The 72,089-nt window shown below is 46.3% G+C and overlaps 1 protein-coding gene across 1 annotated transcript; it reads right to left on the reverse strand.

Moving 5' to 3' along the window:
- Positions 1–26,154: 26,154 nt before the first annotated feature.
- On the reverse strand, positions 26,155–30,130 carry LOC147123117 (interleukin-8-like). Its single transcript, XM_085966819.1, has 4 exons — positions 29,729–30,130; positions 28,943–29,072; positions 28,644–28,723; positions 26,155–27,559 (listed from the first exon to the last, which is right to left on the reverse strand). The coding sequence occupies exons 1-4, from the start codon at positions 29,787–29,789 to the stop codon at positions 27,540–27,542; spliced, it is 291 nt and encodes a 96-aa protein (XP_085822945.1). The 5' UTR covers positions 29,790–30,130; the 3' UTR covers positions 26,155–27,539.
- Positions 30,131–72,089: the final 41,959 nt, after the last annotated feature.

The raw sequence follows: 72,089 nt of genomic DNA on the forward strand, positions 1-72,089 counted from the left end.
AAATTATGATTATCCAAATGCCCTGTTACTGTCTCCTTAATAATGGACTCCAAAATTTTACCTACCACAGATGTTAGGCTAACCGGTCTATAGTTTCCAGGCTTCTATCTACTGCCCTTTTTAAATAAGGCTGTTACATTAGCAGTTTTCCAGTCTGCCGGGACCATTGCCGAGTCCAGGGAGTTTTGGAAAATTATTACCAATGCATCCACAATCCCTACCGCCACTTCCCTCAAGACCCTAGGATGTAAGCCATCAGGTCCAGGTGATTTATCCGCCTTGAGTCCCATTATTTTACCGAGTACCACTTCCTTAGTGATTTTGATCGTGTTTAGCTCCTCCCCCCCTTTAGCCCCCTGTTTGTCCAGTGTTGGGATATTCTTAGTGTTTTCTACTGTAAAGACTGATGTAAAATATTCATTCAGTGTTTTTGCCATCTCCATATTTCCCACCATTAATTTCCCGGTCTCATCCTCTAAGGGACCAACATTTACTTTAGCCACCCTTTTTCTTTTTATATAACTATAAAAACTCTTACTGTCTGTTCTTATATTTTTTGCTAATTTACTTTCATAATCTATCTTCCCTTTCTTAATCAATCTTTTTGTTATTTTTTGCTGTCTTTTAAAGTTTTCCCAATCCTCTATCCTCCCACTAGATTTGGCTACCTTATATGCCCTTGTTTTTAGTCGAATACTATCCTTAATTTCTTTACTTAGCCACGGATGGCTGTCTTTTCTTTTACACCCTTTTCTTCTCAGTGGAATATATATTTTTTGGAAGTTGTAAAATAACTCCTTAAATGTACACCACTGATCATGTGTCGTCTTACCCTTTAATCTATTTTCCCAATCCACTCTACTCAATTCCGCTCTCATACCTTCATAGTCTCCTTTATTCAAGCTTAGCACGCTTGTTTGAGATCCAACCTTCTCACCCTGGTAGGAAGAATAGAAAAATAGAATATTTTTAAATGGTGAGAAACTATTAAATGTTGGTGTTCAGAGAGATTTAGCTGTTCTCGTATAGGAAACACAGAAAGTTCGCATGTAGGGACAGCACGCAATTAGGAAGGCAAATGGAATGTTGGCCTTTATTGCAAGGGGGTTGGAGTACAGGAGTAAGGAAGTCTTACTGCAATTGTGCAGGGCTTTGGTGAGACCACACCTGGAGTACTGTGCACAGTTTTGGTCTACTTCTCTCAGAAAGGACATACATGCTTTAGAGGCAGTGCAACGAAAGTTCACTGGATTGATCCCTGGGATGGGCGGGTTTACATATGAGGAGAGATTGAATAGATTGGGCCTATACTCTCTCGAGTTTAGAAGAATGAGAGGCAATTTCATTGAAGCATCTAAGGTTCTTAGGGGGATTGACAGGGTAGATGCTGAGGTTGTTTCCCCTGGGTGGAGAGTATAGAACTAGGGGACATAGGCTCAGGATAAGGAGTCAGCCATTTAAGATCGAGATGAAGAGAAATGTCTTCAATTAGAGGATTGTGAATCTTTAGAATTCTCTACCCTGAAGGGCTGTGGATGCTGAGTCATTGAGTATATTCAAGGCTGAGATAGATAGATTTTTGGACTCTAGGGGAATAAAGGGATATGGGGATCGAGCGGGAAAGTGGAGTTGAGCTTGAAGATCAGCCATGATCTTATTGAATGGCGGAGCAAGCTTGAAGGGCTGTATGGCCTACTCCTGCTCCTAATTCTTATGTTTTTATGTTCTTATGTTCAATCACCATCAAAATAGTTGTGTTTTCCTCCAGTAGGTAAGTTTTAGAGCTGTTGTGTTACAGTTCAGGATATTACCCAATATTTCTCTCAAACCCAACTTTCATCTTTCATCGGTAGTGGTTGTTAACTATGAATGAAAATATGCCCTCTGCACAAAGTAATCTGCAATTGCAATGAGCAAAGAATCCTTTTGGCTATGAGGTATGCACTATAGGAATAGTAAAGAATAACAATATATTTTATATGAGGGGATTTAGAGATTTTTATGACTTGAAACAAGTTCAACCCTAAGACATGTGACAAATTGCTGGATTCAGGCTCACTCCAAATGCTTTTTCCCATGCCCAATGTAAAAAGCCCACTTTTCATAGGCAAATTCTCATTCGCTATGAAACTGAATCCTGGCCTTATGGGCAAAATAATTGAGAAAGATTACTCTGCATGATCAATGAACAATGAATTGTTTTATTGTTCCTGGGTGCCATGTAGAAATTCCACAAAATTTCACATCACTTCAGAAAATGAACAAAATCAGCCATGTCAGATACTTTTGTGGCACGCTAACCTAGAAAACTGGTTTATTCATGAATAGCATTATTTAACAAGAGTAAGCACTAAATGCAAGATACTGAAATCGGTCCAAAAACAGTCCAGTACCAGTTCACAAATTGTTCAGCAGACAAATCAGCCAGATGAAATCCTCTGAAAACATTCTGGGAAAACTTGAAATACTTTATAATAAATAATTAGCAGACGCATCCCGAAGTGAGCAAACAGAGCACATCTCTTCTGTGGACAGAGGAGAAGAATTCACTCGGTATATTTACGATCTCTTGGTCATTTAATATCATATCAGCTTGGAATCTTCAACAGTAACTATGGTGGAGGATTGGCGTATATGGTCATTTCTGCTGTTTCTCTGGGGTTTCGGCTGAAGCTACAGTGGGAGATTGGGAGAACCGTGGAAATTACTGGCGAAAATTTCTAAACATGATCCACTTTCCTTCCATGTGTTTCGTCTCTAACTGTGCTGTCCAGTCCACCTTCCTGAAGCACCCCTCATTCTCTCAAAATCTGCCTCTTTAAAGTTGAATATTTTTTATTGTGCTAATTCTCTTCTCCATCATAAGCCAATCTTAAACTTTACTATATTACCGTGACTGTTGCCAAGTGTTCTATGACTCAAACCTGCTATACCGTTTCATGGTTGTTACTTAATATCAGGTCCATTAGTGCCGTGTTCATGTGGGTACCTTGACCAATTGTCCCTTGTAATAATCCAACATTGTGTCCAGGATCATGCTTTCACTCCTATTATAGATTTCCCAATCAATCCTTGATAAACTGAAGTCACCCATAACAACTGTATCTATTCCTGTACATACTTCCCTTATTTATCTACAATGTTCTTTGTCTAATGTGAGAAGTCACACAACACCAGGTTATAGTCCAACAGCTTTATTTGAAATCACAAGCTTTCGGAGCGCTGCTCCTTCGTCAGGTGAAGTGAAGAGATGCATATAGGCACAGCATATATAGTCAGAGAACACTGCCAGATGATTAGAGGTAATCTTTCTAACTGCCCTTTATCCCACCTCGGCAGAGAGATAATCACAGCAATCAAAGGTGTGGATGGTGTCCAAACAGGTCAGTCAGGAAAACATTACATCAAAGAACAATGAGGTGGGGTCACCAGGGGTCAAATGTTGCAGATGCTGGGGTCAGTATGAAAAACAAAAAACAAACAAAGAATAAAATAAAATAAATGTTTTGCTGGAAATCACAGCAGGTCCGGCCGCATCTGCGTAGAGAGAACAAGCCAACGACGACTCGAGTCTGGATGACTCTATGTCAGGTGGGGTTACATGTAGCATGACATGAACCCAAGATCCCGGTTGAGGCCGTCCTCGTGAGTGCGGAACTTGGCTATCAGTTTCTGCTCAACGATTTTGCGTTGTCGTGTGTCTCGAAGGCCGCCTTGGAGAATGCTTACCCGAAGATCGGAGGCTGAATGTCCTTGACTGCTGAAGTGTTCCCCGACTGGGAGGGAACACTCCTGCCTGGCGATTGTTGTGCGGTGTCCGTTCATCCGTTGTCGCAGTGTCTGCATGGTCTCGCCGATGTACCATGCTCCGGGGCATCCTTTCCTGCAACATATGAGGTAGACAACGTTGGCCGAGTCACATGAGTATGTACCATGTACCTGGTGGGTGGTGTCCTCACGTGTGATGATGGTATCTGTGTTGATGATCTGGCATGTCTTGCAGAGGTTGCCGTGGCAGGGTTGTGTGATGTCGTGGTCGCTGTTCTCCTGAAAGCTGGGTAATTTGCTGCGAACGGTGGTCTGTTTGAGGTTAGGCGGCTGTTTGAAGGCGCGTAGTGGTGGCGTGGGCATATCGTTAACGAGGTGTTCATCATCATCAATGACATGTTGAAGGCTGCAAAGAACATGACGTCGTTTCTCCGCTCTGGGGAAGTACTGGACGACGAAGGGTGCTCTGTTGGTTGTGTCCCGTGTTTGTCTTCTGAGGAGGTTTATGCGATTTATCGCTGTGGCCCGTCGGAACTGTCGATCGATGAGTCGAGCGTCATATCCATTCATAGGAGGGCATCTTTCAGTGTCTGTAGGTGTCCATCGCGTTCCTCCTCATCTGAGCAGATCCTGTGTATTCATAGGGGATGGCTTCTTTAACGTGGTTAGGGTGGAAGCTGGAGAAGTGGAGCATCGTGAGGTTGTCCGTGGGCTTGCGGTAGAGTGAAGTGCTGAGGTGTCCATCTTTGATGGAGATTCGTGTGTCCAAGAATGAAACCGATTCTGAGGAGTAGTCCATGGTGAGTTTGATGGTGGGATGGAACTTGTTGATGTTATTATGTAGTCTTTTCAGTGATTCTTCGCCGTGGGTCCTTAGGAAGAAAATGTCGTCGATGTATCTGGTGTATAGCATTGGTTGGAGGTCCTGTGCAGTGAAGAAGTCTTGCTCAAACTTGCGCATGAAGATATTGGCGTATTGGGGTGCGAATTTGGTCCCCATGGCTGTTCCGTGTGTTTAGGTAAAGAACTGATTGTCGAAGGTGAAGACATTGTGGTCAAGGATGAAGCAGATGAGTTGCAGGATGGCGTCTGGAGATTGGCTGTTGTTGGTGTTGAGTACTGAGGCTGGCGCAGCGATGCCGTCATCGTGGGGGATACTGGTGTAGAGTGCCGAGACGTCCATCGTGGCGAGGAATGTTCCTGGTTCAACTGGTCCGTCGGTGCTGAGTTTCTGTAAGAAGTCTGTAGTGTCGTGACAGAATCTGGGGGTTCCCTGTAGGATGGGTTTCAGGATGCCCTCGACGTATCCAGAGAGGTTCTCACACAGGGTTCCGTTGCCTGATACGATAGGACGTCCGGGTGTGTTGGCTTTGTGTATCTTTGGGAGGCAGTAGAAGACTCCCATGCGGGGAGTACGTGGGATGAGAGCACGTAGGATGCTTTGAAGGTCTGGATCGAAGGTCTTGATCAGTCTGTTGAGTTGGCGGGTGTGTTCTTTGGTCGGATCTACGGGTAACTGTCTGTAGTGTTCCTGGTTGTCCAGTTGTCGGTATGCTCCTTTGCAATAGTCCATTCTGTTCTGTATGACGATGGCTCCTCCTTTGTCTGCTGGCTTGATGATGATGTTGCAGTTGGTCTTGAGAGCGTGGGTGGCGTTGCGTTGTGCTCGGGTGACATTCTGGACTGTCTTGTGAGTGCGGCTGATGAATCTGGCATTGTTGCACCTCCTGACAGCTTGAGCATACATGCCAAGCTTAGGGCAGCGACCCTCCGGAGGGGTCTAATTTGACTCTTTCTTCTTCGGTTGCTGCACTGCGGATCCCTCTGTCTGCTGTTCCGGATCATTGATTGTCTCCTTGGGTTCGCTGCTGACATCTTGGGATTTGTGGAAGAATTCCCGGAGCTGTTTGACTATAACCTGGTGTTGTGTGACTTCTCACATTTGTCCACACCAGTCCAACACCGGCATCTCCACTTCTTTGTCTAAACACTCCTCTTGACGCATAGTTAGCTTCGAACCTTACATGTTGCTCTTTGGGGACGATGGATAAAGAATTGACACCAGTAGGTATGGACCTAGAGATCACCTAACTTCAATACAAGAGATGGAGAAACATTTCCCTTAGAAACCATTCACAACAGGGATACGCAACAAGGGTGTCTGTTTGTGTCTGTACTTGTGCATTTCTGTCCAGAAGGAGGAGCCACTTCTGAGAAACCATTGCCTGTTGTAATCAAAGAATAAGCATAATTATCTATGACTGGGCTATTAATCAACCAAATAATTAATTTGTGCGGGATTGATTCTGATGGGAATACTGTGCTTTGCAGCATGGAGCAGAGATCAATAGTGTTACCAACACTCGGATCAAAGTAAATTCTAAGGAGTTCTAACAAACAATGAAGAGCCCTCAACTAGGGAATGGTAGCGTAGTGGTAATGTCACTGGGCTAGTAATACACTGAGTTCAAATCCCACCACGGCAGCTGGGGAATTTAAATTCAGTCAATTAAATAAGTCTGGAATAAAAAGCTAGTATCAGTAATGTAACTATCGGATTGTCATTAAAAACCCATCTGGTTCACTAATGTCCTTTAGAGAAAGAAATCTGCCGTCCTTACCTGGTCTGGCCTATATGTGACTCCAGACCCACAGCAATGTGGTTGGCTCTTAACTGCCCTCTGAAATGGCCTAGCAAGTCACTCAGTTGTAACTAACCACTATGAAACATAATAAGAATGAAACTAGATGGACCACCCGGCATCCACATCGGCACTGGACAGGGCAACAGCACACCCAGACCAGTTGACCCTGCAAAGTCCTCCTCACCAACATCTGGGGACTTGTGCCAAAATTGGGAGAGCTGTCCCACAGACTAGTCAAGCAACAACCTGACATAGTCATACTCTCGGAATCATACCTCTCAGCCAATGTCCCAAACTCCTCCATCACCATCCCTGGGTATGTCCTGTCCCACCAGGGGTGGTGGCACAGTGGTATACAATTGGGAAGGATTGGCCCTGGGAGTCCTCAACATTGACTCTGGACCGCATGAAGTCTCATGGGTTCAGGACAAGCATGGGCAAGGAAACCTCCTGCAGATTACCACCTACGGCCCTCCCTCAGCTAATGAATCAGTACTCCTCCATGCTGAACTCCACTTGGAAGAAGCACTGATGTTAGCAAGGGCACAGAATGTACTCTGTCCATCACCAAGAGTGGCTTGGTAGCACCACTACTGATCGAGCTGGCCGAGTCCTGAAGGACATAACTGCCAGTCTGGGCCTGTGACAGGTGGTGACAGAACCAGCACAAGAGAAAAACCTACTTGACCTCATCCTCATTAATCTACCTGTCGCAGATGCATCTGTCCATGAGAGTATTGGTAGCAGTGACCACCGCACAGTCATTGTGTAAACGAAGTCCTGCCTTCACACTGAGGACACCCTCCATCGTGTTGTGTGGCACTACAACCATGCTAAATGGGATAGATTCAGAGCAGATCTAGCAGCTCAAAACTGGGCATCCACGAGGTGCTTCGGGCCATCAGCAGCAGCAGAATTGTATTCCACCACAATCTGTAACATCATGGCCTGGCATATCCCTCACTCTACCATTACCACCAAGCCATGGGAACATCCCTGGTTCAATAAGGAGTGTAGAAGAGCATGCCAGGTGCAGCACCAGGCATACCTAATGGGGAAGCTGCAACACAGGACTACATGCATGCTAAAAAGCGGAAGCAGCATGCTATAGAAAGGGCTAAGCGATCCCACAATCAACGGATCAGATCAAAGCTCTGCAGTCCTGCTACATCCAGCCATGAATGGTGGTGGGCCATTAAACAACTAACGGGAGGAGGAGGCTCGATGAATATCCCCATCCTCAATGATGGTGGAGCCCAGCGTGTGAGTGCAAAAGACAAGGCTGAAGCGTATGTAACCATCTTCAGCCAGAAGTGCCGAGTGGATGATCCATATCGGCCTGCTCCTGAGGTCCCCACCATCACAGAAGCCAGTCTTCAGCCAATTCGATTCACTCCACATGATATCAAGAAACGGCTGAGTGCACTGGATAAAGCAAACACTATGGGCCCCGACAACACCCCGGCTATCGTGCTGAAGACTTGTGCTCCAGAACTAGCCGCACCTTTAGCCAAGCTGTTCCAGTACAGCTACAACACTGGCATCTATCTGACATGTGGAAAACTGCTCAGGTATGTCCTGTCCACAAAAAGCAGGACAAATCCAATCCAGCCATTTACCGCCCCATCAGTCTACTCTCAATCATCAGCAAAGTGATGGAAGGGGTCATCGACAGTGCTATCAAGTGACACTTACTCACCAAAAACCTGCTCACTGATGCCCAGGTTGGGTTCCGCCAAGACCGCTCGGCTCCCAACCTCATTACAGCCTTGGTCCAAACATGGACAAAGGAGCTGAATTCCAGAGGTGAGATGAGAGTGACTGCCCTTGACATCAAGGCAGCATTTGACCGAGTGTGGCATCAAGGAGCCCTAGTAAAACTGAAGTCAATGGGAATCAGGGGGTGAAATGCTCCACTGGCTGGAGTCACACCTAGCACAAGCGAAGATGATTGTGGTGGTTGAAGGTCAATCATCACAGCCCCAGGACATCGCTGCAGGAGTTCCTCAATGCAGTGTCCTAGGCCCAACCATCTTCAGCTGCATCGTCAATGACCTTCTCTCCAACATAAGATCAGAAATGGAGATGTTCGCTGATGACTGCACAGTGTTCAGTGCCATTCACAACTCCTCAGATAATGAAGTAGTCCATGCCCGCATGTAACAAGACCTGGACGACGTTCAGGCTTGGGCTGATAAGTGGCAGGTAACATTCGCGCCACAGAAGTGCCAGACAATGACTATCTCCAACAAGAGTGAGTCTAACCACTGCCCCATGACATTCAACGGCATTACCATCACCGAGTCCCCCACCATCAACATACTGGGGGTCAGCATTTACCAGAAACTTAACTGGACCAGCCACATAAATACTGTGGCAACAAGAGCAGGTATTCTGTGGCGAGTGTCTCACCTCCTGACTCCCCAAAGACTTTCCATCATCTACAAGGCACAAGTAAGGAGTGTGATGGAATACTCTCCACTTGCCGGGATGAGTGTAGCTCCAACAACATTCAAGAAGCTAAACAGCATCCAAGACAAAGCAGCCCGCTTGATTGGCACCCCATTCACCACCTTAAACATTCACTCCATCCACCACTGGCGTACCACGGCTGCAGTGTGTACCATCTACAAAATGCACTGCAGCAACTCACCAAGGCTTCTTTGGCAGCACTTCCCAAACCCGCGACCTCTTCCATAGAAACATAGAAGATAGGAGCAGGAGTAGGCCATTCGGCCCTTCGAGCCTGCTCCGCCATTCAATGAGATCATGGCTGATCATCCAAATTCAGTACCCTGTCCCTGCCTTCTCCCCATATCCCTTGATCCCTTTAGCCTCAAGAAATATATCCAACTCTTTCTTGAATATATTTAATGAACTGGCCTCCACCGCCCTCTGTGGCAGAGAATTCCACAGGTTCACCACTTTCTGGGTGAAGAAATTCCTCCTCATTTCAGTCCTAAATTGCTTACCCCTTATCCTTAGACTATGGCCCCTGGTTCTGGACTCCCTGGTCATCAGAAACATCCTTTCTGCATCTAGTCTGTCCAGACCTGACAGAATTTTATAGGTTTCGATGAGATCCCCTCTCAATCTTCTAAACTCCAGTGAGTATAAGCCCAATTGACACAATCTCTCCTCATACATCATTCCTGCCATCCCAGGTATCAGCCTGGTGAATCTTCGCTGCACTCCCTCCATGGCAAGAACGTCCTTCCTCAGGTAAGGTGACCAAAACTGCACACAATACTCAAGGTGCGGTCTCACCAAGGCCCTGTACAACTGCAGCAAGACATCCTTGTTCTTGTACTCGAACCCTCTTGCTACGAAGGCCAACATACCATTTGCCTTCTTAACCGCCTGCTGCACCTGCATGCTTACCTTCAGCGACTGGTGCACAAGAACACCCAGGTCTCTTTTCACTTCCCCTTCTCCCAATCTATTGCCATTCAAATAATAATCTGCCTTCCTGTTTTTGCCACCAAAGTGGATAACCTCACATTTATCCACATTATAGTGCATTTGCCATGTTTCTGCCCAATTACCCAACCTGTCCAAATCGTACTGGAGTTTCATGACATCCTCCTCACAGCATTGTGTCATCTGCAAATTTGGAGATATTACATCCAATTCCCTCGTCCAGATCATTAATATATATTGTGAACAGCTGGGGTCCTAGGACCGATCCCTGCAGTACTCCTCCAGTCACTGCCTGCCACTTGGAAAACGACCCGTTTATTCCAACTCTTTGCTTTCTGTCCGCCAACCAGTTCTCTATCCAAGTCAATACCTTGCCCCCAATCACATGTGCCTTAATTTTGCACGCTAGCCTCTTATGCGGGACCTTATCAAAAGCCTTCTGAAAGTCCAAATACACCACATCCATTGGTTCTCCCTTAGCTATTTTACTAGTTACATCCTCAAAAAATTCCAGTAGATTAGTCAAGCATGATTTACCTTTTGTAAATCCATGTTGACTTTGTCCGATCCTGCCACTGCTTTCCAAGTGCTCTGCTATTACATCTTTTATAATGGACTCTAACATTTTCCCCACTACCGATGTCAGGCTTTTCTCTGCCACCTTTTTTGAATAGTGGGGTAACATTAGCTACCCTCCAATCCATGGGTACTGTTCCAGAGTCTATTGAGTTCTGGAAGATGACCAGCAATGCATCTACTATTTCTAGGGCCACTTCCTTAAGTACCCTGGGATGTAGATTATCAGGCCCTGGGGATTTATCGGCCTTCAGTCCCATCAATTTTCCTAACACCATTTCCCTACAAATACTGATATCTTTCAGTTCCACCCTTTCAACAGACCCTATGTTCCGCGGTATTTCTGGGAGGTTATTTATGTCCTCCTTTGTGAAGACAGAACCAAAATATGTATTTAGTTGGTCTGCCATTTCTTTGCTCCCCATTATAAATTCCCCCGATTCTGACTGCAAGGGACCTACGCTTGATTTCACCAATCTTTTCCTCTTTACATATCTATAAAAGCTTTTACAGTCAGTTTTTATGTTCCCTGCAAACTTACTCTCATATTCTATTTTCCCTTTCTTAATTAATCCCTTTGTCCTCCTTTGTTGAATCCTATACTGCTCCCAATCCTCAGGATTATTGCTTTTTCTGGCCAATTTGCATGTCCTCTCCTTGGATCTTATGCTATCCCTAATTTCCCTTGTTAGCCACGGTTGAGTCACCTTTTTTGTTTTATTTTTATGCCAAACTGGGATGAACAACTTCTGTAGTTCATCCATTTGGTCTTTGAATGTTTGCCATTGCCTATCCACCATCAACCCTTTGAGTGCCATTCCCCAATCAATCCTACCCAACTCGCTCCTCAGACCATCGTAGTTTCCTTTATTTAAATTGAGGACCCTAGTTTCTGAGTCAACTACTTCATTCTCCATCTTAATGAAGAATTCTATCATATTATGATCACTCCGACCCAAGGGCCTCGCACAACAAGATTCCTAATTAATTGTTTCTCATTACATAATACCCAGTCTAAGATGGCCTGATCTCTAGTTGGTTCCTCGACATATTGGTCCAGGAAACCATCCCGTAAACACTCCAGGAATTCCTCCTCCACAGTATTGTTACTAATTTGAACCTAGAAAGACAAGGGCAGCAGGCGCATGGGAACACCACCACCTCCAAGTTCCCCTCCAAGTTACACACCATCCTGACTAAGAAGTATATCGCCGATCCTTCATCATCGCTGGGTCAGAATCCTGGAACTCCCTACCTAACAGCACTGTGGGAGTAGCTTCACCACACGGACTGCAGCGGTTCAAGAAAGCGGCTCACCACCACCTTCTCAAGGGCAACTAGGGATTGGCAATAAATGCTGGCCTTGCCAGCGACGCCCACATCCCATAAACAAATTAAAAAGAAACTCAATCGACAGCCCAAGGATTGAGTTATTTTTATTAGCATCAATGGATCTTGAACTAATAATCCCACTGTTATATGCTCACTCCCTTATTAAGTGGGATCCAGCAAGTATCTTCCAAGTACTCATCGGAGCTATAATTTGAAGTTAATTCCCTGTCCTGATACATAAATATGATACAGCTCTTGGTTATTTGTAGATACCCAGTGTTTCACTTTGATTAAAAAACACACATTTGAATCAATTGTCATGAACTGTGCTACTTTGCTTTAGGATTGAGCCCAAATTGTAAGAATTGATGACAGCAGTAGGATTAATATCATTCGCAGGCCAATAGCCTGAAATCAAATTAAAGGAGTAGAATAAAAACAGCAGTTAGATCGAGCACAGTTTCACTGCTGTCTGAGCATGAGGTGTGAGGATGGGACTCAGCACATAAGAGCATAAGAATTATTAGGAGCAGGAGTAGGCCATACAGCCCTTTGAGCCTGCTCCGCCATTCAATAAGGTCATGGCTAATCTTCGACCTCAACTCCACTTTCCCACCCGATCCCTTGATTCCCCTATCTCAGCTTTGAATATACTCAACGACTCAGCATTCCACAGCCCTCTGGGGCAGAGAATTCCAAATATTCACAACCCTCTGAGTGAAGAAATTCCCCCTCATCTCAGTTTTAAGTGGCCGACCCCTTATTCTGAGACCATGCCCCTATGGATATTCACCTATGCAATTTCTGCAAAACTTTGCTCTGTTTGCTGGCTTCGGGATACATCTGCTAATTCTTTCTAAAAAGTAATTCAGGATCTTCCAGAAAGTTTTCAGAGGATTTCATCTGGCTGATTTGTCTGTGGAACAATTTGTGATCAGCTTTTGAACTGTTTTTGGACTGATTGCTGTATCTTGCATTTAAATGCAGGTTGAGCGTCCAAAATCAGGAGTGCCAGAATCCGGAATGTTCCGGACTCCGGGACGATTGGTGACAGCGTCGTCAGGAAACCGTAAAACGTTCCGGAATCCGGACACCCTGTCAAACCATTTCCACTGCCAGCCGGGCCCAGTGAAAAAATGAAATCCAACTACTGTACAGTGACAAAAATTGCAAGAATAAAAACACCAATCCTACCCGTTCCAGGCCAGGTCTTTACAATCACCGCACCGCTGTTCCTGGGTCCGCAGCAACTCTGCACAGCACACAAGTCGCTTCGGCCAGAATCAACTCTGCACAGCACACAAGTCGCTTCGGCCAGAATCAACTCTGCACAGCACACAAGTCGCTTCTGCCAGAATCAACTCTGCAAAGCACAGAAGTTGCTTCAGCCAGAATCAACTCTGCACAGCACACAAGTCCCTTTGGCCAGAATCAACACTGCACAGCACACAAGTCGCTTCGGCCAGAATCAACTCTGCACAGCACACAAGTCCCTTTGGCCAGAATCAACTCTGCACAGCGCACAAGTTGCTTCAGCCAGAATCAACTCTGCACAGCACACAAGTCCCTTCGGCCAGAATCAACTCTGCACAGCGCACAAGTTGCTTCAGCCAGAATCAACTCTGCACAGCACACAAGTCCCTTTGGCCAGAATCAACACTGCACAGCACACAAGTCGCTTCGGCCAGAATCAACTCTGCACAGCACACAAGTCCCTTTGGCCAGAATCAACTCTGTACAGCACAAAAGTCCCTTTGGCCAGACTCAACCCCAGGTGACCCACCTACACCCCATGCTGAGACCCCAGCTGACCCACCTACACCCCATGCTGAGACCCCAGCTGACCCAGCTGCATCCCATGATCAGACCCCAACCAACCTGACTCCATTGCAGTGGTGTTTTTTCCGATTTAAAGATCTGCACAAGTAAAGATAGTGAATTTGTGTTGTCATTGCAAACATGTCAAAAAAGCCAACAGATACCCCAATGGGTTCAGATAAAGGAAAGAGGAAGCATAGTTCACTTTCAATTGCCAAGAAGGTTGAGTTAATTCAGAGATTAGATAGAGGTGCTTCAGTGAGAAGATTGAGTGAGGAGTATGGTGTTGGACTCTCCACCATCTATGATATTAGAAAACAGAAAGAACAGCTCATGAAGTTTTATGCGGAAAGTGATGTTCATAAGGAAATGAGTAAGAGAAAAAGTATGCAAAAGCCGAAATGTGATTATTTGGATCGAGCAGTGATGGAATGGTGGTGACAGAGGCAAAGTGAAAAGGTTCCTTTGTCTGGCCCAATGGTGGTGCAACAAGCTAAAATATTCCATGCACAACTGGGGATTGAAACTCCATGCGAGTACTCTTCTGGTTGGCTAGCCAAGTTTAAAAGGCGTCATGGCATCAGGCAACTGAAAGTATGTGGTGAGAAAGCCTCAGCAGATCATGAGGCAGCTGAAAATTATAATGATGAGTTCATCAAACTAATTGCTGATGAAAACCTTTCACCTGAGCAAATGTACAATGCTGACGAGACAGCACTGTTTTGGCGCTATGTACTGTAAGTGGTTTTGATCCTAGCCCAATTGCTAGACGGACGGTTCGAATCACCCCCGCCTTACGAAAGTTCTATACCCGGGAATTATTATTCAAAGTGTAAATGGAATAAGTCACGGACAGGAATGCTTCGGTGAAAAATCAAACTTTTATATTTATTTGGTCTAATATACACTGGCTAAAACATGCACTACTAAACAAAATCATTGTCTCTGTGGAGAATAAGATCCAGGTTACAAACAACATACATACAGTACACAACTGGGGACTATAACATGCAGTCATTCCCTTGTTGCTATGGTGGATTCGAACGCCACTCCTACCAACGAATTACCCAGTCACATAAGCCCCTTCGCCTGGCTGAACTGAATGAAGCTTCCACCCCGGAATAGCCCAAAAACTTCACTTCTGAGAAAAACTCTGAGCTCTTACAGCTCACCCAGCTCGCCTGGGACATCGGGTTACTGGCTTGGGACACTCGAGACCATGCTTACCACCACACACAGTCGGTCTCGATCGCTCCGCTCAATGGCTTCTTCCTCTGGTACTTCTTGTTAGATCAATCTTGGTGGAGCGGGAGCAAGAGAGAGAATGGTGGAATAGGATCTATCTTTATAGGAGTTTGGCTACCCCTATCTTTCCCGCCAACCTTTAAAATCCCTTTGTTTCTAAGCACTCCTGCTTAATCAGTGATGGGTCATCATCAGACCCATGAGTATTCTGTGATTGGTCTAATGGCCCTAAGTCTGGGACATATCTTCGGTCTTTGTGTTGGGAAAAACTGGCTCCTCTTCGGCTGGCTAGACTAGTGGGTTCAATGTTCTGCTTCTCTTCTGAGATGGAGTGAGAAGTGCTTTTGCATATTAGAGTGGCTTTCTAATAGGTTCAAGTTTAATGGGTACCTCAGGGTTCTCAGCCCCTTCGTCAATGGCCCCCTTCATTTTCCCAGGACTGTCGGGCGACCCCATACATTCCGGATGACTGACAGTTCTTTTGTCACAGCCAACTGCCATGCGTTCTCTGGAGTTTTAATAAACCAGTCCCCCACGCATCTGCACAGGACGATCCCACCACAGGGAACACACCCTCAGAAAAATCCCATAAGGTCCACAAAATATTCTCGACTGAATCCATTCTTCAAACAGAGACTTTGCGATCTCTTCAGTACCGCGAAAGACATCAGCAGCAGCAGAAGGAACACAGCCAGCGGGTATTAAAGATGCCAAGGATAGGTTGATTGTGCTTGCTGCTGCAAATGTGGCTGGGACACATAAGTGTAAACTTATGGCCATTGGAAGAAGCCAGCGTCCAATATGTTTCAAGTGTTTGAGAGTATTGCCAGTGCATTATTATGCCAATAGGAAAGCATGGGTAACCAAGGTAATCTTTCTGAACTGGTTTGAGAAGAATTTTGTCCCTCAGGCGTGTGCTCATCGCACGGAAGCTGGCCTTGAGGAAAACTGCAAAATATACTTGCTGCTAGACAATTGCTCAGCACATCCCAATGCTGAGCTTTTGTTAAAGGATAATGTCCATGGAATCTACTCACCTCCAAATGTCACATCACTGATACAGCCAATGGACCAAGGAATTTTGAGATCGATGAAGTATCTGTACAAAAACAAGTTTATGAGGTCTTTACTTAATGCTGTGAATACAGGCTTGGGAATAAAAGCATTATCAAAAGCTTTCTCTATCAAGGACGCCATATGGACAGCTGCGGATGCATGGAACTTGGTAACTACAGACACCTTGGTCAATGCTTGGCACAACATCTGGCCATCAACTATGTTTGCTGATGATGATGCTGATGATGCTCCTCAGGACATTCAAGGCTTTCGTGTGTCCAGGGAGAAAGCAATGATTGTTCAACTTTTAGATTATGCAAAAGGGCTGACTTGCAAAGCTGTGCAGGAATTGAATGAGGACGATGTCGCAGAAGTCATGGACATAGACAACGATGCTCCCATTGTGCATGCAGTGACAGATGAAGAAATCATGCAGAGGGTTTTGCATCCAGAAGAAAAGGATGAAAGCAGTGAGGATGATGGTGATGCCTGTGATCAAGTCGAAAAAGTGCCGATTGACAAAACAATCAATCTTTGTCAAGAATTAATTCACGCCTTAGAGCAACAAAGATTCATAAGTGAAGAATAAATACTGCAGGTCTACAGAATTCGGGAAAGATTAGTGAAAGAAAAGCCCAAATTATTTAAACAAACAACAATATTAAACATCTTTCAAAAGATGTCGCAACAGAAGACCCAAGACCTACAGCGTGCAACTACACCAGTAATTTCCACATTTGATAATCCTATTGCTGGCCCATCATCAGCCCCAGACATCATAGCTGAGCCCTCTACCTCAAGCAGAACCTCCAGCCAATTGTAACTGTACCTGTTTATTTTTACACTGTTTAACAAATTAAAGCCTTAATTTACTGTTTTATATTTCATAACTTAACTGTTTTACAAATAAAAACCTTTATTATATTTCATGCTTTGTGTACTGTAAATTCCTTTTCAAATTTGAAGATGGTAGCAAAAGATACAGGCCGGGAAGCTCACATTAAGTACAGTTACAGAGTACTGCGTTGCAAAAACAAGAGAGGGAGGCTTACCATGCGTTGCGAAGAAGCGAAGACTACAAGGCCTGCGAGGAGAAGAACTACAAGGTGACGTCCAAAAACCGGAAATATCGCAACTTGGCCCAGGCATTTCCAGACTCAGAACGTGTGCCTGATGTCCGAAGTCGGGAAACGCCCGAGCCAGGTTGTGATATTTCCGGACTTCAGACATCAGAAACACGTTCCGAAGTCCAGAAAAACACGAAAACCAGCTCAGCCTCGGTCCCGAGGTTGCCAAATTCAGGATGCCAAACCTGTAATGCTGTTCGTGAATAAACCAGTTTTCTAGGTTCGCGTGCCACAACAGTATCTGACATGGCTAATTTTGTTCATTTTCTGAAGTGATGTGAGGTCAGATTTCAGTTTCATAGTGTATGAGAACTTACTTATGGGAGTGGACTTTTTGCCGGATGAAGTGTAGGCCACACTCAGTGCGGCTGCCTTCACCCCGAGCCCTTCCCTGGTGTGAAGGACAGGGACGGCCACTGCAGTGAATGAGTGAGAGAGAGGGGCTGGAGAGGACTGTAAGATTTGCAAAATTTCTGCATTTCCCCGAAGGCTGTTATTAATAAACGGGACCCTGCGTGAACTTTTTAAATCAAAAAGGGTACCCAAGATGCCGTCCGTGCCTCGTAGCAGAAAGCCTGTAAGATTTTAAAAGCCTGAACTCTGCAGTTCAGACAGGCAGGCAGTTTAAAATGCATTTCTGCGAAAAGGACCTTTTGTGTTGGGACAAACCAGACAGTTAATGTAATCACTGAATACGCATTACGTCAGCCAGAAACATTAGGCCAAAACAAGAGGCCATCAGGTTGTGTGCATAGATAATCAGAAATAGCTCAAGGGAGCCATCAAGGCTGGGCAGGCCGATTAAAAGGCGTTAATAACAGTGCTACAGGACATCACGGCTAACGGGTGCGATAAACGGCTATCCACAGCCAGTTAACTTAGATGGATGTAATTATATTCAACGAGCCCGCCCAAAACAGACAAAGGACGGAACTGATTTGGCGTGCAGATAAGGGCTCCTGATGGGGGTATAACTATGGGCCCATTGGGGAGCCACGCTCTCTCTCTCTTGCCTCTTGCCCTTGCCTCCTGCCTCTGAACTCGCTGCCAGATTACAACCAGGGCGGGTTATAAGAAGAAGACTGAGTGGGGCTTCGAATAAACGGGCCCTCAGTCCAGCTTACTCAACCCAACAGGATCAACCAAGGAAGAGCATCACCTGAGGAGGAGCCCGTCCCTGCGAGGTAAAATACCCAGGCAGAGACTTTAATATTGGGGTATTTTACCTGGACGGCACCCTTGCAGCGTCCTGGAACCATGTGACGTCGGCAGGCCACAGAGAGCACAAGGAGTGAACCCAAAACCTTCAACCGTTTTTAACCGCAACAGATCTTAATATTGGTGAGCATGAAATTCTGGCCCCTCATAGATTAATCTAGTCAGGGATTACAGGTGGGAATAAGGGTTAAAGGGATTTTATTAGTGTGTGTTGTTTCCCTCGATGTGCCGTGTATTCCCCATTCCCATTTAAGTGTACTCTTTAAGTGATAAACCTGTATCTACAGTAACTTGCTAGTATTGTAATTTTTATCTTGTTCTCAATAAAGTTTACGGTTTTTCTTGTATCAATTCACTTGTCCACTCGTATTCTGTATCGCTACCTGTACCTAAGTCCGGTGTCGAGAATCTGTGGTTGGTAAAATGTTGGAATCCATTATTAAGGAAGCAGTAACAGGACATTTGGATAAGCATAATTTAATCGGACAGAGTCAGCATGGTTTTATGAAGGGGAAGTCATGTTTGACAAATTTGCTTGAATTCTTTGAGGACGTAACAAACAGGGTGGATAAAGGGGAACCAGTGGATGTGGTGTATTTGGACTTCCAAAAGGCATTTGACAAGGTGCCACACAAAAGATTACTGCACAAGATAAAAAATCACAGGATTGGGGGTAATATACTGGCATGGGTGGAAGATTGGCTATCTAACAGAAAACAGAGAGTTGGGATAAATGGTTCATTCTCGGGTTGGCAATCAGTAACTAGTGGTGTTCCGCAGGGGTTGGTGTTGGGACCCCAACTCTTTACAATCTATATTAACGATTTGGAGGAGGGGACCCAATGCAACATATCCAAGTTTGCCGACGATACAAAGATGGGAGGGAAAGCAGTGAGTGAGGAGGACATAAAAAACCTGCAAAAGGACATAGACAGGCTAAGTGAGTGGGCAGAAATTTGGCAGATGGAATATAATGTTGGAAAGTGTGAGGTTATGCACTTTGGCAGAAAAAATCAAAGAGCAAGTTATTATCTAAATGGAGAGAAACTGCAAAGTGCTACAGTACAAAGGGATCTGGGGGTCCTGGTGCATTAAACACAGAAGGTTAGTATGCAGGTACAGCAGGTGATCGGTAAGGCCAATGGAATCTTGGCTTTTATTGCAAGGGGATGGAGTATAAAAGCAGGGAAGTCTTGCTTCAGTTATACAGGGTACTGGTGAGGCCACACCTGGAATACTGCGTACAGTTTTGGTTTCCATATTTAAGAAAAGATATACTTGCACCCGAGGCAGTTCAGAGAAGGTTCACTCGGATGATTCCACAGATGAGGGGGTTGACTTATGAGGAAAGGTTGAGTCGGTTGGGACTCTACTCATTGGAATTCAGAAGAATGAGAGGCGATCTTATCGAAACATATAAGATTGTGAGGGGGCTTGATCAGGTGGATGCGGGGAGGATGTTTCCACTGATGGGTGAGACTAGAACTAGGGGGCATAAGCTTAGAATAAGGGGCTGCCCTTTCAAAACTGAGATGAGGAGAAATTTCTTCACTCAGAGTGTAGTAAATCTATGGAATTTGCTACCTCAGAGAGCTGTGGAAGCTGCGACATTAAATAAATTTAAAACGGAGATAGACAGTTTCCTAGCTGATAAGGGAATTAGGGGTTACGGGGAGTGGGCAGGGAAGTGGACGTGAGTCTAGGTTCGGATCAGCCATGATCCTATTGAATGGCGGAGCAGGCCCGAGGGGCCGTATGGCCTACTCCTGCTCCTACTTCTTATGTTCTTATGATTCATTCTTGACTGCAATTGCATTATACTTTTTGCATAAATATTCTGAACTGTAACACAAACTGTAATGTATGTATCTTTAAGGGGGAGAACTACTTATTACAGCTCATGTATACTGTAGTAATGGCAGTGACCACACCTGTATATAACGTTGAGTAGTAATCTGTACAGTTCAGTTGCAGTCTGAGCCACGTTGAGTAAACACCGTTTGTACCGTTCTCCGCAGTCTGTGTCTGATTATACACGGTCATAACAGTGGCGACGACGCAGATTCGAACCTACATGCAACTCTGCATCACCTCCCAGGGATTCACTCCTGGAGAACAGTGAAAGAAGGTCGAGTCCAGAAGCACGGGCGTTGACCACGGGCAACCGCCCAGTCATCCAGCGGAGATTTGAGCATCACAGGGGAGGCTGTCGAGAGCCAGGCTTGGCTTTCCAGTCACGGTGGTCCAGCGAAACCGGCTGGCAACAGGTACTGCGCAGACCATTCCCGGATAGCGGCGGGCTAAAGCCCGACCGAGCGGCACAGAAAAAGGCCGAGCAGCATCGACGGGGGAGAGAGAGAGGGCAGAGCGCACAGGGCGCAGCCGGTGTTCAGGACCGAGCGGCGTCAACAGGGGAGAGAGACGAGAGAGAGCAGAGCGCAGCCGGTGTTCAAGGGCCGAGCAGCATCAACGGGGGAGAGAGGCGCGCAGGAAAACCCGAGGCGCTGCCATTGCCACGAGGACCGCAGAGAGCGGCGTTGGCAGCAGCGCAGGAGCAGCGCGCGAAACCCACAGGGCGTCGCCATTTGCCACGAGGACCGCCGAGAGCGGCGTTGGCAGCAGCGTGGGAGATGCCATTTTAAGCCGCAGCGGGGAAGAAAGGACAGCACGGGAGATGCCATTTTAAGCCAGTCTAACCACACCCAAAAATGCCGAAAAGTGGCAGTATCACAGCGTTCCACAATGAAATCGAAGATTGGACGACATATGTCGAACGCATAGAAGTATACTGCAAGGCGAATGAAGTGCCAGATGACAAGAAAGCGCTGGTATTGTTGAATTCAATGGGTGCAAAAACGTATGGCTTACTACGAAACCTAGTAATCCCAGAGAAGCCAGTAGAAAAGGATTTTGAAAACATAGTGTCAATCCTACAGGACCACTTAAACCCCACACCGCTGCTGATAGCAGAAAGATTTAAGTTTCACAAAAGGAACCAGCATAAAGATGAAAGTAATGCTGAGTATTTAACTGAACTGCGCAAGCTATCGAAACACTGCCAGTTTGGAACGGGACTAGCAGATACTTTAAGGGACAAGTTTGTGTGTGGGCTTCAAAGTGAAGGAACCCAGAAACGGCTTTTATCTGAAAAGGACCTTACGCTGGAAAAGGCTTTCAGCATTGCGGTATCATATGAAGCAGCAGCACAGGGCGCTGCAGAGATACAACAGAGATCGCAAGAATATGGCACAAACGAAATGTCATATGGAACAGAGAAGTGCTATCGCTGCGGCAGAACAACACACAACCAGAGTGATTGCTGGTTCAAAGACAAAGTGTGCAGACAGTGTGGAAAAGTAGGACACATAGCACGAGTCTGCAGGTCGGGAAAGAAAACCAGCAATAAGAAACCGACCAAAGGAAAATACAAGAAGGTACATAAGATAACGGAGAATAGTTCAGACGAACAAAAGAGTGATAACGACTCCGAAAGCAGGGAACTGAGTTGTCTGAAGCTACATAATGTGATCACAACAGAGGATCACTGAAGCATTTGGGTCACTCTCAAGATAGCAGGAGTCCAGGTAAAGATGGAATTGGACACAGGATCAGCCCTAACAGCCATAAACCGATGGGACTATGAGCGGCTATTCTCACACATACCCTTGAGAGACACAAAAATTATTTTGAAGACGTACACGGGGCAAAAAGTCTACCCCAAAGGAAAAATAAGGGTGACCGTTATATATAACGGTAAGGAAACACCAAAACTAGACCTGTATGTATTGCAAGATGGAGGACCACCATTACTGGGACGTGAATGGATCCGGAAAATACAACTGGATTGGCATTCCATACAGGCACTGACTGTGGCTGACAAAAAGGATGACGACGTCACACCTGGGCGACTGTCAAAGATCCTAACTGACGTGAAAGAAGTGTTCCAGCAAGGACTCAGAACACTAAAAGGCATGACAGCGATGATTAAAATTGAAGAAAACGCAAGTCCAAAATTTTTTAAGGCCAGACCTGTACCTTATGCGATCCGCCCAGCCGTCGAAGCAGAGCTGGAGAGTCTGGAACATTCAGGTGTACTGTCCAAGGTAGACTGGAGCGAGTGGGCTACACCCATCGTCCCTGTGATGAAAAAGTCGTTGAGCAGCATGCCTGGGGAACCAAGGAAGGTTCGCATCTGTGGGGACTTTAAGGTAACAGTGAACCTGATCCTTCACACCGTACAATATCCACATCCGCGGATTGAAGATATTTTCGCCTCACTATCTGGAGGGAAACGCTTCACTAAGATTGATCTGGCCCAGGCGTATCTGCAAATGGAGGTAGAAGAAGCATCAAAAAAATACCTCACAATCAACACCCATAAAGGTCTCTACCACTACAACCGGCTGGTATTCAGGGTAGCATCAGCTCCGGCTATTTGGCAGAGGGCAATGGAACAAGTCCTGCAAGGGATCCCAGGGGCCCAGTGTTATTTGGACGACATCCTGGTCGCAGGCGAAAATGACAGTGATCACCTTGCCAACCTGGAGCAGGTGCTCACTAGATTGCAGGAATATGGGCTCCGAGCTAACCGCCCCAAATGCGAGTTTTTTAGAAAACAGATCTCGTATTGTGGCCACGTTATCGATAAAGAGGGGTTACATAAGCCCCCAGCGAAGATTGAGGCTGTAGTCAAGGCTCCAGCACCGGAAAATGTGTCACAACTGCAGTCGTTCCTCGGGCTGGTAAACTACCACCATAAGTTCTTGCCAAATTTGTCTGCAATACTACACCCACTGAACACCCTACTGCAAACTGGGGTGCCATGGAAGTGGAGTGACGAATGTAGACGAGCTTTCCAGAAGAGCAAACCACTAATCACATTGACAGAGGCATTGGCCCATTACAACCCAGCATTACCAATTCGGTTGGCATGTGATGCGTCACCCTACGGCATTGGAGCGGTGCTGTCTCACGAATTCTCGGACGGCTCAGAGAGGCCAATAGCCTTTGCGTCACGATCACTAACCTCAGCCAAGCATAACTACACCCAGATTGACAGGGAGACCCTCACCCTAGTGTGGGGAGTGAAAAAGTTCAATCACTATCTGCACGGGCAGAAATTCACCTTGCTGACTGATCACCAGCCTCTTGTCACCATTTTTAATCCAAAGAAGGGCGTTCCGGTGATGACTGCGCAACGACTACAAAGATGGTCACTTTTTCTAGGGGCGCACCACTATGAAATTGAATATAAGGGCACGAAACAGCATGGAAATGCTGATGGGCTATCACGCCACCCACTGCCTACTGCGGAGGAAGCACCAGCAGTGGATCCTGTCGAAATATTCCATTCGACTATCGTTGAATAACTACCGGTAACTAACGCTTGTATCGAAAAGGAAACCCGAAATGACCCGACACTGTCTCGGGTATATGATTTGACGGTGAAGGGATGGCCAGCACATGGCGACTCACTGTTGCCAGCATTCTCAACAAGGAGAGAACAGCTGTCAGTGTGCCAGGGGTCCTTGATGTGTGGACCCCGAGTGGTAATTCCACCCAAGTTAAGGGATAGAGTGCTCAATGAGCTTCATGAGGGTCATCTGGGAGGGGTAAGAATGAAAAGCCTAGCCAGGGCTTATGTGTGGTGGCCGGGAATCGATAAACAAATCGAGGACCTGACCAAGAGCTGCTCAGGATGCCAGAAAGTCCAAAATGCACCACCACAGGCCCCTCTACACCCATGGGAGTGGCCCTCATCTTCATGGCAACGGGTGCATATTGATTTTGCTGGTCCATTCATGGACTCAATGTTTTTAATAGCCATGGATGCGCATTCGAAATGGCCTGAGGTCATGAAAATGTCCTCCACCACCACGGAGAAAACTATTGCAGTCCTACGGACCATTTTTGCCAGGAATGGCTTGCCAGAACAGATTTGCTCCGACAACGGACCACGGTTTGTGTCCGAAGAGTTCCGGAGGTTCTTGAAAAAGAATGGGGTAAGGCATTACACATCTGCCCCGTGTCATCCAGCCACAAATGGATTGGCTGAGAGGTTCGTACAAACCTTTAAGAAGGCAATAAAGGCTATGTACAATGACAACATTCTGCTGCAGCACAAGGTGGACAATTTCCTGTTCGCCTACCGGAATGCGACACATGCAGTCACCAACCAGGCCCCAGCCATGATGTTCTTTAACCGAAGGTTAAGATCTCACCTGGATTTGCTCAGACCAAACGTACGAAGAGATGTTGAGAGTAAGCAATTCCAGCACATCCATGAGAAGCCAACAAGGAGCTTCAATGTAGGGCAAGCAGTCTTGGCCCGCGACTACCGAACAGAAAAATGGCAGCCAGGAACGATATGCACACGGCAGGGCCCACTAATGTACACAGTGGACGTTGGGGAGAGCATCGTGAGACGCCATGCTGAACAGATCCTAGAGTCACAGGTACAAGTCAACCCCATGCCTCGCCCATACGTACCTGGTGATGAACCCGACGTATAGGTAGCATCTACCCCAGAAACAGTAGCATCGGAAGCTGATGAACCAACCGACGACAGGGGGCCAGAATCGCCTCCGCACCAAGAGCAAGCCACTCGGGAAAGGCGCTATCCAGAAAGGATCAGGAAGCCTCCCCAAAGACTGAAATTATAAATAGACTATTTTCAGCTAATGTTGCATGTTAAAAGTGTTAATTGTAATTAGTTTGATATTTAATTGTTAAATGAGTGTTATGGTACTGTTAATCTAAAAGGGGAAGAATTGTAATGTATGTACCTTTAAGGGGGAGAACTACTTTTTCAGCTCATGTATACTGTAGTACCGGCAGTGACCACACCTGTATATAACGTTGAGTAGTAATCTGTACAGTTCAGTTGCAGTCTGAGCCACGTTGAGTAAACACCGTTTGTACCGTTCTCCGCAGTCTCTGTCTGATTATACACGGACATAACACAAACTACTCTAAAACTTCTAAAAAATACAACCATTAGACAAGTTTATGTGAAAATTGTTATCCTATAGATGCTGTACTATGTTTTATATTAATCGTTTTCTAAGGTGTACCCTGAACAGATTGCCCTTTATTAGTCAGTCCATTAAACTTATCTACTCAAGAGACACAACAAGAAGTTGCATTTATATAGTGCCATTAAAGTAGTAAAACATCCCAAGGTGCTTCACAGGACCATTATTAAATGTTGCCACTGCACTCAGTGAACACAGGGGCGATGGGTGAATGGGACTTGGTGCGAGTTAGGATACGGGCAGCAGAGTTTTGGATGAACATACAACAGGGAAGTCTTGCTGCAGTTATACAGGGTATTGGTGAGGCCACACCTGGAATACTGCGTGCAGTTTTGGTTTCCATATTTGAGAAAAGATATACTTGCTCTCGAGGCGGTTCAGAGAAGGTTCACTCGGTTGATTCCGGAGATGAGGGGGTTGACGTATGAGGAAAGGTTGAGTAGGTTGGGACTCTACTCATTGGAGTTCAGAAGAATGAGAGGCGATCTTATCGAAACATATAAGATTGTGAGGGGGCTTGATCGGGTGGATGCGGGGAGGATGTTTCCACTGATGGGTGAGACTAGAACTAGGGGGCATAATCTAAGAATAAGGGGCTGCCCTTTCAAAACTGAGATGAGGAGAAACTTCTTCACTCAGAGGGTAGTAAATCTATGGAATTTGCTACCCCAGAGAGCTGTGGAAGCTGCAACATTAAATAAATTTAAAATGGAGATAGACAGTTTCCTAGCAGATAAGGGAATTAGGGGTTATGGGGAGAGGGCAGGGAAGTGGACGTGAGTCTGGATTCGGATCAGCCATGATCCTATTGAATGGCGGAGCAGGCCTGAGGGGCCGTATGGCCTACTCCTGCTCCTACTTCTTATGTTCTTATGTTATGTCAGTGATGATTGAGAAACAGTGACAACACAATCGTCATACGAAATCTAGTTTATTTTAATCACTTAAATACATTTTAGGTAAAAAGTACAAAACATTTAAAGAAATCTTACTGTTATATGATACAACGTACAGTTCTTTCATGAGACTTTTGGTCAATTGGACTCAGTCAGTGAAAAATTCAACAGTGCTTTTGAAGCAACAGACTTTTACTGATCACTGTACAGGCATTAGTTGTATTTACAAATGCCATTTCTTCTTTTTATATCATACAATAATGAGCACTACTATCGAAACTGTGGGAACTTTATACACAACAGAGCTTATTTAAATTACCTGCCGAGAGTGGGCAGGCGGCAGCCAGAGTTGCAGCATAAACAGGCCGTTAATTGACCCAATGCCATTTTCGGGCAACTACAGCCCCATTTAAGATCAGCCTTGATTTCATTTCTACTGAGAATTTGCTTCTCACCAACTTCAGTTTTGGATAGATCCTAAGGTCTGATGTTTAATAGAGAAATCCCCAGGGTTCAGTTAAAATGTCAGTGACCAATAAACACTGCAGTAAAATGACATCAATATTAGCGACAAACAATTTTGTTGTCTTTTAATATCTTGCCATCAATAGTATCACATAAAGTAGCAACAGGATTTCAGCAGGACATGGGAAAATTCCATCAAATTTGGTTTATGAATAAGTTTGAAACAATGTAACATTACACTATATCGACACGTAATAAAATTGAGGAATGAGATTATTTAATTGATTAAATTATTGGTCACTGCCAACCCCTTCCAGACTATTTTAATAGAAATATCAAAGTATAATTGTCCCAATCTGGACACTTAATGATTGTCAACCTCTCGTTCCAGACAAAACGTGGAGAGGTGAGGAGGAAGTGTGTGATTAAGATATTATACAAGCTCATTTTGAACAATATCTCCATGGAAAATGGGGTTTCAGGCAACCCATTTAACAACTGACATTATCTGTCTCAGTTAGATTCCTCCGCAAGTTCATAAATCTATTAATATTTCCTCCTGTACCTGCACCTTTTCTGGTTGATAATTTGGAGCATTGTAAACAAATTATTTTCAGTCACAGAGTAACTTGTAACAGTAGTGTCTACTCTTAATAACCAAACACATCACACCCTGTGAACGAAACTTAAGTCTTGGCACAAATTTTAACACGGAAGATCGGAGTGTTTTCTTAGACTGTGGATAAACAATTACAGTGTGACAGAGTTAAACGGTGAAATCGTTTTAGGAAAACAACGAAGAGAAAATGCTCCAACAAACTATCAGAAGGTGACCTCAGAAAGTTAACACCCTGGACAGAGCTTCCTTCATTGCAACGTTCATTGTACTTCAGGTCACCCAGGTGTGGAATCAAGTCCAGCCCATTGTGGCTTCTGTTCTCAGTTGTGTTGTCTGGCACCTGAAATAAAATTAAATAAATTGTAATTTTAATTGGAATCTTTCACCACTAACTGCTGATATTCACTTTAATATAGTGCACAATATCTTCAACAACAAAATTGTGACATATTAGTCGATCTCTTGTGGCGTGTCTCATGGGGAGTCCAGACAATGTGTTATCTTCAAGTGAAGCAGGGTTGGAGGGCAAGGGATAACTGGACATGGGCGAGCAGATGGAATTCAGTACCTATTTTAACTTCAGACTTTCTCTGTCCTTATTTTTAAAGTTCCATTATAAGTTCCTATATCTAATGGAAACTGCCTGTAATTAAATTCTCCTGCAGTGGTGATGCTGGAGCGCGCAAGTCAGATATTTAATATATTATTGATAGAATATAAGCCTAACTTTAATACAAGATAACTAGCATTGCTAATGCATATGATTTTGTGACCAATTAATTGATTTAATTGACCTTGCATAATAATTTGAATGTGAGTGATTCAGGGGGAGCAGAGAGACTGGCCCTGAATTTCCAGGGGTCAGCAGTGCACTTCTAGTGTAAGTCAGTCAGGAATGCAACACAGAGTGCAGAAAATTGTACAGGAAGCAGAAACACCAGGTCCTACCCCAGGCAATCAATTATCCTCGGAGCCTGATTGGGATGGAATCTCCATTTGCCCCAATTCCGATTCATGATTTAGGAGGGAGTGGGGCCGGGGGAGCAAGAGTGACCTGGTGTAAAGGTCTGTTCTGCAGTGGAAGTGGGGCCCTCATGGGGGTCCAGCCTTGGGTGCTTGCCTGAATCCCTAATCAGAATTCCAGTACAAGAATTCTTTTCAGTCCCATTATAAATGTGCTGAGGATTGTCAGCCTTAAAAACTGGAGATTTGGGCACATTTAAACAATAATGGAGAAGCAGTAAATGGTAAATCAAATCTTGAGAGCCGGCAACCATGGATAACTCAAAACTGGCTGGATAGTTGGTCAACTTTTTCCTTAACATCTTCTCTATACAATTTGAAATAATAAATGCATTTAAATCGTAGTTATGGTTTTATTTTTATTCACATGCAAATAATTCTGACAAACACAAAACACCAACCTTTCTTGGCTTTTATGATAATCTTCACCCACTTGGCATCAGGATTCACACATGATTTCTTCCCATTTGTTTTGGTGACACTGTGAAGAGAAGGTGAACCTTTAAAATCTAATCCACAGAAATTGGATGTTTCCACTGAAAGGTGAGAATTCAGTAAAGATATTACAAGAAAATTCTTCGACTCTGCCTCAGAAACAAACTGTGATTGATCCAACATGTTTTGAATAAAGAGCGCAGCTTATTAAATAGATGTCACAAAGGTGAAAGGTTAACGTTGATGTTCTGACACATTTACTCACATTATCTCCGGTGTCTCACAGTGCGATCCTCTGGGAATATATTTCAAACTCTGGATGAGCCTCGGATGGATAAAATCGGAGCTGGTCTGAGTGCACAGGCATCGTCCTTGGTTTCCTGGGATTGGAATACCTGTAAAAAAATTAATTTACCTTCGATTTAATTAGGTTTTTTTTCTCTCTCCACAATGCTGCCTGACCTGCTGAGTGTTTCCTCATTTTCTGTTTTTTCAGATTTCCAGCATTCGCAGTATTTTGCTATTGTATTAGATTTAATTATCGATTGACATGGAGAGAATCCTGGCACTTGGTTTCAAAGTTGAGATATTTAAATTTATTCCACACATGGCTTATAATGATAAATTAGGTACCTGTCCAAACTAATTCTCAAAAACAACAAGCATTAATTTCCAGGAAAGATTGCCCTGAAACATTAATTAGCAGCACACCTACAAAATCCAGAGAGGTGAACCTATAATCCATTGAAAGAAATCAAATATTGATTGGCCAGAGGCCATAGATTTTTTTCTGTTTCTAAGCAATGTTGCTTGGATCAGTTTTATATTAATCTGGAGATGACTGTTGAATACATTTTAGGTTAAAGGGGATTTAAAATTTCAGTATTCAAAGCAGCATTGCATTATAGATAATATGTAACATCAATAGCAGTTTAATTGTTTTGTACATAACTAAACAGCACCTGTATAACAAGATCAGTAGCTTTGCTTAGACTCCTTTCACACTACAGTGCAATGAGAAATAAAACAAAAGATCAAAATGTCAACATACCCTGTGCAGTAATGGCACACAGAAGCAGGATGAGCATCGTTACAGTAGCTGCTCTGTTCATCTTTGACTTTGTGCTGCTGAATAGATTTCTGCTGAAGGATCTTCCGTCTCCCTCAGTGAGTCTCTCTCTGTTGAATGAAGTTCTGCTGAAGAGAGGCCCAATGAGCTCCTATTTATTGAGATCCTCTACACTCACTTCGCTTAATCTCCAGAAGTGAAAGCTGTCAAACTTTCTGCGAAAGGGGATTTCCCTGCTCCTGAATCAGATCTTCTTTCACTTTTGCAGTTTTAAATATATTCAAAACTTACTCATCATTTACAGCAGCAACAGGCAGATCATCTGTTGTGATAATTGGTGAATTATTTGTGTAGATTTTAAAGGTTTAAGTAGGACAATATTTTTTATGTCAAAGCCCTTCCAAACAAGTCTTTAGCATGCATTTGATAATGTCTTCCTTTTATCTTTGCACAACCATTATTGTCAGTGTCGGATTATTAAGCATTGATGATCAGACTGTCTTTGCTCACATAACTTGGTGCTTATTATTGTTGTTCCCAAGCAGATAGCATCACACGAGCTGCAGGACAATCCAATTCCAGATCTTACATCTAACCCACAGGGGAATTCCTCACTGTACTTTGGACACTAATCTTTCTCATTGTAAAAAGAGGAAACACCGACCAGACAACAGAACTAAACTCTGTGATTTACTGGAAATGCCTTTTCCTTTCATTAGATGCATTTTATTATTGTGACTCTTTAGCTGCTAATGTTCCAAAATTATAATTTTTTTGGATATTATAGATATGCTTACAATGTACAAATTGGCTACACTTGCTACTTGCGATGTTTTTTCACCTTCAGCGCACTTTCAGTTTGATGATATAAAAGGTCAAGCTGGAGATTAGAAATATCTACAAACCTTGCATTGCCAGAAGTACGTTCTTGCATATCTGGTGCCTCTGCTATCTTCCATGCTATTATCAGACAAAATTTGCCCCATTAAAAACCGAGTTAAGACGAAGAAACCTAAACACAATTGTGAAATTTCCTTAACGAGTGCCCAGTGATATAGAGCCCAATTACGTGGTACCATTTCAGTGGTGCTAGAACTGCTGTCCTTTGAGTGTGATGCACTGAAAGTTAAACTGCATAATGGCCCTTATTTTCTGATCGCAGGCCTCCCACGGGCGGAGGCCTGCGATCTGGAAAAATCTACGCCCTTTCCTGAGGGCTCCCGGGGCGCACACACTTCCGCTCCTGGGCCTCTCCAAACTTGAAGTGTGTAGGGCCCACGTATCCCAGAGGCGCATGTAGTTGGCAGCGTCCCTGGGATCATGGGGAGCAAATCACAGAAGGGTATCTCCCTTCATAAACTTGACAGGAAGACCTGTCAAATATATGAATGGAGATCACCCCAAAAACATAGTAAAATTTTAAATAATATTTCTTTTAATTCACATTTTTAAAATGACTTGAAATTACAATAAATTAATTATTTTAAACAAACATTTAATTTTTTGAAAAAAATAATTAAAGTTTTTTAACGGGGCTAAAAATAAACTTACCTTTTTTTAAAAGTAATTTAAAATTATAAATCAGTGAAAAAACTTTTTCTTAACTTTTTTTCCAACTCATCCTGGTAAAAGCAGGCCTTACCAGGCATAAAAATTGTAAGGGTTTTCTGAGGGCGGAGGGTGTCCAAAAAGCGGAACTCTCCGCCCTCAGAGGCCCTTCTCCAGGTCAGCCGGAGGATCTGTCAAGGCCATTCTTGACAGATCAGAAATGCTAGTTTTCAGCGCATGCGTTGTGCATGCCTGAAACCGGCATTTCCAATGTCCCTATAGGTGGGTATACAGCGCGTACTCACCTGTAGAGATCAGAATATCTGGGTCAATATCAGGGTGCCTGGATGTTGCATGATGCATTGGGAGCCCACTTGTCAAGGGTGAGGATTCTGGTCCCTGCCTCTATTAAAGGTTTGTTGGCCACCTTGTTCTACTATTAAAGAGGCAGAAATGGCTGAATGTTGACAAAGAGAGTCAACAGTATCTCACCATCAACACACACACACACGGGACTGTACTCATACACCAAGCTGCCGTATAGTGTAAAGTCCTTCCCCAAAATCTTCCAGGCTACGATGGATAACATTTTGCAAGGAGTTTAAATTGCTTATGGAATCAAGATGATGTGCTGATCACAACAAGCAATGAGGAAGAAAATCTAGAAGTGTTAGATATAGTGCTTCAAAGGTTGAATGCCCACAATGTCAAATTGAAAAGTAGCAAATGTGCTTTTGTGCAGCCCAAGGTTGGGTACCTTGGTCTGAAAGTTGATGCAAATAGCTTGCAACCAGTGAAGGAAAAGGTTGATGCTGTCATCAATATTCCAAAGCCACAGAACATGTCTGAGTTAAGATCTTTCCTTGGAATGGTCCAGTACTACGCTTATTTCTTACCTGAGGTAGCAACCGTGTGGGCTCCATTGCATGAGCTCCTCAAGAAGGATGTCTGGTGGAAGTGGATGAAAGAGCAACAGAAAGCTTAAGACACTTGTAAGCGAAGTCTTTCTGGTGATGCTCTACTTGTGCACTACGACACAGAGTGTGAGCTTAGCATCTCATGCTTCCAGATATGGTGTGGGAGCTGTCATAAGCCACGTAATGGATGACAGTCAAGAGAAACCAATTGCGTTCGCATCGCAAACCCTTACAAAGAGCGAAAGAAACTACGCGCAAATTGAAAAGGAAGCACTCGCCATAGTGTTTGGAATCAAGAAACTCCAACAGTTCCTGATTGGCAGAAAGTTTACCCTGCTGACTGATCACAAACCGCTCCTAGCAATATTGGGGCCCAAATCTGCCATCCCTGCAATGGCCACATCAAGAATGCATCGTTGGGCAGTGTTGTTGTCACAATATGACTACACAATTTAATATCGAATTTCAAAGCAAAATGCAATCGCAGATGCCTTGTCCAGGTTACCACATGAGGACTTGTGTGTTGGGAGTGAAGGTGAGATTTTCACACTAGGTGAAGTTGACAAAGACTTTCCTGTGAATGCAACTGAGATTGCAAATGAGATTCAAAAGGACTCAGTACTGAAAAGAGTGTATGAAAACACATTGAATGGATGGACTGATCATTGTATGGACACAGAATTGAAACTATTCCATAACCGTCATACTGAATTGTCTTGTGAGCAAGGTTATATAAAGTGGGGAAACAGAGTGGTGGTACCTACTTCTTTGAGAGATAGAATTCTGGCCGAACTTCATACTGAACATCCAGGGAACGTCAGTATGAAATCAATTGCAAGAAGCTTTGTTTACTGGCCTGGATTGGACAGTGATCTTGAACCACTTGATCATGAACACATACGTGAGTTTGACTCAGTTCAGACTTCAGTAACTGAAGTACCAGGTTCAAACAAGGCTGAGATAGAAACAAGATCATCTTTGAGTTCAGAACCAAAACAAAACAGCCCGGAAATTGGTTCAACACCAAAACATTTTGTAAGGAGATCAGGAAGGCTCCACAAACCTGTTCTTAAACTGGGTTTGTAGTTCATTTGTAGGATTTGAAGTTCATTTAAAAGAAGAAAAAGCCAGCAGTTTTTGTTATGTGGTCCATGTAATGCTGGGAAAGTTGGGCCTATGGTTTTGTTGTATTTGAGAGGGGAATACATACATTTTTTTAAGGAAGAAAGCAGTGTAATGTATTATCACATGTTTGGTGTGAGCATGCTCAGTTCGCTCTGGCCAAATAAAGCAAGCACATGGACGAGCACCTCATTGTGTCTCTGTCCTTCATTTGTTTTACTCACATACATTACAGGTAACTTATCGCCCCATTTACAGTGGCTTTCTGGTCACCGCCATCTTGGGTAGAGTCCTGAGTTAGACAGCCAGAGTGCCCTGATGTTTCAGATAGGACGGCACTTATAATTTGCAAATCAAGGTCTTATGACCCTGATTGCAATTTTGAGGTACAAATGGATGGAGCCCCTTTGGACCAGGTGTTGAGTGGCCTAACTAACGGTCCTTAAAGGGACTGCTGGAGATTGCTCAGAAAATGGCCCAGGATTATTGTTTTATGTGTAAGGCCAGTGGGAGCAGGAGTGCTCTTTCTGACTGGACTATCTTATTCCTCCATAACATTTCACTTTGGTCTTTAAAAGTGGCGCAGCAGAGTAGCTTCCGAAAAATTTCCCAATCCTCACAGCTGGATTTGTGCCAGGGAGTCGGTGTAACAGAATGGAAAATCCTGGCCACACTGGGGTAACAATTCTGTGGCACCGATCCTGGCACATGCCAGGAGAACATATCACAACATGGCACAGTCCCAATGAAGCTAATGGGAAAAATAATCATGGGCTGGGAATGCACAGTGCAGTGGAATTTTTAGCGCACTTTAGTTTGGCTCAGACCCTGGTATAAACAGCAGTTTCACTTTCCAGATTTGTCAGGTGCTGAGGTTGCAGCTGTAGTGACTCCTCCCCCTGCAGTGTGTACAGGGCTTGAGGAATTTCCAGACATCTGTTGATAAACTCCTGATTTCCAGGAAATCAGCTTATGTTAAAGTAGGAACCTGCCACCCCTACCTGACCTGATCTACATGTGACTCTCGTCCCGCACTACATGCTTGACACTTCATTCCCTCAGGGATGGGCAGTAAATGCCAAGAACAAATAGAAAAACAATCTATGACCATTAGCACTTAGCACAAACCACCTGTGGCTACATCCTCACCCCGACAGTATTAGTTGAGTGAGTTGCCAGGATTTGCTTTGTCTCCTTCTCCTGCTGCCCTCCTGTAGCTTGTCATTCTCAGAAATTGTGCACAATCTCTTTCTGCACGACAATAGAATGCTTGTTATTGTCAGTCACTATTTGAGATTCTGTGACCACGGTTCCAGGAATCAGTTGCCCACTCCATGATTCTGCTATTAAATCCATTTACTGTAGCCTGTAGGCAGACTTAAGGACCCAAGTAAAACTGTGGAGGTAAAGAAATTGATTTAACAACATAAATAGAATCCAAACTAATGAGCAGTGTGATGGGAGTTTAAACTCTCATGTGCTTAGGTACAATGTTTAGCTTTGCTTCACGGATAATCTGATAGTTTTCTGGACTGTACTATAAGGGTGATTTTAGGATCAAAGTGCAGTGGAATCAAAAATCGCTGTTAGTGAAAAGCGAGCCAAATGCACAGCTAGTGAGCTGACTGTCTGCAATTTTGAATAATTAACATGAGCATCCAGGCCAGTTTGGATTTGCTCTAGGAGCTAACTTAATGGGCGATGTGGAAGATTTGACTGGATCCTCACATTTAAAAGGGCCGTCCCCCCCTTAAAGGTAAGTGGCTTCAAATGGTGGACCTGCAAATGCTGTTCCCTGTTGTAAATGCAAGATGTTGTTGTACGAAACCAGATAGTGGAATCACTCATAATGTTTCAGCTTTTATAAAAGCTCAAAGTGGATTTGAAGTATTTGTCAGCCTTTGGTGGCCGGGGTGGGGGGCGGGGGACGGAAGAGAATCCGCAGGAGAGTTTAGGCCTCCCCTACTCTGGACTCCCCGCTTTCCGGAATGCAAGACCCCGGGAGATGTCCCTGGAATCTAATCCCGCCACCTAACTTGTGTTGGCAGTCGACCTCCGGTCACTTAACTTTCCGGGCCGCTTCCCACCAAAGTGGGCAGGAACTGGACCAACAGGACGTTAGTAAAGACAGGGGGTAAAGCACAAAAATGGGTGCGGGCACCGAAGTTCGCGATCTGCCCACGCCCGTTGAAAGGAGATCAGGCAGCACGTAAAATTTGTGCCGCCTGCTACTTTACATGATTGCAGCACACAGCCCAGCGCTGAACATGCTGCTGACTGGCTGAGTGCTCAGCAGGGGGCTGAAGTTCCCGATGATCATGCAAGGCTAGCTTTACTTAAAGCTTTACTTAAAGCTAGCCTGCGTCTCTTAAAGGTGAGCTGCCTTTTGGTGATGGAAAATGATAAGTGCTTCAGCACAAAACCAAATGGCTCAACAGGCCAGGGAAAGGGCACCCAGGGTCTCGGATCCAGCACTTGAGGTTTTTGTGCAGAGGGTCAACACTGGATGAGAGGCCCTCTACCCTCAGGGGGTCAGGAGAGGAGGCCCTCCAGAAAGAAGGATGTGCGACCAGATTGCCGAGGTGGTCACTGTCAGCAGTGTCGCCCCCCAGACCTGGCTCCAGTGCCCTAAGGAGTTTCATGACCTCTGTAAGATTCGCAAAATTTCCACATTTCCCCAAAGTTATTAATAAAAGGGACCCTGCATGGACATTTTTTTAAAAAGCGTACCCAAAAGATGGCGTCCGCACCTCGTGGCCAAAAGCCTGCAAGTTTTAAAGCTTGATCTCTGCAGCACAGAGCAAGCAGCTTGTGGGGAAATCAAAACCTAAAATGCAGTTTCTGTGAAAAGAACTTTGGGGGAGAAATTCGGTTGTTAATGCCACTGATTAACGCCTAAAGAGGCCGAGAAGTGGGGCGCTAGCCAATTTCCGGGCGGGCGCAAGGCGCCTAGCGTCTCGCCCCATATTGAGCATGCATTTAGCACCGGCGCTAAATCTTAGCGCCCGCTCATGGGCGCTGGCTGATTATGACGTCATTTGAGTGTGCAACGCCTTTTGGCCGCCCCGGACCGGAAATTCAGTGGGGCCCCCCTCCGTAGCACCTGGCGCTAATAGTGACAGCTTACCTGGACCTTACCAAGTCGCTCTCGGGCTGGAGGAGCGTTATTTAAAGGGGACTGGTGTGGTTTAAAAGCGGCAGCCATTTTTGGAGCACAACTTCCTCGAGAGCTACAAAGAGTTGCTGAGCTGCACACTAAGAGCCATTTGACCACTGAGCCAGCGCAGGCAGATGATCTTCAGCCTTCTGACCATCACCTTGCTGTTGGTGAGCCTTGACAATGGGGAACCTTCCTGTGGGCACTTATTATGGGGGCTGCATTGGAGGGGAACGTCCTGCTGCTGAATCATCTGGAAAGGGCACTGAGATGCTGGGAGAGGGGGGCGGGCATGGCCAGATGGAGGAGGGCCAACAGACGTCGCCACAGCAGACCTTACGCTGGCAGGGTTTCCCGACAGCAGTTTTCCGACATGAACATGCCGGAGTAGCAGTGTGTCAGAAGGCTGCGATTTAGAAAGGAGGTGGTGACTGAGCTGTGCCAGCTGCTTCAGCCAGATCTGCAGCCTCAGATAAGGTGCAGGACATCTCTGCCGGTGGCTGAGAAGATGCCTGCTGGCCTGAACTTCTACACGAGCAGCTCTTCTCAGGCTACGTGTCAGAGGCTGATCAGAAGTAGCTTCTAGGCCCCTCTCACGGAATGCTTGCTGCCATTCCAAGAACAGGAATGGAACTGGTCTGATACCCCCAAGCCTGTGAAGGGCAAGATGCATGTAAATAGCAGGCATGGCCATTGTAAATGCAAAAAGTGTTTCATTAAACAAAATGTGGTTCCTTCAAACATGAGAAAGCTATGGCAACAGAAAGGAAAACTAATACACTGACACATAACTGGCTCTCACACCCGGGAGATTGTCCAAAACATAAATCACATTCCGACCATCTTCCTTGGCCTTGATTCCACTGCGCCAACCAAAGCATCCAATGCCCCATCAGTGAGTCGTTCCGCCCTCTGCCTCACCCTTTCCATGTCTTGCTAGGCTGGTGCGCCACAGGTAGGCTCCCACCGCTTTGAAGGCCTACAAGGCAGTGAGTGTGTCTGGTGATGCCAATTGACCTGCCCCTTTAAGAGCTGGCCGGCGCCACTGTGTCTCAGGGAAAGTGATTATTGATAGCACCCTCGCTGCGCCCCGCCGCCGCGAAATTGGGTTGCGCTGCCGGGTTAGTGCCTTAAGAGTAGCGTGCAGCACCTGATTTAGCGCCGCAATCACCTTTAGGGGGCGCTGCAACCCAATATTGCGCCAGGTGGCGCTAAATCGCAACTGGCGCTAGGCTTTGCGCTTCGCCAGAACTAGCGCCCCAAACAGGACTATACCCACTTTCTCCCCCTTTGTGTTTTGAAAAAGCAGACAGCAAACATTAGAATATGCATTAAGCCAGATCGTAGACAGATCAGGACCAGTCGGGCCTATACTTAAGGCCATCAAGTGGTCTGCATAAATAATCGGAAACAGCTTAAGGAAGCCATCGAGGCCAGTCAGGCTGATTAAAATGCATTAATAACAATATAGCTTGGACATCAGGCCATTAGGTGCGATAAACGGCCATCTAAAAACAGTTAGTTTAGATTGCTGTAATTATTTAAAACAGCCCGCCAAAATTGGAACAATGAACCAACCTGATTTGGCGCGCAGATAAGAAATGGAAATGACGGGTATAACTGCAGGCCCCAGGTAGCAATCTAGGCTCGCTCTGGCTCGCTCTCTCTCTCTGCTCTCTGGCGCTGGGCCCTCATTCTTGGTTCCTGGCTCACTCATGCCCTGGCCTCATGGCAGGTCTCTCCTCGCTCCCCGCGGTGAGATTTCAGCAACTAAGCACACCATACCAACTGCCGGGGAGGAGAATGAGACCCGAGTCCCTCGTCATCTGGGACGCCCAGGCCGCAAAAGGGGCGAGACGAATTCGAGCAGGTAACAGGTAGACGAGACGAGTAGAGACGAAGAAGACGATAAACTCGATAAACTAAGGGCAGGGCGAGGCAGCGAAAAACGTATCGAATAAAAACCCGAGCATCGAGTTATAAGCTGGCGCTTGCATCTTGGTGAACACTGTAATGCAGGTGCCTACGCTTCGACAAATAAACTGTCGTTCGATGCATGGGTAACAAAATCTAAACGACAAAGACTGTTGACTGTCCGATAAATACAACGTTACCACCGACGACCGCCCGAGGGAGAAGAAGAGGAGTACCCATCGGGACAAGACGACGACGGTACCTGAGGAGAAGAAGGTGCGCCGCAGGAGCAGCCCTCGCACCGCACCCCTGAAGACCACGTGGCGACGGGGTACCTAAAAGGACAGAAAACCAGACCTCAAAATCCGCATTTCGTTAACAGTTGGCTTTGCTTTGGATTGGTGAGCATGAATTCTGGCCCCTCATAGCTTAATCTAGTTAGGTATAGGGGGTGGGATAAGGATAAGGGGATTGTTAATATAGTTTGTTTTTCCCTCGATGTGCCGTGTGTTCCCCATTCCCTGTATGAGTATAGTTATTATTGCCTGTATTTTATGCTAGTAATTTCTCATAAGATTGTGTTATTCTCCGTTTTAATAAAACCTTGGTTTTCTTACATCCAAACCACCTGGCTACTCGAGTCTTCCTGTATCGCCGCCTGTACCTAAGTCCAGTGTCTAGAACCCAAGGGGCGTGGGAGTGATTTGAACCGCTCACCAAACAGTCAGAGGCATAACTGACTGGGCACACGCGCCACACCCGCCACCCCCCTTACACCTCAGACCAGTGGTCAAGGTCAGTGAATGCATCTTCAAAAGCCGTCTCCCACCAATTGCATCACTACCTCACACATTGCTCAATGCACAACCACCCCCTGCCCCCCAATCACTCACCTACCAGCAATCCCTACCAAACATGAGACACACCTCCCATTCCTAGCTTCACCTCACCCCCTTGGAGGAGACAGTGTCGGCTATTCTTGGCAGGGGCATCAGCAGGGCTGAAAGAATACAAAATGCCATAATTCTCATACATTATCGTCTTTCTCACATCCCACTTCCCCCTCATCCGATAATCTCTTCTGATGTACAAGCTGCACATGGTATAAGCATGCACCTCTTGCTTTCCCCCTCCCCTCACCACAACACCACCCTTGTGCCTTCCTCATTTTAGACACCCAAGAAATCCAGCCTGCCCAGTCAGTGGTTGAACAAGAAGAGGGAGAGGAGAGTAAAGAAGAAGAAGAAGAAACACCGTCACTCCATTTCACACTCCCAGCCACCAGCTTCTCAAGGTCATCCTGCAAGACCATTTGCAGTGTCCTACACTGAAAGTCAGCAGCCTTCCACCAACTATGCTGCAGCCACTGGGGTAGCACTGCATAACAGCACTAGGATAGGCAAAAGCACACGCAAGACACTCACTAAGGAATGCACAAGGGTGATTAGTTGATTTTTTGATGTAATATTGGATGCATATGTAGATAAAGTTGGATTGGAAAGTTTGCTTTGTGATGGCTTTTACTTCAGCATTGTGACCAAGAGGACACTGTGATGGTCAGTAACAGAGAGAAGGGAAGCTGTGGGACAAAGGTTGAAAGGGGACTTGGGGTTGTGTTCACTGGTACCACAGGCAGATGTTTCGATCCCGGATATCCCGGCCAGGAAAGATCTGTCTGGGCTGCATCCTTCCTTCCGCTTTCTCCTCATCCTCTGCCTCCTCTTCCTCTTCCTCCTTCTGCTCTCACTTGCCCTCTTTGCTGTCTCTGCTCCATCTCCATGTCATGCTGCAGCCCAAGGGACCCATGGACATGGACAGGGCCCGTGACATCAATAAGACCCCGTGACACCACTGGAGCCCCATGACATCGACAAGGTCCGTGATATCTGTGGAGCCCTGTGATATGGACAGGACCTTATGACATCGACAGAATCCTTTGACATCAACAAGGCCCATGACTCCGTCAGGACCTCGTGAAATTAACAGGGACCTGTGACATCAACAGGGCCCTTGACAGTGACAGGGCCCTGTGACAGCGACAGGGCCCCGTGACAGTGACAGGGCCCCATGACAGCGACAGAGCCCTGCAACATCGACAGGACCCTTGACAGCGACAGGGCCCTTGACAGCGACAGGGCCCCGTGACAGCGACAGGGCCCTTGACAGCGACAGGGCCCCGTGACAGCGACAGGGCCCATGACATTGACAGGGCCCATGACATCAAGAGGGCACCGTGACATCGACAGGACCCCGTGACATCAATAGGGCCCATGACATTGACATGAGCCTATACCATCGACAGGACCCCGTGACATCAACAGGGCCCATGACATCGACATGAACACATGTCATTGACAGGACCTCATGACATCGACAGGGCGCCGTGACATTGCAGGAGCCGTGAGATCAACAGGGCCCCGTGACATCTACAGGGCCCGTGACATCGACAGGGCCCGTGACATCTACAGGGCCTGTGACATCTACAGGGTCCATGACATTAACAGGAACCTGTGACATCAACAGGGCCCCATGACATCAACAGGGCCCTGTGACATAGACAGGGCCCATGACATAGAGTCATTGAGTCATAGGGGGGAAAAATATGGTTGCTTTGCGCCCGAAGAAGGCACTAACGGGACGCAAAGCAACTCATGCCTGGGCGCGGCGGCACCACACCTCCCGCGAAATTCAGTGGGAAGTTAGTGGCAGCAGGAACCATTAGCGACCCACGGCGCTGCGCCGCCAGCAATGACGTCATCGGCGTACGCAGCATCTCGCTCGCACCCCGGCTGCAATCTTCAGTAGTGCCCCCTGACTTACCGCCGGACTCTATGTCCAACGGGGTCAGTGGGGGGCCTACCTGTGGCCGGGGCGGTGCTATTTAAATGTGAGGTGCTGGGCGCATATTTTTGTTGCTGGTTGCCTGCCAGCACCTGCCTCCACTGCCATCCCCGGCCTCCTGACCCGTCCCCCCCATGGAGTGCTGGCTGCACTCCATGAGCTCGGCACTTCTCTCAAGGCTCAAAGTTAACTGGATAAAACAAGGTTTTTATTAGCAAAGAAAGATGCCTGTGGCTTCACCTAGCATTCTGCTGTTCTGCTGCAAGACAAGCCTGGGCTTGTCTTAAGTAGGGCCAGGTATGGGCGGAGCCGACACACCCAATGGGGAGAAAGGGGGCGGTGCACTATATACAATACAAGGTAAAACACAGGAGCAGGCAATACAAACACAGCAGCAGGCAATACAATATGTGTAGCTAAATACAGAGTCTGATGAATGACATATTTAATCACAAACACATCTTGACAGATGAAAGTTCAGTCTGTGACGTCACCTGTTGCTGGGTGGCCCTTAATTGGCCTGCTGAGCCTGCTGGGCTGGCTCAACAAGGTCAATCAAGTGAAAATCGCGTGGATTGGCCGCATCTCGATGGAGGCGGGACTACAACCCGAAAGTTGTAGTCCCGCCTCCTTCCCGACTTCGGAATGAAAATCCAGCCCTGAGTGCCTCCACTTCCACCACTTCCGTCGGCGACGAATTCCAAGTCCTCACCATTTGCTGTGTAAAAAAGTTTTTCCTCACGTTCCCCCGTATCTCTTTCCCAAAACTATAAATCCGTGTCCCCTAGTCCTTGTACCATCAACTAGTGGAAACAGCCTTTCCCCGTCTAGTCTATCCCAACCCATCATAATCTTGTACACCTCTATCAAATCACCCATCAACCTCCTTTGCTCTAATGAAAACAAATCCAGCTTCTCCAATCTGTCCTTGTAGCTAAGATCCCCCATCCCCAGAACCATTCTGGTAAATCTCCTCTGCACCCTCTTAAGGGCCTTCACATCCTTCCTAAAGTGTGATGACCAGAACTGGACGCAATATTCCAGTTGTGGCCTAACCAGCGCTTTATAAAGGGTCAGCATAACATCTCTACTTTTGTACTCAATACCTCTATTTATGAAACCCAAGATCCCATACGCTTTGTTAACCACTTCTCAATATGTCCTGCCACCTTCAGGGGCCTATACACATTAACCCCCAGGTCCCTCTGTCCCTGCACACTCTTTAAAACTGTGCCATTAAGTGTATATTGCCTCTCCCTGGTCCTTCTGCGAAAATGCATCACCTCAGACTTCTCTGTATTAAATTCCATGTGCCACTTGTCTGCCCATTCTGCTAGTCTTTCTATGTCCTGTCGCAGTCGATTGATGTCATCACTGTTTACCACACACCCAAGTTTGGTGTCATCGGCAAATAGGGAAGATTGGAAAATTATGGCAAGCCCTTCCGCTATCTACTCCCCTAATTCCCTTAGCAACCCAGGATGCAAGCCATCTGGACCAGGTGACTTGTCCACTCTAAGCTTTCCCAGCCTTTCTACAGGGCCCATTAAATCGTTAGAGCCCATGACTCCAACAGGGCCCCATAACATCAACAGAGCCATGTGACATCAACAGGCCCCGTGACATTGACAGGGCCCATGACATCAACATGGCCCCATGACATCAACAGGGCCCTTGACATCAACAGGGCCCCATGACATCAACAGGGCCATGTGACATCAACAGGGCCCTTGACATCAACAGGGCCCCATGACATCGACAGGGCCCATAACATCAACAGGGCCTCATGACATTGCAGGATCCATGAGATCAACAGGGCCCAGTGACATCGACAGGGCTCTGTGACATTGATAGGACCCGTGACATCAACAGAGCCCATGATATCAACAGGACCCCATTGCATTACTGGAGCCCCGTGACATCGACAAGGCCTTTGACGTTGACAAGGTCCCATGTCATCAACAGGGCCGTGACATCGACAGGGCCCTGTAAAGTCAACAGGGCCTCGTGACATCGACAGGGCCCATGACATCGACAGGGTCCCATGACACCAAAAGGCCACATGACTTCGACAGGAACCCATGGCATCGACAGGTCCCTGTGACATTGACAGGGCCCTGTGACATAAACAGGGCCTCGTGACACTGCAGGAGCCATGAGATCAACAGGGCCCCTTGACATCAACAGGGCCCATGACATCTCGAGGGCCTATGACATCGACAGGACCCTTGACATCAAGAAGGCCCCTGACATCAACAGGACCCTTGACATCAACAGCGCCCCATGACATCAACAGGGCCTTGTGACATTGCAAGATCCATAAGATCAACAGGGCCCCTTGACAGCAACAGGGCCCATGACATCTCGAGGGCCCATGACATCGACAGGACCATTGACATCAATAGGGCTCGTGACATCAACAGGGCCCATGACATCAACAGGGCCTCATGACATATCAGGAGCCGTGACATCGACAGGGCCCATGACATCGACAGGAACCTTGACATCAGCAAGGCCCATGATTTTGACAGGAACCCATGGCATTGACAGGACTCTTGGCATCAACAGGGCCTCATGATATCGCAGGAGCCGTGACATGGACAGGACCTTGTGACATCGACAGATCCCGTGACATTGACAGGACCCCATGACATCACCCGGCCCGTGACATCGGTGAAGCTCCACGACTTCGACAGGGCCCATGACATGGACAGGGCCCTGTGACTTCGAAAGAGCCCCGTGACAACAACAAGACCCATTACATCAGTGGAGCCCCGTGACATCGATAGGACATGTGATATCGACAAGACCCCGTGACATCACTGGTGCCCCGTAACATCGACAAGGCCCTGTGACATCAACAAGGCCCGTAACATCAACAATGACCCGTGATATCAACAAAGCCCTTGACATCAACAGTGACCCATGACATCAACAAGACCCTTGACCTCAACAGGGCCCTGTGTCATCGACAGAGCCCGTGACATCGACAGGGCCCTGTGTCATCGACAGAGCCCGTGACATCGACAGGGCCCGTGACATCGACAGAGCCCATGACATCGACAGAGCCCGTGACATCAACAGGGCCCGTGACATCGACAGGGCCCGTGACATCAACAGGGCCCGTGACATCGACAGAGCCCGTGACATCGACAGGGCCCGTGACATCGACAGAGCCCGTGACATCGACAAGGCCCGTGACATCGACAGAGCCCGTGACATCAACAGGGCCCGTGACATCGACAGAGCCCGTGACATCAACAGGGCCCGTGACATCGACAGGGCCCGTGACATCAACAGAGCCCGTGACATTAACAGGGCCCGTGACATCGACAGGGCCCGTGACATCGACAGGGCCCGTGACATCGACAGAGCCCATGACATCAGCAGGGCCCGTGACATAGACAGCGCCCGTGACATCGACAGAGCCCATGACATCGACAGGGCCCGTGACATCGACAGAGCCCATGACATCAACAGGGCCTGTGACATCGACAGGGCCCGTGACATCGACAGAGCCCATGACATCGACAGGGCCCGTGACATCGGCAGAGCCCGTAACATCGACAGAGCCCGTAACATCGACAGGGCCCCTTGACATCAACTGGAGTCATGGAGTCATAGAGTCATAATGGCACAGAAGGAGGCCATTCGGCCCATTGAGTCCATGCCAGCTCTCTGTAGAGCAATCCAGTCAGTCCCATACCCCCGCTCTATCCCCGTAGTCCTGCAAGTATATTTCCCTCAAGTGCCTGTCCAGTCTTCCCTTGAAAACATTCAGTGTCTCCGCTTCCAGCACATCTGTCGGCAGCGAGTTCCAGGCCCTCACCACTCGCTGCATAAAAAAGATTTTCCTCGCATCCCCCCTGTATCTCTTGCCCAAAACCTTAAATCTGTGTCCCCTAGTCCTTCTACCATTAGCTAGTGGGAACAGCCTTTCCCCGTCTAGCCTATCCAAACCCGTCTTAATCTTGTACACCTCTATCAAATCACCCCTCAACCTCCTTTGTTCTAATGAAAACAAATCCAGCTTCTCCAAACTGTCCTTGTAGCTAAGATCTCCCATCCCCGGAACCATTCTGATAAATCTCTTCTGCACCCTCACAAGGGCCTTCACATCCTTCCTAAAGTGTGGTGACCAGAACTGGATGCAATACTCCAGTTGTGGCCTAACCAGCGCTTTATAAAGGTTCAACATATCTTCTCTACTTTGTACTCAATACCTCCATTTATGAAGCCCAAGATCCCATACGCTTTGTTAACCACTCTCTCAATATGTCCTGCCACCTTCAGGGACCTATGCACATTAACTCCCAGGTCCCTCTGTCCCTGCACACTCTTTAAAACTGTGCCATTAAGCGTATATTGCCTCTCCCTGTTCCTTCTGCCAAAATGCATCATCTCAGACTTCACAGAAATCACAGAAACCCCACAGTGCAGATAGAGGCCATTTCGGCCCATCGAGCCTGCACCGACACATATACCACCCGATTCCCGTAACCCCAACACATATCCCACCCTATCCCTGTAACCCCAAGTATTTAATCCCCCTAACATTAAGGGTCAATTTATCATAGCCAATCAACCTAACCCGCACATCTTTGGACTGTGGGAGGAAACCGGAGCACCCGGAGGAAACCCACGCAAACACGGGGAGAATGTGCAAACTCCACACAGACAGTCACCCGAGGCCGGATTCGAACCCAGGTCCCTGGCGCTGTGAGGCAACAGTGCTAACCACTATGCCACCGTGCTGCCCTTCTCTGTATTAAATTCCATGTGCCAATTGTCTGCCCATTCTGCTAGCCTTTCTATGTCCTGTTGCAGTCGATTGGTATCATCCTCACTGTTTGCCACATCCCCAAGTTTGGTGTCATCGGCAAATTTAAAAATTTTACTCTGTATTCCAATATCCAGGTCATTTATATATATCAAAAAAAGGCAGTTTCCCCAGCACTGACCCTTGGGGAACACCACTGTCTACCATCCTCCAGTCTGAAAAACAGCCATTTACCACAACTCGCTGTTTTCTATCCTTAAGCCAATTCCTTATCCAAGCTGCCACTGACCCACCTATTCCATGAGCCTCAATTGTGTTAACCAACCTTCTATGTGGTACTTTGTCAAATGCCTTCCTAAAATCCATGTAGACAACAGCCATTGCATTTCCTTCATAAATCCTCCCTGTTACTTCATCAAAAAATTCAATTAGTTTAGTCAAACACGATCTGCCTTTTACAAACCCATGTTGGCTCTCCTTAATGAGCTTAAACCTCTCCAAGTGCCCATTAATTTTTTCTTTGATTACTGTTTCTAAAACTTTACCCACCACTGATGCTAACTGACCAGCCTATAGTTACCAGGATTGTCCTTACACCCTTTCTTGAACAATGGTGTCACATTTGCCACTTTTCAATCCTCAGGCACCTCCCCTGCATCTAGGGAAGATTGGAAAATTATGGCAAGCCCATCTGCTATCTCCTCCCCCAATTCCCTTAGCAACCTCTAATGCAAGCCATCTGGACCAGGCGACTTGGCCACTCAAAGCATACCCAGTCTTGCTAGTACATCCTATCTATCAATTTTCACCCCTTCCATTGCTTCTACATTTTCCACTTCGACTGATATTTTGTTAGCATCCACCTCCTTAGTAAACACCAATTCAAAGTACTCATTGAGTATTCTAGCCTTGCCCTGCGCCGCTAAGCATATATCACCTTCTTTGTCCCTAATAGGCCTCACCTCGCCTCTTACTACCTGCTTACTGTTTACATGCCGGTAGAAGATTTTTGGATTCCCTTTTATGTTAACCGCCATTCTACTCTCATATCCTACTCTTTGCCAATTTTATTCTAATTTTCACTTCCCCTCTCAACTTATTGTGTTTGGTCTGGTTCTCCCTTGAAGAATTCACCCGACATGCATCATACACCCTCTTTTTTTGTTTCGTCATCTTCTTTATTTCCCTCGTCATCCAAAGAGCCCTTATTTTGGTTCCCTTACCTTTAGTTTCGAAGTTTAGAAGTTCCACTCGAGATTGTTCCTTGCTCCTCTCCATTGCTAATCTAAATCTTATGATATGATGATCATGTGACACAGACAGGGCCCATGACATGGACAGGGCCCCCTGACATCAGTGGGGTTCGTGCATGTGGTGTATGTGCCTTTAAGAGCCCCCTGAGTACTGTAATGCCGGTAATGGCCACTCGGGCTATATAAGCCTGTATAGTGTCTTGTATCTGTTAGTTCACCTCCAGACTTTGTTCAGTAAACACCTGTGAAACCAACTCCTGCATTCCGTGTCTCCATTAACACACGGATATAACAGTGGCGACAAATTGCAAACGGACTTACCTGCAATTCGGCAGCACCTCAAAGAGATCGATTCCTCAAACGAAAGTCGAAGAAAAAACAAGAAAGAAAAAAAAAACTGTGGTTTCACCAGCTAGCCGAGCTGGTGGCAGGTTCTGCAATAATCCTTCCTGGGCGGCGGGCTGGGGCTCCATCGGCTGGCTCTGCAGCGGTGCCGAGCAGCGAAGGCGGAGGCAAACAGAGACAGAGGGTGGAGCACTCGGGAGACGGCCGGCGCTGCAAAGCAGGTCGGCGTTCGGACCAAGCAGAGGGAGGGAAAAGTCCCAGAGAGTCCGGCGGGAACGAGTCTCCACCTATTAAAAATACCTGTGTAAATAAAAACCGCGGAGAACAGCGTTGTCAGCAGCGGCAGCGGCGGGAAAGCGCGGGAGGCGCCATTTTTTTCTGCGGGGAAGAAAGGAAAGCGCGGGAGGTGCCATTTTTTATTCAGGATGCCTAAGACTGGCAATATTACTGCTTTCGATAGTGATATAAAGGATTGGACCACATATGTGGAAAGAGTGGAGGTATATTGCACAGCAAATGAAATAGAGGATGATAAAAAGGCATCAGTACTTCTAAATCTAATGGGCGCAAGGACATACGGGCTGTTACGAAACTTAATCACTCCAGCCAAACCGAAGGACAAGAATTTTAAGGAGATTGTTGATACCCTACAGGAGCACTTAAACCCAACACCGCTGTTGATAGCGGAACGATTCAAATTCTTCAGGAGGAATCAGCACAAGAATGAAAGTAACGCTGATTACCTCACCGAATTAAGGAAGCTGTCAAAGCACTGCCAATTCGGGGCAGGACTGGCAGATTCTCTTCGAGACAAATTCGTCTGCGGTCTCCTAAGTGAAGGAACACAGAAAAGGCTACTTTCTGAGAAAGATTTGACACTGGACAAGGCTTTCAGTGTGGCTGTATCATACGAAGCAGCTGCAAGAGGAGCTGCAGAGATACAGCAAAGGCCACAGGACTTCGGCACCCATGAAATGACACGGGGTTTCGAGAGATGTTATCGCTGTGGCAGATCCACCCATGACCAGAGGGACTGCTGGTTCAAGGATAAAGCATGCAGGCAATGCGGAAAGATTGGACACATTGCACGTGTATGCCGATCTGGAAACAAAAAATCCACGGACAGGAAAAAAATCAATAAGGAAAAGTACAGAAAGGTACAAATGATGACGGACAGTAGCTCCAAAGACCAGAAGAGCGATAGCGACTCCGGAAACAAGAGACTAAGCTGTCTCAAATTACATAATGTAATTGCCAAAGAAGATTACCAGACCATTTGGGTTACCCTCACGATAGCGGGGTCCCCAGTTAAAATGGAGCTAGATACAGGATCAGCTCTGACCGTCATAAGTCGACGGGATTACGAGCGGCTATTTCCGCATATACCTTTGAAAGACAAATCCATTATCTTGAAAACATATACGGGGCAGAAAGTATACCCCAAAGGGAAAATAAGGGTGCCTGTTGTATACAACGGCAAGGAAATACAGAAGTTGTATTTATACGTTCTGCAAGATTGTGGTCCACCGCTGTTGGGACGTGAATGGATCAGGAAGATACGTTTAGACTGGCACTCCATTCAGGCACTGACGGTGACCAGTAAGAAAAAAAATGATGATGACGTCATACCTGAACGATTAAAAGACATCTTGGCCAACGCCAAGGAAGTGTTTCAACAGGAACTAGGAACCTTGAAAGGCGTCACCGCCTCAATAAAAGTGGAAGATGCGGCAATTCCCAAGTTTTTTAAGGCAAGGCCGGTGCCATACGCAATTCGTCCAGCAGTCGAGGCAGAGCTGGAGAATTTGGAAAAGGCAGGCGTATTATCCAAGATAGATTGGAGCGAGTGGGCAACACCCATCGTCCCGGTTATGAAGAAAACGTTGAATAATGGTAAATCTGAAGAACAGAGAAAAATTCGCATCTGTGGGGACTTCAAGGTGACTGTAAACCCGGTCCTTGACACGGTACAGTATCCTCTTCCGAGGATAGAAGATATTTTCGCCTCACTATCCAGAGGGAAACGTTTCACCAAAATTGACTTGGCACAAGCATATCTACAGATGGAGGTTGAAGAGGCCTCTAAAAAGTATCTCACGATAAATACACACAAAGGCCTGTACCAGTACAATCGACTGGTTTTCGGAGTAGCATCAGCTCCAGCTATCTGGCAAAGAGCTATGGAGCAAGTCCTCCAAGGGATTCCGGGGACTCAATGCTACCTAGACGACATCCTTGTAACAGGAGAAAACGACAACGAGCACCTTGCCAATTTGGAGCAGGTGCTCACTAGGCTGAGAGAACGGGGCCTACGAGCAAATCGCCCCAAGTGCGAATTTTTCCAGAAACAAATATCATATTGTGGCCACATAATTAACGAGGAAGGGTTGCATAAGTCACCTGAAAAAATTGAAGCGGTCATAAAAGCCCCAGCACCTGAAAATGTCTCACAATTAAGGTCGTTCCTGGGATTGATACATAAATTTTTACCGAACTTGTCAACTGTTCTGCACCCTCTTAACGAACTGCTGCAAACGGGAGTAATTTGGAAATGGAGCGAAGACTATAAACGTGCCTTCCATAAATGCAAAGGCTTGATCACGTCCAAGGAAGTTTTGGCTCATTACAACCCATCACTGCCAATCAGACTGGCATGCGATGCATCCCCTTACGGCGTAGGAGCGGTATTATCGCATAGATTCCTTGATGGCTCGGAGCGGCCAATAGCTTTTGCGTCACGCTCTTTTAACTCAGCTGAGCGTAACTATGCCCAGATCGACAGGGAAGCACTCAGCCTGGTATGGGGAGTGAAGAAATTCAACCATTACCTACACGGACAAAAATTTACCTTGTTGACTGACCATCAACCCCTCGTCTCCATATTCAACCCTAAAAAGGGTGTTCCCATTATGACAGCGCAAAGGCTACAGAGATGGTCCCTTTTCCTAGGGGCACACCAATATGACACAGAATACAAAGGATCAAAACAGCATGGGAATGCTGACGGTTTATCGCGCCTACCGTTGCCAACGGTAGAAGAGGCACCTACAGTGGACCCAGTGGAGATGTTCCACTCAACCATAGTGGAATGTCTACCAGTAACAAATTCTGCCATTGAAAAGGAAACGCGAAATGACCTGACTCTCTCACGAGTCTACGATTTAACGGTGAAGGGATGGCCAGCACATGGCGAACCACTGTTGCCAGCATTCTCGCAAAGAAGAGAACAGCTGTCAGTGTGCCGAGGAACCTTGATGTGTGGATCCAGAGTGGTGATTCCACCCAAACTCCAGGATAAAGTGCTAAAAGAGCTTCACGAGGGGCATCTGGGTGGAGTGAAAATGAAGAACCTAGCCAGAGCGTTTGTGTGGTGGCCAGGCATCGATGGAGACATCGAAGAAATGACCAAGAGCTGCCTAGGATGCCAGAAGGTCCAAAACGCCCCACCACAAGCCCCTCTACATCCATGGGAGTGGCCCTCATCTCCATGGCAAAGGGTACACATCGACTTTGCTGGTCCATTTATGGACTCAATGTTCTTAATCGCGGTTGATGCACACTCCAAGTGGCCGGAGGTAATAAAGATGTCCTCCACCACCACGGAAAAAACCATCACAGTATTAAGGACCATATTTGCCAGGAATCGGCTGCCTGAACAGATCTGTTCTGATAATGGACTGCAATTTGTGTCCGAAGAATTCAGGAAGTTCTTAAAAAAACAATGGGGTTAAGCACTACACGTCTGCCCCATACCATCCCGCCACCAATGGATTGGCTGAAAGGTTTGTCCAGACCTTCAAGAAGGCCATAAAGGCCATGGGTAATGAAGACATAAATCTACAGCATAAGGTAGATAACTTCTTGTTTGCATACAGGAATGCAACACATGTGGTTACAAACCAAACTCCAGCCATGATGTTCTTCAATAGAAGCCTAAGATGCCGGCTGGATTTGATCAAGCCAAACATCAGAAGGGACGTGGAGAACCGGCAATTTCAAGGCATGAATGAAAGGCCAACTAGAACCTTCCAGATAGGTCAACAGGTTTTGGCCCGGGACTACCGTACCGAGAAATGGCAGCCTGGAACTATTTGCACACGACTAGGACCGCTGATGTATACCGTGGACATTGGAGAAAGCATAATAAGGCGCCATGCTGACCAGATCATAGAGTCATCTGAAAAGGGACAACCTACACCACAGCTCTATATGCCTAATGATGAAGCAGAGATACCCATAGTATCTACCTCCGATCCGGTGATACTGGAACCAGATGAACCCGACACTGGCATTCAAGCCGAATCGACCTTGCCAAAAGAACCTACTACACCAACAGAAACTACTACACCACCGAGGCGTTATCCGGACCGAGTCAGGAAGCCTCCAGAGAGACTGACTTATAATTGATTAACTGCAGCAAATGTGTAGATTATTGTTCTTGTAACATGTTAATTAATGATTACTTAAAATGTTATGTACTGGTTGTCTAAAAGGGGAGGAGTTGTGGTGTATGTGCCTTTAAGAGCCCCCTGTGTACTGTAATGCCGGTAATGGCCACTCGGGCTATATAAGCCTGTATAGTGTCTTGTATCTGTTAGTTCACCTCCAGACTTTGTTCAGTAAACACCTGTGAAACCAACTCCTGCATTCCGTGTCTCCATTAACACACGGATACAACAGTGCACTCTGCCAGCATTGATTCAATGGATGGAAAATCATGGGCAGCATGCCCATGGTTATCTGAAATGTTCTGGTGGCTGCTGGCAGAGTGAGGTTTAGAAAAGATTTACCCTAATCAATGTTTGCCCTCATTTTTTTGGGGGGGGCGGTGTGCGCAGTCTGTTAAACAGGCTGCATGGCCCTTTCAAAGTTTCACGCATGCGTGAAACTTCACATTTGCAAAGTCAGTCCCGGGCTGCGTGGGACCAACAGACAGCTGTGCAGCTGCACAGCTTAGAGAGAACATTGACCCTAATATCTCTGTGGATGATTGCTATGAATAACTTGGGTGGTTCCATGACTGGAGTCTCAGTTCCCACATTTATTGCAAACATAAAAAAGAAAGACTTGCATTTATATAGCGCCTTTCACATCCTTCAGGGATGGCAATATGAGTCCAACTTAGGATGGCGTGTGACTTAGAGGGGAACTTGGAGGTGATGGGATACCAATACCATTGCTGCTCTTTCCCTTGTTAGTGTCGGAGGTTGCAGGGAAGGGAGGTGCTGTCAAAATAACTTTGGTGAGTTGTTGTAATGCATCCTGGAGATCGTACATACTACATGCACAGTGCACCAGTGATGGAGGGAATGGATATTGAGTCCAACTGCAGGAGCGCCAAACAAATAAACTTCTCTGTCCTGCATGCTGTTGAGCTTCTTGAGTGTTGTTGTGTCTGCACTCATCCAGGTGAGTGGTAAGTATTCCCTCACACTCCTGACTTGAGCCATGTAGATGGTGCAAAGGATTTGAGGAGTCAGGAGGTGAGCCACTATTGCAGAGTACCCAGCCTTTGCCCTGAGCTTATAACTACGGTATTGATGTCATTGATCCAGTTAAGCTTCTGGTCAATGGTGACCTGCAGGATATTGACAATGGGTGACTCAGTGATTGTAATGCAGTTAAAGTCAAAGCTTTCTTTTGTTTGTGGCTCGAATGTTACCTACTACTTAGTAGCCCAAATCTGGATGTTACCCTGGTCATAATGTAAGCTATCATGGACTGCTTCATTATTGGAGAAAGTGTGAATAGAGCTAAACACTGTGGAATCATAAGAAAACAGTTCCACTCTTGGACATATGATGGAGGGAAGGTCATTAATGAAGCAATTGAATATCAAAGACACTTCCCTGGATATCCTTTTTTTGTGGAAATGACATACCTGGAAAATCCTCCAGATTGTTGGGTATATGCCAGTGTCAGAGCTGTGCTGGTACTGGTGTCCAGTGCACCCAGCTGCTTCTTAATGTCACTTGGAGTGAACCAAATTGGCTGAGCACTGGCATCTATGCTGGAGGGGGCCTCAGGAGGACGTTAAGCAGGATCTTCCACTCAACACTTTTGGCTGAAGACAATTGTGAACACTTCAACCTCATCTCTTGCACTCACATACTGGGCTCCACCAGGGTTGAGTTAGGTGATTACCATCTGATTCTCCTCAAGTGATTGATTGCAAGCTTATTTTCAAACCTGAATTAACCTTGTTGGGCTACAGTGGACTAGTCAGCTGAACTGACCTAATTTAGGGTCCATAATTCCGGGGGAATGAGGAGGGTGAAAGTGAGATGTTACCCTGGCAGGAAGCCAAAATTTGTGGCAGAACCTGGAACTACTGGGTTTCTGTCCCATTTGCCCTGTACTGCAATCCCGAAATTCCAATGGAGGGGTGGGGTAGGGGCGAGCATCTTCTGTCCATCCTGAAGGCAATAGTTTGGAAGCATTTCTAGGGAAGTTCCTGGGTTACCCCACATATTCCACCGAGGTTTTCCCTCTTAAGCTTAGTGGATTCCTTGTCTGATGTGTAGGCTTCATTGTGGGGCATAACTGAAGCAGATGAAAGGCAATTAAGTCCAGAAGGACCCATTTCTGAGGTGCCCCATTGTCTCCTGACTGGATGCTTTAACATGTTTAGTTGCTTTCTCTTTGGCCCAATTAAGGGTCTCCAGCTCTCTCCCCTCCCTGCCTCCCCACCCCTTCTCCACCCTTGGAGCTGCCTGGTGCTGCTCCTTGTTCCTGCTGACACTTGTAGAGCAGGCGCATTGGTTGCTCCTCTACAAGCGCAGGCTGCTCGTCCCAAATGATTCCATCCTCGGGATTTGGGATAGCGTCACCATCCTAGCAAAGCAGCACATGGAAGATCCACCCCACTGTGCCGGAAAGGGTCCGTGGAATTTCGAGCTTTTAGGGTTTTGGTTGGCCTTTCCGACCAGTTATTTTTAAAAAATGGTATTGTGCAGGTGGCATTGGATCACCCAAACATTCAAACAATTAATTCAAATGAAAGCATGTCCAAAGATGATACCTATTTCTCATTCCTGGTGGGTAAAGGGAAAATTATATTGAAAGTCCGGCCTTGAAAACAAGATGGCTGATTTTACAAAGGGTGGGAAGTCTCGCCCACTGGGAGCACATATTGGAAAATTGTGGGTGTGATCCGTATGATTTCCTGTCCATTAATTGCCTTAGCAAACCCACCTTGTGGTTCAAATATGGGAATGATACCTGCATTAATCATTGGATCTCCTCTTGGGTCATGATGCCAATGTGAAGCAAATTTAAGTTTTCAGAAAAAGGGAACAGAGCAGTATCTAGCTTTTGATGCATAACGTGAAGAGATCGCAACATCTCTGTTTGAAGAATGGACTCAATTGGGAATATTTTGTGGACTTTATGGGATTTTTCTGAGGGTATTTTCCCTGTTATGGGATCACCCTGTGCAGATATGTGAAAGACTGGTTTGTTAAAAACTCCAGAGAATGCATGGCAGTTGGCTGTGACAAAAGAACTGTCAGTCATCCAGAATGTATGGGTTCGCCCGACAGTCCTGGAAAAAGGAAGGGGGCCATTGAACTTGAATCTATTAGAAAGCCAATCTAATATGCAAAAGCACTTCTCACTTCCATCTCAGAAGAGAAGCAAAACAATGGACCCACTAGCTTCAGCCAGCCGAAGAGGAGCCAGCTTTTCCCAACACAAAGACCAAAGATATGTCCCAGACTTAGGGCCATTAATCCAATCATGGAATACGCATGGGTCTGATGATGAGCCATTACTGATTAAGCACCGGAGTGCTCAGAAGAAAAAGGATTTTAAAGATTGGTGGGAAAGATAGGGGTAGCCAGGCTCCTTTAAAGATAGATTCTTTTCCACCATTCTCTCTCTCTCTCTCGCTCCCTGCTCCAACAAGATTGACCTAACAAGAAGTACCAGAGAAGCCGACGAGCGGAGCGATCGAAACCGACCGCGTGTGGTGGCAAGCATAGCCTCTCAGAAGTGAAGCTTTTGGGCTATTCTGAGGGTGGGAGCTTCATTTGGTTCAGCCAGGCGAAGGGGTTTATGCGACTGGGTAATTTGTTGGTAGGGATGGAATTAGAGTCCACCATAGCAACAAGGGAATTATTGCTTGTTATAGTCCCCAGTTTTGTACTGTATGTATGTTGTTTGTAACCTGGATTTTATTCTCCACAGGGACAGTGATTTTGCTTAGTAGTGCATGTTTTAGCCAGTGTATATTAGACCAAATAAATATAAGTTTGATTTTTCACCGAAGCATTCCTGTCTGTGGCTTATTTCATTTACACTCTGAATAATAATTCCCGGGTATAGAACCTTCGTAAGGCGGGGGCGATTTGAACCATCCATCTAGCAATTGGGCTAGGATCAAAACCGCTTACAAACGTGTGATTGTGGTACTTAGCTTATATATTGTTAATAAACAGCTCCATCTTGATGTTCACTTTTTATTCTTGTGCATTTTTTGTATTGGTGTCTTGAACTTTTGGTCCATCATCAGCTTGGAAAACTAGTATAATAGATCTAGATGTTCCACAGATGTTCCATATATTTTAGCCTGCACTTAGCACTCTTTGGACTGTGACAGTGCATAGAGAATAGTAATGCTACTGGCGATCATTTTCCAATCCAGGACTCTTTATTTAACAAACAATTTATTATGGATCTCTAACAACACGTTGTACATTTGGAAAGCTTTTTTATAAACTTTAACTTTTATATAGTGCTTACAGGAACAATAAAAGATTCCCACTGTTTCAAAAGGGACCAGTAAAATGCTTAGCTGCAAAATTATGGGAAATATTAGCACGTGAAACATTGCGATAAGGTTTCTTTAAACAATTTTTTATGTGGCATAAATGTGATAATATTTTCTGAAGTCTTCCACAGCAGCCATTATTGTTTTCTTTCTTTGGTCTGTAGTTTGTTCAGGATGCCTAAAAATAAAAGGGAAGAAGATGTTTTTAGTTTTCCATATTCTGCTCTCTTCCCCTTTCCAAGTTTTCTCCACTTTCTGATCTTCCTGAGTGATGCAATTCCTGTAGCTGAGAAGGTGGTTGGAGGGCTTGTTCCTGGACACCCCATCAATGCTCCCCTAAAGCCAGCAAAATGAGATGCAGGAACTTTGACTTTTCCTCGCTTCCCATGGGAGGTGTGCCGCCTTGCCAAGGCAGTCTAATTCTGGACAGTCACTCAGTGACGTGGGAGAAAATTAACTTCAATCCCACTTCTCTGAAATGCAATGTAAAGTCCTGCCATCCTGAATTTTTCACATTTTAAATGAGGGCAGCAAGTTATCTAAATTCCTATGTAACTATGTTTTATCTCATATACAAATTAACGTAGAATAATGCAAGGTTAAAGGTCGCTGGCAGTAATCTGACAGAGCGGATCACCCACCTGTTATATAACATGTCCGATTTTCATTTAACCAATTTCAATAGAATGAACATTGGATGGGTTCTATAACAGGTGGGCGATCTGATCTGCCAGATCACCACCCATGTGGTGAAGACAGAAATATGCCCCATTATTGCTGAAGCTTGCGTTGAGTTTTATTGGTACAGTGTATGAGACTAATGACAGAGGGGTTAGAGTGGGAATGGAATGGGGACTTAAAATGTTGAGTCACTGGCATCTCAGGGTTGCACTTGCAGGTAGAATTGAGGTGCTCAGCAAAGAAGTCACCTAATCTGCATGTGGTCTCCTCAATGTGGAGAAGACTGTACCATCAGCAGTGAATACAGAGGAAGATGCATAAATCATTATCTCTGATGGAAGAAGTGTTTGGGGCCCTGGATAACGGTGTGGGAAGAGGTGAATGGGCATGTATTACAGTTTCTTTTTTTAAATTCATTTATGGGATGTGGGTGTCACTGCCGATCCCTAATTGCCCTTGAGAAGGTGGTGGTGAGCCACCCTCTTGAGCCACTGCAGTCCGTGTGGTGAAGGTAATCCAACAGTGCTGTTAGGGAGGTAGTTCCAGGATTTGGACTCAGCGACAATGGTGACAAATTTCCAAGTCAGGATGGTGTGTGACTTGGAGGGGAACTTGGAGGTATTGATGTACCCATGCGCCTGCTGCCCTTGACCTTCTAGGTGGAAGAGGTCGCAGGTTTGGGAGGTGCTTTCGAAGTCTTGGTGAGTTGCTGTAGTGCATCTTGTAGATGGTACACACTGAAGACACGTTGTGCCAGTGGTGGAGGGAGTGCATGTTTAAGGTGGTGGATGGGGTGTCAATCAAGCGGGCTGCTTTGTCCTGGATGGTGTTGTGCTTCTTGAGTGTTGTTGGAGCTGCACTCATCCAGGTAAGTGGAGAGTATACCATCACACTCCTTACTTGTGCCTTGTAGATTGTGGAAAGGCTTTGGGGAGTCAGGAGTTGAGTCACTCGCCGCAGCCTCTGACCTGCTCTTGTAGCCACTGTATTTACGTGGTGGTCCTGTTCAGTTTCTGGTCAATGGTGACCCCCAGCATGTTGATGGTGGGGGATTCGCTGATGGTAATGCCGTTGAATGTCAAGGGGAAATGGTTAGACTTTCTCTTGTTGGAGATGGTCATTGCCTGGCACTTGTGTGGTGCGAATGTTACTTGCCATTTATCAGCCCAAGCCTGAATGTTGTCCAGGTCTTCCTGCATGCAGGCACGGACTGCTTCATTTTCTGAGGAGTTGTGAATGGAACTGAACACTTCAATTATCAGCAAACATCCCCACTTCTGATCTTATGATGGCAGAATGGTCATTGATGAAGCAGTTGAAGATGGTTGGGCCTAGGGTACTGCCCTGAGGAACTCTTGCAGCGATGTCCTGGGGCTAAGATGATTGGCCTCCAACCACCACAACCATCTTCCTTTGTGCTAGGTATGACTCTAGCCAGTGGAGCATTTTCCCCCTGATTTCCATTGATTTCAATTTTACTAGGGCTCCTTGATGCCACACTCAGTCAAATGCTGCCTTGATGTCGAGGGCAATCGCTCTCACCTCACTTCTGGAATTCAGCTCTTTTGTCCATGTTTGGACCAAGACTGTAATGAGGTCTGGAGCCAAGTGGACCTCGCGGAACCCAAACTGAGCAACGGTGAGTAGTTTATTGGTGGGTAAGTGCCACTTGATAGCTCTGTCAACGACACCTGGGCTTGTTTGGGAAGCTGCCTGAAAGAGCAGCTGGAAGTTGGGCTGGTGGAAGAGTGAACCAGTATACTGTGGGGTGAACAGCCCCGATGGAAAGTGGGGTGGAGTGTAGAGGGTATGGATAGTTTAGCTTCATCCCGCAGCCACTGTTTAAGCTCACTAATGAAGATGGTTACTTAGGTGAGGTACCCGAGGGCTGGTGCCACATGTGGAACTGTGGGCCAGCAAGGAATCATTGCATTTAGGGTAGGAAAACTAGGGGCCATAAATATAAGATAGTCACTAATAAATCCACAGCAAATTCAGGAGAAACAACTTTACCTAGAAAGTGGTTAGAATGTGGAATTGTTACCACATAGATTGGTTGAGGCAAATAGCATAGATGCATTTAAAAAGAAGCTAGATAAATACACAAGGCAGAAAGGAATAGAAGGATCTGCTGATAGGGTTTGATGAAAAAGGGTGGGAGGAGGCTCGTGGGCCAGTTGAGCTGAATGGCCTGTTTCTGAGGTGTACATTCTATGTAGTTCTATATTTTATTATATGCATAGCTACAGAATATTTTAATATTAAATAGTGATTCATATTTTTAACAATACTAATCAATCTCTGATGGTATTCCACATGAGAATTTCAAGAACCAGTGCAGTATTAAGGTCAAGTAGGGTTTGAGAGCAATGTTCCAAGGTGAGGGACTGGTGAAGAGGAAAGGGGAGGAGGCTGGGAGAAGGGGGATGGAGGAGGGGAAAGAAGTAACAGCGTTTTCATTGGGGGAAGCTTGTTGTCCCCGCAAAAAAAACTCAGTGCGGGAGAGGGAGATGAGCTGGGTATAAACAAACTCAGTGCGAGAGAGGGAGAAGGGCTGGGTATAAACACACTCAGTGTGGGAGAGGGAGAAGGGCTGGGTATAAACAAACTCAGTGCGAGAGAGGGAGAAGGGCTGGGTATAAACAAACTCAGTGCGAGAGAGGGAGAAGGGCTGGGTATAAACACACTCAGTGTGGGAGAGGGAGAAGGGCTGGGTATAAACAAACTCAGTGCGAGAGAGGGAGAAGGGCTGGGTATAAACAAACTCAGTGCGAGAGAGGGAGAAGGGCTGGGTATAAACAAACTCAGTGTGGGAGAGAGAGAAGGGCTGGGTATAAACAAACTCAGTGTGGGAGAGGGAGAAGGGCTGGGTATAAACAAACTCAGTGCGAGAGAGGGAGAAGGGCTGGGTATAAACAAACTCAGTGTGGGAGAGGGAGAAGGGCTGGGTATAAACAAACTCAGTGCGGGAGAGGGAGAAGGGCTGGGTATAAACAAACTCAGTGTGGGAGAGGGAGAAGGGCTGGGTGTAAACACACTCAGTGTGGGAGAGGGAGAAGGGCTGGGTGTTAAGTCCGTGAATGATTGAGACACGGACTAGCAGGAGAGAAACAAACAGAACTTTACTGGTGAAAGGCATAAACAAATCTAACAAAACAGAGGCTCTCTAGTGCCTTTTATACAGGGGTGGTCACTGCCGGTATTGCAGTCTGAGACCAGTTATTCTCTTAAAGGTACATACACAACAATTCCTCCCCTTTTAGATAAACAGTACATAACATTCATTTAACACTAATGATAACGAATTACAATCACAATTACTGTTGCTAGATACATTGGTTAAGTTTAAGCAATTATAGGTTCAGTCTTTGAGGAGGCTTCCTGATTCTGTCTGGATAACGCGTCTTTGGAGTATCAGGTTCTTCTGGCAATGTTGAGTCGAAATCAATGTCGTTGTTTGGTTCATCTGCTTCCAATATTACCGGTTCTGCGGTAGCTGCAATTGGAACGTCGATTTCATTACCAGGTGTATCAGATCGTGGTGTGGAGTTGACGTTTTCCAGTGACTCTAGAATCTGGTCAGCATGGCGTCTTACAATGCTCTCCCCAACGTCCACGGTATACATGAGAGGTCCTTGTCATGTACAGATCATTCCTGGCTGCCATTTCTCAGTGCGGTAGTCCCGGACCAAAACTGGTTGACCTATCTTAAAACTCCTGGTCGGCCTTTCATTCATATTCTGAAACTGCCTGTTCTCCACATCTCTTCGGACGTTTGGCTTAACCAAATCCAAGCGGCATCGTAGTCTTCGATTGACGAACATCATGGCTGGAGTTTGGTTGGTAACCGCATGTGTCGCATTCCGGTAGGCAAACAAGAAGTTGTCCACCTTGTGTTGTAGGGGTATATCTTCATTTCACATTGCCTTGATAGCCTTCTTGAATGTTTGGACAAACCTCTTGGCCAATCCATTAGTGGCTGGATGATATGGGGCAGATGTGTAATGCTTAACACCATTGTTCTTTAAGAACCTCCGGAACTCTTCAGACACAAACTGTGGTCCATTGTCAGAGCAAATCTGTTCAGGCAGCCCATTCCTGGCGAATATGGTTTGTAAAACTGCGATAGTTTTTTCCGTGGTGGTTGAGGACATTTTTATTACCTCTGGCCACTTTGAATGTGCATCCACCGCAATTAAAAACATCGAGTCCATGAAGGGACCAGCAAAATCAATGTGCACCCTTTGCCATGGGGATGAGGGCTACTCCCATGGATGCAGAGGAGCTTGTAGTGGGGCGTTTTGGACCTTCTGGCATCCTGCACAGCTCTTGGTCATCTCTTCGATTTCTCTATCGATTCCCGGCCACCACACAAACGCTCTGGCTAAGTTCTTCATTTTTACCCCACCCAGATGACCCTCATGAAGCTCATTGAGCACTCTATCCGTCAACTTAGGTGGAATTACCACTCTGGATCCACACATCAAGGTTCCTCTGCACACTGACAGCTGTTCTCTTCTTGACAAAAATGCTGGCAGCAGTGGTTCGCCATGTGCTGGCCATCCCTTCACCGTTAAATCATAGACCCGTGATAGTGTCGGGTCATTCCGTGTTTCCTTTTCTATGTTTGCATTCGTCACAGGGAGACATTCGACTATGGTCGAGTGGAATAACTCCATTGGATCCACTGCAAGGTCTTCTTCTTCCACCGTCGGCATTTCCATGCTGTTTAGCTCCCCTGTACTCGATGTCATATTGGTGTGCCCCTAGGAAAAGGGACCATCTCTGCAGCCGTTGTGCTGTCATTATCGGTACGCCCTTCTGAGGGTTGAAAATGGAGACAAGTGGTTGATGATCGGTTAGTAGAGTAAATTTTTGACCGTGCAGATAGTGATTGAACTTCTTCACCCCCCACACTAGGCTGAGGGCCTCTCTGTCAATCTGGGCGCAGTTACGCTCGGCAGAAGTTAACGAGCGTGACGCAAAAGCTATCGGTCTCTCCAAACCATTAAGGAATTTATGTGACAGTACCGCCCCAATGCCGTAGGGAGACGCATCTCACGCCAGCCTGATTGGCAGTGCTGGGTTGTAGTGAGCCAATACTTCCTTCGAAATGATTAAGTCCTTACTCTTCTGAAAAGCACGTTTACAATCATCGCTCCATTTCCATGCTACCCCCGTTCGTAGCAGGGCGTTCAGTGGATGCAGAATTGTCGACAAATTCGGCAAAAACTTATGATAGTAATTCACCAACCCGAGGAATGACCTCAGTTGCGACACATTTTCAGGCGCTGGGGCCTTAACAACTGCTTCAATTTTGTCAGGGGACTTATGTAACCCCTCTTCATCAATCACGTGGCCACAATACGACATCTGTTTCTTAAAAAATTCGCACTTGGGGCGGTTGGCTCACAGCCCATGATCCCGTAGTCTAGTGAGCACCTGTTCTAGGTTGTTAAGGTGTTCACTGTCATCTTCACCTGTTACAAGGATGTCGTCCAAGTAACACTGAGTCCCCGGAATCCCTTCTAGGACTTGTTCCATCGCTCTTTGCCATATCGCCGGAGCCGATGCTACTCCGAATACCAATCGATGATACTGGTAAAGACCTTTGTGAGTGTTTATCGTGAGATACTTCCTAGAGGAGTCTTCAACCTCCATCTGCAAATATGCTTGTGCTAGGTCAATTTTTGTAAAACGCTTCCCTCCAGACAGTGAGGCGAAGATGTCTTCTATCCTTGGAAGAGGATATTGTACTGTGTGAAAGACAGGGTTCACCATCACCTTGAAATCCCCACAGATGCGAATCTTCCTTGGCTCTCCGGACTTATTGCTTAACGTTTTTTTCATGACAGGAACGATGGGTGTCGCCCACTCGCTCCAGTCGACCTTAGACAACACGCCCGCCTTCTCCAGATTCTCCAGCTCTGCCTCGACGGCTGGACGAATTGCATATGGTACCGGTCTCGCTTTGAAAAACTTGGGAACTGCATTCTCTTCTATTTTTAACAAGGCGGTTACGCCTTTAAGCGTGCCCATTTCTTGTTGAAATACCTCTTTGGCATTAGCTAAGACTGTTGACAATCGTCCAGGAGTGACGCCTTCATCTTTTTTACCATCCACCTTCATTGCATGAATGGAATGCCAATCTAAGTTTATCTTCCTGATCCATTCCCGTCCCAATAACGGTGGTCCACCATTTGGCAGTATGTAGAGATATAATTTCCGTATTTTCTTGCCATTGCATTCGACAGGCACCCTTATTTTTCCTCTGGGGTATACTTTTTGCCCCGTATACGTCGTCAAGACGATGGATGTCTCTCTCAAGGGTATTTGTGAAAATAGCCGCTCATAGTCTCGTCGATTCATGACAGTTAGCGCTGATCCTGTATCCAATTCCATTTTAACTTGGGACCCTGCTATCGTGAGGGTGACCCAAATGGTTCAGTGATCCTCTTTTGCGATTACATTGTGAAGTTTGAGACAGCTTATTCTCCTGTTCTCGGATTCACTATCGCTCATCTGGTCTTCGGAACTACTGTCCGTCATCTTTTGTACTTTCTTGTACGGTTCCTTAGTAGCCTTTTTGTTGTCGCTGGTCTTCTTCCCAGACCTACAAACTCATGCAATGTGTCCAATCTTCCCGCATTGTCTGCATATTTTGTCTTTGGACCAGCAGTCCTTCTGGTCATGGTTAGTTCTGCCGCAGCGATAACATTTTGCAAATCCCTGTGTCATTTCGTGGGTGCTGTATTCCTGTGGTTTTTGTTGAATTTCTGCAGCTCCCCTGGCTGCTGCTTCATACGATACTGCCACACTGAAAGCCTTATCTAGCGTCAGCTCTTTTTCTGCGAGTAACTTCTTCTGTGTTCCTTCACTCAGGCGTCCACAGATAAATTTGTCCCGTAGGGTATCTGCCAGTCCTGCTCCGAACTGGCAGTGCTTTGATAGCTTGCGTAGTTCCGTAAGATACTCAGCATTGCTCTCATCTTTGTGCTGAGTTCTCCTGCGGAATTTAAATCTTTCTGCTATCAACAGCGGTGCAGGGTTTAAGTGCTCCTGTAGAACAGCAACAATTTCGTTAAAACTCTTTGCCTTCGGTTTGGCTGGAGTAATCAGGTCCCGCAATAGGCCGTACGTTCTAGCGCCCATTAAGTTTAACAATACCGATGCCTTTTTCCCCTCCGCTATATCGTTTGCCTCGAAATATACCTCTACTCTTTCCACATACGTGGTCCAGTCCTCTAATGTATTATCAAAAGCAGTGATACAGCCAGTCTTCGGCATCTTGCAAATCTAAAATGGCGCCTCCCGCGCTTTGCCTTCTTCTCCGATTTAACAAAATGGCGCCTCCCGCGCTTTTCCTTCTTCCCCGTTGTTGTTAGCGCTGCTTTCCACGGTTTCCTGCGCGTTAAATATTAATTTGTTTTCTTTTATTATCTGCCCGTCGTGGAGCGGACCCTCTAGAATACTTCCCTCCCTCTTCTGAGGTCCGAATGCTGCACAGCTTCGAAACACCGGCCGCGCCCTGTATGCTCCACCCTCTCTCTCTCTCCTTGCTTCCCGACTCGCTGCCCGGCCCCGCTGCAGCCCAGGAAGGATCAGAGCACTACCTGCCACCAGCCCGATTAGCTGGGAAACCACGGACCGAGGAACCCAGCCTGGCTCTGGAAAGTCGCTCCTGCAAAGCCTTGAACCCGATGATTGACGGTCGACGCCCGTTCCTCGAGTTTCAATGGACTCTTTTTTTTTTTTCTTCTTCCGACCTTCAACGTCGTCGGTGCTGCTACTGAGTTGCAGGTAAGTTCTTTCTACCTCGTCGCCAGTGTTAAGTCCGTGAATGATTGAGACACGGACTAGCAGGACAGAAACAAACAGAACTTTACTGGTGAAAGGCATAAATGAATCTAACAAAACAGAGGCTCTCTAGCGCTTTTTATACAGGGGTGGTCACTGCCGGTATTGCAGTCTGAGACCAGTTATTCTCTAAAAGGTACATACACAACACTGGGTATAAACAAACTCAGTGTGGGAGAGGGAGAAGGGCTGGGTACAAGCAAACTCAGTGTGGGAGAGGGAGAAGGGCTGGGTATAAACACACTCAGTGTGGGAGAGGGAGAAGGGCTAGGTATAAACACACTCAGTGTGGGAGAGGGAGAAGGGCTGGGTATAAACACACTCAGTGCTGGAGAGGGAGAAGGGCTGGGTATAAACACACTCAGTGCGAGAGAGGGAGAAGGGCTGGGTATAAACAAGCTCAGTGTGGGAGAGGGAGAAGGGCTGGGTATAAACACACTCAGTGCGAGAGAGGGAGAAGGGCTGGGTATAAACAAGCTCAGTGTGGGAGAGGGAGAAGGGCTGGGTATAAACAAACTCAGTGCGAGAGAGGGAGAAGGGCTGGGTATAAACAAGCTCAGTGTGGGAGAGGGAGAAGGGCTGGGTATAAACACACTCAGTGTGAGAGAGGGAGAAGGGCTGGGTATAAACAAACTCAGTGCGAGAGAGGGAGAAGGGCTGGGTATAAACACACCCAGTGTGGGAGAGGGAGAAGGGCTGGGTATAAACACACTCAGTGCTGGAGAGGGAGAAGGGCTGGGTACAAGCAAACTCAGTGCGAGAGAGGGAGAAGGGCTGGGTATAAACACACCCAGTGTGGGAGAGGGAGAAGGGCTGGGTATAAACACACTCAGTGCGAGAGAGGGAGAAGGGCTGGGTATAAACAAACTCAGTGTGGGAGAGGGAGAAGGGCTGGGTATAAACACACTCAGTGTGGGAGAGGGAGAAGGGCTGGGTATAAACAAACTCAGTGTGGGAGAGGGAGAAGGGCTGGGTATAAACAAACTCAGTGTGGGAGAGGGAGAAGGGCTGGGTATAAACAAACTCAGTGTGGGAGAGAGAGAAGGGCTGGGTATAAACACACTCAGTGCGAGAGAGGGAGAAGGGCTGGGTATAAACAAACTCAGTGTGGGAGAGGGAGAAGGGCTGGGTATAAACAAAGTCAGTGTGGGAGAGGGAGGAGGGCTGGGTATAAACACACTCAGTGTGGGAGAGGGAGAAGGGCTGGGTATAAACAAACTCAGTGCTGGAGAGGGAGAAGGGCTGGGTATAAACAAACTCAGTGTGGGAGAGGGAGAAGGGCTGGGTATAAACACACTCAGTGTGGGAGAGGGAGAAGGGCTGGGTATAAACAAACTCAGTGTGGGAGAGGGAGAAGGGCTGGGTATAAACACACTCAGTGTGGGAGAGGGAGAAGGGCTGGATATAAACACACTCAGTGCGAGAGAGGGAGAAAGGCTGGGTATAAACAAACTCAGTGTGGGAGAGGGAGAAGGGCTGGGTATAAACAAACTCAGTGCGAGAGAGGGAGAAGGGCGGGAATCCTGAGCGGCAGAGCGGGGTATAAAAGTCCCCAGAGACCAGGTAAGGTCTCACAGCGTCGGCGGGAAACCTGAGCGGCAGAGCGGGGTATAAAAGTCCCCAGAGACCAGGTAAGGCCTCACAGCGTCGGCGGGAAACCTGAGCGGCAGAGCGGGGTATAAAAGTCCCCAGAGACCAGGTAAGGTCTCACAGCGTCGGCGGGAATCCTGAGCGGCAGAGCGGGGTATAAAAGTCCCCAGAGACCAGGTAAGGCCTCACAGCGTCGGCGGGAAACCTGAGCGGCAGAGCGGGGTATAAAAGTCCCCAGAGACCAGGTAAGGTCTACCAATCTCCAGTCTCTGAACTCGGAGGGAAGGAGAGAGGTAAAAAGTAATCCAAGTGTGACGTCACCAGAAAGCGGGTAAGTGATTGGTTGGTGAGTATTTCTCCCTTTTAAGCTTAAATCTCTTTGGTTTATAGTTTCTAAGGTGTGATATACACCATCTAGAATCGGGGCAGAGGATATTTAAGAATAATATTAATAAATGTAATTAATTACATAGAATGGGAGATCAGGCGATGTGTTGCTGCTGCAATATGTGGGAGCTGGTGAACACCATTGATGCTTACGGTGATCACATTTGCAGTAAGTGTTGGCTGCTCGAGGAACTCCGGCTCCGTGTTGAAGAGCTGGAGACCGAGCTTCAAACACTGAGACACATCAGGGAGGGGGAGAGTTACCTGGACTCTGTGTATCACGAGGTAGTCACACCAATTAGATTAATTAATTCAGATGTAGTCTGTGGCCAGGGTCAGGATGGTGTGACTAGAAGTGAGGCAGGTACGGGGATCCAGGAGGTAGTGTTGGAGGAGCCGCAGCCCTTGCACTTGTCCAACAGGTTCGAGCCTCTTACTCCCTGTGGGGACAGGAGCAGGGACTGCAGGGAGGATGAGCAACCTGGCCACAGCACCGTGGAGCAGGGGGCCATTCAAGTGGGGGGAGTTAAAAGAAATGTTGTAGTGGTAGGGGATAGTATCGTTAGGGGGATAGAGTTCTTTGCAGCTGAGAGCGAGAGTCCCGAAGGCTGTGTTGCCTGCCCGGTGCCAGGGTTAAGGACATCTCCTCTGGACTGGAGAGAAGCTTGGAGTGGGAGGGGGAGGATCCAGTTGTCGTGGTCCATGTTGGTACCAACGACATAGATAGGACAAGGAAGGAGGTTCTGCTGAGGGAGTTTGAGCAGCTAGGGGCCAAATTAAAAAGCAGAACCACAAGGGATTATTACCTGAGCCACGAGCGAATTTGGCTAGGACAAATAAAATTAGAGAGTTAAATGCGTGGCTCAAAGACTGGTGTGGGAGAAATGGGTTTTGCTTCCTGGGACACTGGCACCAGTACTGGGGCAGGAGGGAGCTGTTCCGTTGGGACGGGCTTCACTTGGCCAGTGCTGGGACTAGAGTCCTGGCGGATCATATAACTAGGGCTGTAGAGAGGGCTTTAAACTAACTAGTGGGGGGGGAGGTTCCTAGAGAGCAAATAATAAAAATGACAACAGAGAAGGTAATAGACTTAGGTAGCAGTGGGGAAATTAAAAACCAGAGCGTGTCAGGAAGGGGCAGAAGGTATGGAGTAAAAGGTAAAATAATAAAAAGGGCAAAAGCAGGAACTAAGTGTCACAAAACATCTTTGAAAGTTCTCCATCTGAATGCACGTAGCATTCGTAACAAAATAGATGAGTTAATGGCACAAATAACTACATATGGGTATGATCTTGTGGCCATTACAGAAACATGGCTGCAGGGTGACAATGCCTGGGAATTAAACATACCAGGTTATTTAATGATCAGGAAGGACAGGCAGGAAGGAAGGGGAGGTGGGGTGGCTATGTTAATAAAGGAAGGAATCACTGTAATACAGAGAAATGATATTGGGTCAAAAGATCAGGATAATGAAACAGTTTGGGTGGAGGTAAGGAATAATAAGGGGAAAAAAACACTAGTGGGCGTAGTCTATAGGCCTCCGAACAGTGGCAACTCTGTTGGACGGAGTATCAATCAGGAAATAGTTGAGGCTTGTAATAAGGGAACATCTATAATTATGGGGGATTTCAACTATCATATTAATTGGACAAATCAAATTGGGCAGAGCAGCCTTGAGGATGAGTTCATTGAGTGTATTAGGGATGGGTTTCTTGAGCAGTATGTAACTGAACCGACCAGGGGGCAAGCAACCTTCGATCTGGTCCTGTGTAACGAGACGGGATTAATTAAAAATGTCCTAGTAAAGGATCCCCTTGGAATGAGTGACCATAACATGGTTGAACTCCATATTCAATTAGAGGGTGAGAAGGTTGGATCTCAAACAAGCGTGCTAAGCTTGAATAAAGGAGACTATGAAGGTATGAGAGCGGAATTGAGTAGAGTGGATTGGGAAAATAGATTAAAGGGTAAGACGATACATGATCAGTGGTGTACATTCAAGGAGTTATTTTACAACTTCCAAAAAAAATATATTCCACTGAGAAGAAAAGGGTGTAAAAGAAAAGACAGCCATCCGTGGCTAAGTAAAGAAATTAAGGATAGTATTCGACTAAAAACAAGGGCATATAAGGTAGCCAAATCTAGTGGGGGGATAGAGGATTGGGAAAACTTTAAAAGACAGCAAAAAATAACAAAAAGATTGATTAAGAAAGGGAAGATAGATTATGAAAGTAAATTAGCAAAAAACATAAAAACAGATAGTAAGAGTTTTTATAGTTATATAAAAAGAAAAAGGGTGGCTAAAGTAAACGTTGGTCCCTTAGAGGATGAGACCGGGAAATTAATGGTGGGAAATATGGAGATGGCAAAAACACTGAATGAATATTTTACATCAGTCTTTACAGTAGAAGACACTAAGAATATCCCAACACTGGACAAACAGGGGGCTAAAGGGGGGGAGGAGCTAAACACGATCAAAATCACTAAGGAAGTGGTACTCGGTAAAATAATGGGACTCAAGGCGGATAAATCACCTGGACCTGATGGCTTACATCCGAGGGTCTTGAGGGAAGTGGCGGTAGGGATTGTGGATGCATTGGTAATAATTTTCCAAAACTCCCTGGACTCGGCAAAGGTCCCGGCAGACTGGAAAACTGCTAATGTAACACCCTTATTTAAAAAGGGCAGTAGACAGAAGGCTGGAAACTATAGACCGGTTAGCCTAACATCTGTGGTTGGTAAAATTTTGAGTCCATTATTAAGGAGACAGTAACAGGACATTTGGATAATCATAACTTAATAGGACAAAGTCAGCATGTTTTTATGAAGGGGAAGTCATGTTTGACAAATTTGCTGGAGTTCTTTGAGGAAGTAACGTATAGGATGGATAAAGGGGAACCAGTGGACGTAGTGTATTTAGACTTCCAAAAGGCATTTGACAAGGTGCCACACAAAAGATTATTGCTTAAGATAAAAAATCACGGGATTGGGGGTAATATTCTGGCATGGATAGAGGATTGGCTATCTAACAGAAGGCAGAGAGTTGGGATAAATGGTTCATTCTCAGACTGGCAATCAGTAACTAGTGGTGTTCCGCAGGGGTCAGTGCTGGGTCCCCAACTCTTTACAATCTATATTAACGATTTGGAGGAGGGGACCGAGTGTAACATATCAAAGTTTGCAGATGATACTAAGATGGGAGGGAAAGTAGTGAGTGAGGAGGACATAAAAAACCTGCAAGGGGACATCGACAGGCTAAGTAAGTGGGCAGAGATTTGGCAGATGGAATACAATACTGGAAAGTGTGAGGTTATGCACTTTGGCAGGAAAAATCGTAGAGCAAGCTATTATCTTAATGGCAAGAAACTGGAAAGTACTGAAGTAGAAAGGGATCTGGGGGTCCTGGTGCACGAGACTCAAAAGGTTAGTATGCAGGTGCAGCAAGTGATTAAGAAGGCCAATGGAATGTTGGCTTTCATTGCTAGGGGGATAGAATATAAAAATAGGGAGGTATTGCTTCAGTTGTACAAGGTATTGGTGAGGCCGCACCTGGAATACTGCGTACAGTTCTGTTGTCCATACTTAAGAAAGGACATACTTGCTCTCGAGTCAGTACAAAGAAGGTTCACTCGGTTAATCCCGGGGATGAGGGGATGGACATATGAGGAGACGTTGAGTAGATTGGGGCTCTACTCATTGGAGTTCAGAAGAATGAGAGGCGATCTTATTGAAACATATAAGATTGTGAAGGGGTCGGATCGGGTGGATGCGGGGAAGATGTTCCCGATGATGGGTGAAACTAGAACTAGGGGGCATAGTCTTAAAATAAGGGGCTGCTCTTTCAAAACTGAGATGAGGAGGAACTACTTCACTCAGAGGGTGGTAGGTCCATGGAATATGCTGCCCCAAAAAGCTGCAGAAGCTACATCATTACATAAATTTAAAACAGAAATACACAGTTTCCTAGAAGTAAAGGGAATTAAGGGTTACGGGAAGCGGGCAGGAATTTGGACATGAGTCTAGGTTCGGATCGGTCATGGCCCTGGGTAGCGGAGCGGGCCCAATGGCCGTGTAGCCTGATCCTGCTCCTATTTCGTGTGTCTAATTCTGTTTGATTCAGGAGATGGTTCTGTGATAGTGAATTGGCGGTTAGGATCAGATCAGCCATGATCTTATTGAATGGCGGAGCAGGCTCGAGGGGCCGATTGGCTTACTCCTGCTCCTATTTATTATGTTCTTATGTTCTTATGTTCTTATAAGCACAATCAGCGTGGGAGAGGGAGAAGGGCTGGGTATAAACAAACTCAGCGCGAGAGAGGGAGAAGGGCTGGGTATAAACAAACTCAGTGCGAGAGAGGGAGAAGGGCTGGGTATAAACAAACTCAGTGCGAGAGAGGGAGAAGGGCTGGGTATAAACAAACTCAGTGTGGGAGAGGGAGAAAGGCTGGGTATAAACAAACTCAGTGTGGGAGAGGGAGAAGGGCTGGGTATAAACACACTCAGTGTGGGAGAGGGAAAAGGGCTGGGTATAAAAAAACTCAGTGCGAGAGAGGGAGAAGGGCTGGGTATAAACAAACTCAGTGTGGGAGAGGGAGAAGGGCTGGGTATAAACACACTCAGTGTGAGAGAGGGAGAACGGCTGGGTATAAACACACTCAGTGTGGGAGAGAGAGAAGGGCTGGGTATAAACAAACTCAGTGTGGGAGAGGGAGAAGGGCTGGGTATAAACAAACTCAGTGCTGGAGAGGGAGAAGGGCTGGGTATAAACAAACTCAGTGTGGGAGAGGGAGAAGGGCTGGGTATAAACACACTCAGTGTGGGAGAGGGAGAAGGGCTGGGTATAAACAAACTCAGTGTGGGAGAGGGAGAAGGGCTGGGTATAAACAAACTCAGTGCTGGAGAGGGAGAAGGGCTGGGTATAAACAAACTCAGTGTGGGAGAGGGAGAAGGGCTGGGTATAAACACACTCAGTGTGGGAGAGGGAGAAGGGCTGGGTATAAACAAACTCAGTGCGGGAGAGGGAGAAGGGCTGGGTATAAACAAACTCAGTGTGGGAGAGGGAGAAGGGCTGGGTATAAACAAACTCAGTGCGCGAGAGGGAGAAGGGCTGGGTATAAACACACTCAGTGCGGGAGAGGGAGAAGGGCTGGGTATAAACAAACTCAGTGCGAGAGAGGGAGA

The sequence above is a fragment of the Somniosus microcephalus genome, chromosome 2, assembly GCF_052327205.1.
Source record: "Somniosus microcephalus isolate GS21.2 chromosome 2, FLI_Smic_1.0, whole genome shotgun sequence".
NCBI lineage: Eukaryota > Metazoa > Chordata > Chondrichthyes > Squaliformes > Somniosidae > Somniosus > Somniosus microcephalus.

Bases quoted from the DNA above. Each gene is read 5' to 3' on its own strand.
- LOC147123117 (XM_085966819.1), bottom strand. From the start codon at position 29,789: ATGAACAGAGCAGCTACTGTAACGATGCTCATCCTGCTTCTGTGTGCC. The intron at 28,724-28,942 runs GTGAGTAAATGT...TTCTCTTCACAG, and splicing joins TGTGAGACACCGGAGATAAT to TGTCACCAAAACAAATGGGA. The intron at 27,560-28,643 runs GTTGGTGTTTTG...ATTTTATTTCAG, and splicing joins TATCATAAAAGCCAAGAAAG to GTGCCAGACAACACAACTGA.